The sequence below is a fragment of the Scomber scombrus genome, chromosome 18, assembly GCF_963691925.1.
Source record: "Scomber scombrus chromosome 18, fScoSco1.1, whole genome shotgun sequence".
NCBI lineage: Eukaryota > Metazoa > Chordata > Actinopteri > Scombriformes > Scombridae > Scomber > Scomber scombrus.
In genome coordinates, this window is record NC_084987.1 from 13,680,614 (window position 1) to 13,752,702 (window position 72,089).

At 39.4% G+C, this 72,089-nt stretch overlaps 4 protein-coding genes across 5 annotated transcripts; 2 read left to right on the plus strand and 2 right to left on the minus strand.

The window, feature by feature from the left end:
• The first annotated feature begins 23,419 nt into the window (after nucleotides 1-23,419).
• On the plus strand, nucleotides 23,420-24,532 carry LOC133999500 (somatostatin receptor type 2-like). Its single transcript, XM_062438698.1, has one exon. It carries the CDS (start codon nucleotides 23,420-23,422, stop codon nucleotides 24,530-24,532), a length of 1,113 nt encoding a protein of 370 aa, XP_062294682.1.
• A 2,922-nt stretch (nucleotides 24,533-27,454) lies between these two features.
• Nucleotides 27,455-54,918, minus strand: LOC133999158 (ubiquitin carboxyl-terminal hydrolase 22-like). 2 transcript variants are annotated; one of them, XM_062438335.1, is made up of 14 exons: nucleotides 54,455-54,918; nucleotides 53,527-53,559; nucleotides 40,471-40,603; nucleotides 38,726-38,839; nucleotides 38,520-38,621; nucleotides 37,400-37,566; nucleotides 35,508-35,667; nucleotides 34,863-34,968; nucleotides 33,504-33,662; nucleotides 32,347-32,473; nucleotides 31,497-31,588; nucleotides 30,945-31,007; nucleotides 30,325-30,474; nucleotides 27,455-29,944 (listed from the first exon to the last, which is right to left on the minus strand). In XM_062438335.1, exons 1-14 carry the CDS (start codon nucleotides 54,572-54,574, stop codon nucleotides 29,902-29,904), a joined length of 1,569 nt encoding a protein of 522 aa, XP_062294319.1. In that variant the 5' UTR covers nucleotides 54,575-54,918; the 3' UTR covers nucleotides 27,455-29,901. The 2 variants fall into 2 exon arrangements, with proteins under 2 accessions (XP_062294319.1, XP_062294320.1); XM_062438336.1 differs by lacking the exon at nucleotides 53,527-53,559.
• Nucleotides 54,919-64,482: 9,564 nt separating this feature from the next.
• med9 (mediator complex subunit 9) lies at nucleotides 64,483-65,349 on the plus strand. Its single transcript, XM_062439231.1, has 2 exons — nucleotides 64,483-64,579; nucleotides 64,813-65,349. The coding sequence occupies exons 1-2, from the start codon at nucleotides 64,500-64,502 to the stop codon at nucleotides 65,030-65,032; spliced, it is 300 nt and encodes a 99-aa protein (XP_062295215.1). The 5' UTR covers nucleotides 64,483-64,499; the 3' UTR covers nucleotides 65,033-65,349.
• Nucleotides 65,350-66,382: 1,033 nt separating this feature from the next.
• Nucleotides 66,383-67,689, minus strand: LOC133999849 (dexamethasone-induced Ras-related protein 1-like). Its single transcript, XM_062439175.1, has 2 exons — nucleotides 67,346-67,689; nucleotides 66,383-67,235 (listed from the first exon to the last, which is right to left on the minus strand). Exons 1-2 carry the CDS (start codon nucleotides 67,614-67,616, stop codon nucleotides 66,712-66,714), a joined length of 795 nt encoding a protein of 264 aa, XP_062295159.1. The 5' UTR covers nucleotides 67,617-67,689; the 3' UTR covers nucleotides 66,383-66,711.
• Between the last annotated feature and the right edge of the window lie 4,400 nt (nucleotides 67,690-72,089).

Genomic DNA, 72,089 nt, shown 5'->3' on the forward strand with positions numbered 1-72,089 from the left:
ACAGCTGACTGGAAGCCTTAATGAAAGTGATTCTCATCAAGGCTGCTCTCATAATGAATGTCAAAAAACACACAGTTAACCCTTAACCTTTCAGACAGACAGAAAAGGAAACTGTCACCATTTCTCTAGCAAACAAAGCCTGTCTTTGTTAGTCCGGGACCCATTCAACATCCGTATTAGACACAGGATGACTGCTGCTTAGGTTTTGGGCAATATCTTTTCCTTATGTTCTATGATCTTCAATGTGTGATAACACATCAGTTGTTGGTCCAGTGCTATAGTGTTGCTGTAACTGAGCCAAACACAGATGGTAATCACTGGCAAGCATTAAACCAGAGAGAACGATGTGCTTCTGCTGATATCAAGATAACAAGATAAATTAACTATTGCAATATTGTGACACATGCTAAGATAATGTGCAGTGAGTGTAGTGAGAGTGCAGTATAAGTTTATACTGTATGTCACAGATGTTCACTCTATAATGAACCTGATTTATATAAAGAAGGAAATAGGCTATAATTTAGTTCTTTATCATTTTTATTTAGTCTTACCGAATTAGTCTAGTTACTATAATAAGGGAGTGGTGGAAGTTGCTTGATGTCCTCCTGATAAGTTTCTTTATACTGTACATGTATCAGATTTGTCATCCTGTGTGTTCATATTGTTTTTCTGTAATTTTGCTCTCTTGGTCTGTTCTTTACACGCAACATCTACAGAATGTCTGTCTGTCCTGTAATAAGGACCCCTCCTCTGCTGCTCTTCCTGAGGTTTATTCCATTGTATTTATATGTTAAAAGATTTTTTGGGGAGTTTTTCCTTATTCAAATTGGGGGTTTAAGGATAGAGGATGTTGTATTGTTGTACAGAAAACCCCCTGATGGGTTATTCAAAATAAAATTGACTTGACTTGGATATATCAGGCAAACTATTTTTGTGAAAAAATACAACTCTAAGGATGTCTGAAGTTTTCAGCAATTTAAAACTGAAGTGCAAAACCAAGGTAAAAGTTTGATTGTGCTGATAGAATCACATAAAATCAATTTGGGGTGTGAAATCTTTTTTTAAAATGTGTGAGGCATAAAGCCGCTCAAATCTGTTATATCCCAGTTCAATGTGAAAGTATTATTGCTAATCTCCTAAAGCTTCATAGATTGAAAAGCACCACAAAACCATTCAGACGAGCAAAGAAAACTAATTTTGCTGTCCCCAACTTATCAGACTAACATATTGAGCATGCAGCACTGGTTTCCATTAATACCTCACAGTGAGGTGAGGAATGCTTTCATAGACAACCTTTTTTTCCCCTTTTAAGTAACATTCTTTTTTACCCTCAGTCATGCTGGTTTCTTGGACATCTATGTCAGGAAACTTGTATTCATTTTCTAATAAGTCCATTTCCCCTATCTATTAGGATAATAAATAATAAGGCCAATTTAGTATTGTGTTTATGAGAACAGTTAAAAGTCAGAGGAAATATAAAAATGGTGAGATGAAAAGGGTGAAATGACATATCTTAAGTTAGGTCTTAAGTCCATTATAGTAAGTATGACTTTTGTCCATATGAGCATAATATTGGCAGATATATATTGATTATTGTCAATTATTTAGGTTTGATAGCACATACATGTACCCTTTCGATGTTAGACAATGACAGACCCGTCACATGTCAATCTGCCTGCACCACACACTACAAGCAGTCCTGAGAACACTCATTGCAATAAAGAGCAATATTAAAGCCAGAAACCCTCCCAGAACAAGCCTGACCACTATACAAAAGTCCCATTTGGGATTTAATGATTTCTGTCTTTCAATCTATCTATCTCTATCTCAACAGGTATGTTGTGGATGAGCCCTTTGGCTCTCATTTACAACTAAATTGTGCCTCAGGCATCCAGAGAAATTGATTACGGTCACGCAGAGCACCACATGAAAAATGTCTGCATCAAATATAAAATGTAGCAAACCATTCGAAAGATAGTAATGAGAATTATAATGGACTCTGGTAAGGATATCACATTTGTGGCACTGCAAGTATTTTAACAACACTAAATTTCAAGAGTCATCAATACTTTTACAATAACCACACTTTTTTAAAACAGACTCAAACATTATTACAACTAGACTGACGAGTGCTCACTAAGTTAATGTAGCTGTATGCTTACAAATAAGCATTTTATTTTACTTTTTAATTATAAGAGAGTAATCAATAACATGTCATTCTTTGGTTTGCTGCTTGCACCTCTGTTCAGTGCAAACATCACTCCATAAAAATAACGATCTGCAGATTATTTCATTTTGGATTAATCAGATTTCTGAATAAAAAGCAGTCCAGACGATTTCTAACATATCTTTAATTGGGACAGGTTAGATGGTCCAATATAATTTAAAGTGGTACTTTGTGGATTGTTTAACCACTATTCAGTGGGCTTCAATGTGAAAGAAAGGGTAGCGATGTTCCATAAAATGATACACAATCTGGTACAGTGATGCTTGGGCTGAGGATTGAACAAATAACATAGGTGTATGTCAAGAGAAAGCCAACCTTCATTCATCAATTTTTTTTTTTTTTTACAACAAAAACTCCACAAGATAATTAGTATCACCAGATGATTCATAAAGATATTTTATTTTACTTGCAGGGAAAAGTCTGTCCTTTTGATAATCAGTCTGCTGGGCCCTTGATTAATGATGCCAAACATAGGATTCTTTCCCCTGAGATGGAGCCTATATCCACTGACACCTTAATATCCTTATGTGTGACACAAAAACATATAGACACATGTACACATACATACAAATGAATGGTGAAAATGTTTAGCCCAGTAGGGACAACCATTGTTAATAACATGTCACAAAAGACATGCCACCAAAGAGGTCACTCACAGAAAAGTAGAGCATCAATCTGGAGTCTCCTCAGTTCTCAAAGCATATAACAAGTTATGAGTGAGTGTGAAATCCTCATGGATTTTATCACATTTTAGTTGACAATCTGTATTTTCAAACACTAACAAATGTCTGCAAATGAAATGTTTTTTCTACTCAATACTCAGGGTGGATGTTTCATAGTGAGCTTGACAATTTTACACCATGTCAAGTACAAATTAGGCTAATGTCGATTTAATATGCTTTACAGATACAGTATGCGGATGACAGTGTTTCCCAGGATGAACATCAAAATAATATATTTTTAGCAGCTTTCAGAGTGTCAACAACAGCCTGTAGAGTAAGCTTTAACTTCATTCACACCATGTCATGCCTAACAACACCAAAAACGCCTGCTGATGTTGAAGTAATTGACTGTGGCTTTTTGCACCTCAGTTCGTGTAGTGTGCAGTTAGTAGAGAGGGGTACACATATTTGTTGTGTTACCCATGTCTGATGTTTGTTGAAACAGCAGCTTTACTTTGCAGAATGGCACAGTGCATGTGTTATCCATTTACAGTAAACACTGTATGTATCAAAGTGTAGCTATTTTAAAGCACAATGAGATGAAATGAATGAAGGCGACCACAAGATGATACATTGAAGTCTTTCATCACTTTCCTCTAGGGAACCTTTTAGGCATAATTGTAACAAATGGCTTTGCTGATGGTTAATGAATAATGTACTAATGCTTTATTGATCACTTATAAATCATTAATAAGAAAAAAAAACATTCGGGTTGCCAGGTTGCAAAAAATTCCATGGGCAGTGTTTACCCTTTCTGTTTGGCAATATAAATGTTAGTAATTCTGTAATAGATTCTCATGGGCTTCTCACATTCCTATTTGCTATCTCCAGTTGTAAATTACATAGTGGGATCAAAAAGATGTTATTAATGAAAGGTCCCAATCATTATGCCTTTAGTTGTGTTACTAAATAGAAATGGTTTTTGGTTGAGATCGTCGGCAGCACTTTTCTGAACCACAAGCTGGCAAATGTTCTAATTAAAAAGTTAATATCTGGTGTTAAATGCTTAGTAAAACATGTTTTAACCATTAATTAATAAAGTTTGCTGAAGTGTTTATTACAAGGAAAAGACAACAGCGGGACATATAAGCAGTGTATTTAGCCATATTTCTTAGAACAGCTTGGAAAATATTGAGCATATGGATGCTGGATACACTTATTATGCTGCAAGAGTGGATTAAGATACTTCTGTGAACATTTTGATATTTGTTTTCTGCTGTGAAAACATATCAAAGTGGAATCCAATGTAAATGATTGAATTCAAACCACAAATTAATGCCTGTGACTATATTTGATTGCACTCCCAACCTCAATGATGAGCCATCTGTGGCGGAGATCACCGACAACACGCGCAACACATCACCCACCATGACGCTAAGTGTTTGCAAATTCGTGACACTGCCTCCAGTCACAGCTGGACTTACCACTGACTCAAAAAGAGACATTAAATTAAAAAATGTTTAAGAGTATAAAGAGCACATATTTTGCTAATGATAAATAGTTGCATTAAGTACTAAATTATTTTGTTAGGCATTTGATTTATCATAACATTGACTTCTTTTTCACCAAAACTGTGGCCAAACCCATCCAAACCAAAATAATAATTCCTGGCAATACCAATGGAGAGGAAACTACATTTAATTACATCACACAATATAAACACTGGTGATGTACACAGGCCTTCACTGAAGCCATAAATGCTCACTAAACCTTTCATACTTTCACCACAGCAACTCTCTTGGCAATAAAGCAATTCCAATTCCACTTTGAAATGGTGGGGGATGAAGCTGTGCCTCCTGTGACATCTACAACCCACCAAAATACCAATATATATTTTCTCCTGGGTCTGTTTATCTGCCTCACTGAGAACAATAGCACTCCTGAACACAGCATGCACTCTCAATTTGGCTGGTAAGAAACTAATCCTTGTGATTTTCATTTTGTTTTCGTTTTATGCAGCCATATGGTTTCATGTCAACATCACAGCTTTATGTGTATAATTTAAATAAGATTCAACACTTAGTGCGTTCCAGAGCTGCACTCAATCCATTTATCATCATATGTGCTGCATTACCTTCTGGAGAGTCAGACTCATTGGACAAAAATGAAACGGGTGGGTTGGGATATACATGTGTGCTCACACTAAAACCTAAATGACTCTTGACACCTGCTGTGATTACCTTGGTCATGGTACAGTAGTTATCGGCCGTAATGTCAGGTCCACACTGACACAGTTAAATGTTCCAGATCTGTATCACTGTCAGACTTCTCACATGAATCCCCAATAAAAATCAACAAATTCAACAGGTCAATTTAATGCAGACAAATGTTCTAACATAGCCTGTGAATTTCTTCACATTTTTTCAAGGTGTAAAGAAAACTCATAGTTTTACATTAGAACACTTTTATAGGGATAGAGGCAGGAGGATGGGTTTAGGAAACAGTGAACAGCTATAACTTTTAAAATGACAAAATGCAAACTGAAAAATCTATATCCAAAGTGTTTGCATGCAAAAACAAAGCAGATATGGTATTTGGATTGTTGAGGATGGGGGTATAAAACCAACATTTATCTATTCATCCAAAAACAACCTATTTGTCTAGTTTTTTTGTATTTTCTGTGCTAAGCTTGCATGTAGGCTAATCCATGGACAATTACAGTGAAGCAATCATACAAAAGATTGACCACAGGTCCAAGTTAAAGTGACCTTAAATGTAATCCAAAAGAAAATAATATGATGAGATGCAGGTCATTGTATTGCAGCCTGTTTGGATTTCCTTGGGTTATAAAGACTAGTTTCTAACCGTTATTACAGCATGAAACCAGAGTTAATCAAATATTTTAAAATCCACAGAAAATCTCATTTGTCCTTTACTGCAACGCAGTGCTCAAAAGCATCTCCCTCGATTCAAGCTAAATACTGTATCTGCACAGTGTGTAAACACGTCACAGGCACCCCCAACCCAATGGACGCTGTTTACTCTGGAAACGGTGAGGTCTTCTGTGCCATGGCGGGCCTAATGAATGTAACAGAGTCACGTCAGTTGTTTTCTTCCATCAATTTACTCTCCTTAAGGACCATCCATCCACATCAATTCACCTCAGCAGAGGCAGGTACGAGTGCCAGAGCACAAAACTGTCGCTGGGAGTTATGTGAACATAGGCAATGAGACGTGGAGCAGTACACTCAGTAGGGTTATGTGACAGTGATTTGAAGGGATGCTTATTGGGTAACATTTGGTGTGAAGAAGAGGGGGCACACTGTTCTCTCAAGGACTGTTTAAAGACAATGTGATATATATATATATATATATATATATACATACCATAGATTTCAGTGACCACTGCATCATACATTTCAGTTTTCTGTGCTGATTTATCTCTATTTGCTCACATCCATACACAGTTGTTAGTCACTGTACTGCAACAACACAAGAGTGATGCAGGTGCTGCAATATATACATATATGCATGTGTGTGTATGTATGCAAAATATACACATTAAAGAGGCATGAAAGTAAAGAATGTGTCACTATTCAAAATTCTAAACACTATGAGCTACAATGGCTGACAGCTTATTGTTTGTAATCAGTTTTGTATAATTTAATTCTGAGTTATTTATATTTCATTACTAGGTCATTTAGAAAATATCCTTCTCAATTACACAGCCTAAAACACATGGCGGGTTCTAATAACAACAATGCTCCTGGTTTGTTCTGTATTAAAGATTCATTAAGAGGTTGACAAAGCTTTATTGAAATAGGGTTTGTTGCTACAGCCGAAGGCAGCCAGACTGTCTCTGCTGCGGGAAAGCTACCCTCCCGCTTTCTCCATCTTACAGTTTGCCACGTCTTGCCGTGTTACTGTATCTCCTTACACTGCCATCTGTCCCTGCTCTTTATTGTTTGGTGATGAATGTTACTGAAAAACATTGCGCAGGCCACATAGATACAGTTTTCAAAGAGTAGCTAAAATCATATCCACAGGGCAAAATATTTCTGCCTCTTCTTTAGGAAAACAAACATTAACATTTTAACTTGGTTGCAGCCATGATATACACTATAATGTACATAAAAACCATCGCATTCTTTACTGTGAAGTACTCACAAAGCATTTGGTTCACCTCCAAGTAAGAAAAGCTAACGGTGGACTTTTCTGCAGGGCAGGTGACAGCCGGTGGGCATATACACCAGACTGTTTTAAGATTACAACAATCTGCCTATTAGATATAGGTTTTTCTAGGCTTAGCTATTGCATACACAGAAATCCAAAAACATGCTGAAAACAGTAAAATAAAGTGAAAATAATTGTAAATGAGTGAAACCAAGATGACGAGACGGAGAGATTTTAGAGACAGTCTTATCTGTATAGATTTATTTTAGTGCTGTCTCAATCGGTCAAGGCAGATGGCTGCCCACCTATACAGCCTGGTTCTGCTTGAGGTTTCTTGCCGTTAAAGGGGAGTTTTTCATTGCCGCTGTTGTCAATTGCTTTCCCATGGGGGAATGTTGGGTCACTTTAAAGAGAACAGTCTAGACCTGCTCTATGTGAAAAGTGCCTTGAGATAAGAGCACTGTATAAATAAAACTGAATTCGATTCAATGCTGACAGTTTTGAATGAAGCCATTTTTAATCAAAGCAAAACATTCAACTCTCAATACTTCTGTGTCTCAGAAAAATGAATCCACAGTCACTTAACAAAGAGGGAAGTGTCAGCTCTGTCAGTGTCGAGGTTCAGCAATTTGTATGAAACAACTATTGATTCTCATTGTAAGCTGTGAGTTAAACACAGACACTCATGCAAGGCTGACATAAACACTGCACACCTACCTAGCCCAATGTTTTGCTACTCTCCCTGATGACAAATTATGACTCTTTGTAGGCTTCACTTATGGTCAAAGCAACAAATAGCCTAACTCTCCACATAACTCAGCAAGCAACTGCATAACTGGATGAACATTGTCAATCAATTCTGTATATTTTTTGTGCTACAGTAACATACAAAAAGACATAAAACGGATATAACAATTAAACAGCTTTAACACTTCTAAGAGTCTAACTAATTCTCCAACCTGTCTGTCTGTCTGCCTGTATGTATTATGTTTGTTCTTTGCGTATCTCTTGAAGCGTTCATCTGACTGATCTCACACTTGGTGAATACACAGGTGTGAAAAAATGGCAAAAGGCCATTTGGACATACAATATGTTTAATATTAATAAACTCTGAATACACCAGTGATCAGCAAGCTTCAGAGGCAGGGCTGAGCTTCAGCCAACTGACTCCAGCATGTCAGGGAGTGACCAGAAACAAGGCATGACTTAAGTGAGAGGAAAGTACTCTAAACAGAAAAAGTAGACAGTGACGTACAGCACATTTAGCAGTCCAGCAGCAAGTGACTACAAGAGGCATTCAGCAACATTGTTGAGTGTAGGTCACTTAATTTTTGGAAGCACTCAACACCCAGTAAACAATAAATGTAGTTAAGCGTGTAAAACAGAGCAAATACTTCTACAGGCAGTTCAAAACTAGTTTATCTCATATGCTCTGACACCGTAACAAATGTGAAGTGCCACTACACTTATCATCTAAAAGCCCAATATGATCGTTCCACTTTATTACGTTTTTTTGCTGCCCCTATTTCACTCAAAATGAGAAAAGAACATGTATTTACTATTAGAGCAATTAGCCTATTACTTGTTATATCATCTGTATGCAATAGAAGGTTAGTTTCTTTCATGTTGTTGGTGTATATAGTCATACACATCTCACATCATCTCTACTAATTTTTCTATGTGTAAAAGTAGCTGCCAGATGCCGAGCAATCAGCCCGTTTTTTAAAAAGCAATGTTTTGAACTGGCACACTGTTTCTTCAAACAAAGATTACATCAAATCAAAAACATATTTAAATAAACAGAAGCAAATCCAAGGTTTGATATTTTAGGTCCAGAATTTTAGGTCCTGTTATGATCTGAGGTGGTGTTTGCATGTGTGTGTGTGTTTGCATGTGTGTGTGTGTGTGTGTGTGTGTGTGTGTGTGTGTGTGTGTGTGTGTGTGTGTGTGTGTGTGTGTGTGTGTGTGTGTGTGTGTGTGTGTGTGTGTGTGTATGTGTGTGCATTTGAGAGATTTGAGGCAGTGGCATTTAAGCAGCATAAATATATGCACATCCATGGCACCAGAGATAATCCCCGCAGAGCCACAGGGTGCACATTGTATGTATGAATAAAGCCAGAGCTTAAAACGACACATTCCTGACAGACAGACAGGTGGACAACAGAGACCCTAGCTTGCAGCAAGACTCTTTTCATCTACCTTATTAAACCATATTATTAAGCCTTTTGTTGTGCTGACCAACTCTTTCTCCACTACTCTGCTCCAACTCTGTATATGTGTATATGAAACATGATCTACAACATGTTTCAAAAATCTATAATGTGTTGGAAGTGACTTTGTGTTATACTACAACTGAATACGACACACATTTGTATCATACCTTTTTCTTATTAACAGTCTATAATAAAACTTACAGATGAGCCTTTGAAACAATGATAACAGGTGAATTTCACCCTGAAGCACCCGATTAGATTTTAAAGAGATTGTTGTAATATTATTTGAAATTTATCAAACTACTGAATGCCTGATGAGTTCAAACCACAGAATGAACATAAAAGGATTCACAAGAAGTGGACTGAATCATCAACTCTTTATATTAGCACCAGAGAATGACAATTATTGCAGCATTTGGCTATAAATATGAAAGAGAAGACAGACAGAGGAAGCAGTCAGATTAATCTTTTATCTGAACAAAAGTCTGTACATGTAGATGATACATGGCATCTCACACCTGTTTTTAGTTTTGTGTCGCAACAAAGCCCAGTTGCGCCCGGCTTGGTATTGAAAGTCAGAATGCTTATGTGGTTTATTTATAGCAATTTCTGACTGAGGGACAGCTTTCTGAAAAGTAATGCCATTTTTCATGATTCAATTGCCAGCAAGCAGGTTGCACAACAAATGGAAAAGATGTTGCATTCACTCATCTACGACAGAAAAGTCATGAGTAGAGTAAGATGAGATCTGAGTTGAATTTGATCCTCTGAATCTCTTCAAACACTCCTGACCCTTCTTATATAGGATGTTACACATGTAAATTGAACTGTTCCTTATACATGGTCAGAAAATTCGCTTTAACATCCCTTCAAAGGTTTCAGTGCCAAATGACATCTTCTACCCTTCATGTGGGATGGTGGCACTACAACGTGCCTTTCCCATGTGCTACCAAATTACATAACCCTTTAAAATAAATGTCCTAAGAATCAACAGTTAGACAATAATTTAGGAAATTATTGGAAATACTTCCGAGAAAGTGTTATCAAAATTGTTATTTAGTTACAGAATTGTTAGAAATATGAGTATTAAGGCTTTTTGCAAATTAACTAACTACATATGAACCCAAATATGAGCGGGCAATTCCCAACAAAATCAAAAACACTTTTTTCTTATAATTTGTACGAAACTGCACCACCCTTGCTGTAAAATGTTCTAAAAATGTATTGTTAAATACCTGCAAATGACTATACATTTCCAGTAAATTTGTATATAATTGATGGACCTGTAAAAGAAATAGTTAGTGGTATGCTTTAACCTTTTAAATTCAGTATTGCACATTTTAATGATTTTCTTTCATTACAGTATGACCCAGGTGCATTCAGAGTACATCAGCGACAGAAACAGTCAACTGCCATGTACTTTGTTAAATAGCTAAATACAAAGATATCTTCCTTCAAGCATATTGAAAAAATTAAGATCAAATGTTGTAAAATCTGAGTTAAGGCAACTTTAAATGGTAATTTACTTTTACATGCAATATGAATAGTGGCATGTGTTTCAGTTGGTAGATGAGATATCTGTGTTGTGCAGATGGCTGTGCATTCTGTTTACACCTCTCCTTGAGAGTAGTGCTACAGCCATATCTGCCTCCCCTGCTCCAGTCTGAATGATTCTGAATTAAGTGTAGCACAGTCTCTTTCACACACACACACACACGTGCACACTCACACATAGAAACACACACCAACACAGATGGCCTTTTGAAGAAAATAATTCACAAAACCTAGTGAAGTCTTGAAAAAAACATCTCTGATCGCTCTGAGTCATTGTCTTTACTGCGATCACCTCTTGCTAGTTTGTAATCACACTTATTTTAAGGTTAGATTAATATGTCCAGACTGTGTAGATAATGTCATCATAAGTTCCATATTAAGGTGAACTATATACGTATCAGATTCAGTTGGGAAATGCCTTTTCTTTGATCAAAATGTGCTGTATGTTGCTCTTTTGCTTTAATAATAAGTACATTTGGCTGTGATGCTGGAGAATTATTATTATAGTAGCAATAAGGTCTTCTGATTCAGAGCGTAATAGCAGCTACCTGTCATTTTAAAGGAGGACATTTTAAGTACGATTTTATCTGAAATTTAATCTGCTGTGACCATCATTATCAGTCTGGTGCTTCATCGTTTGTCGCTTCAATAATATTTAGCTCTGTATCAAGTTTGAATCTATCTCACAGGCAGAAACTGAAGTGAGGTAGTCAGTGTTGTATTATTCACTTCATTAGTTTTCGTACCATCCCAAGGCTATTTAAAAATGTTTAAAAAACAACACAATCATACATCTTCATTTTCAGTCCAGCAACACTCATGTCTTTTAATAATACACACCTTTATTAGAGGATAATCTGCAGTACAACAAACTCAGCACAGTGCTGAATTTTGTAAGGATTCCAACAGGACACTGACAAAGATTTATGGCATTCAAGGTGACAAAGAGTAAGTAACTTTCCAACCTTCACTGTATGCTAAAACTGCACAATAATAGGCATCTAATAGTCTGTTTTGGATGTGAAAGGACGGTAGGTGTAGGTATAAAGCTGCGCTGGCAATTTTCTATTCCTCAAGAGGAGCTCAAGCTATACACTGGCAAGTGAAATAAAACAAAGCAACTGTAGGAAAGAAGAATGCTTTGTTTATCTATAGTAAGTGTTGAATCTACAACTCCTGAGAGGTTATGTCACCGTCTGTTATGAGTCACGGACAGCCAAGCAAGGTGATCGTTGCCACTGAATGCTCATTCGGGCACAGCTCACCTGAGAAATCTGAGCCGATGCCTGCCTCCCTCCATGAACTGCATTATCTATCATCTCTGGGCTCTGAAAAGCAGAGTGAAAACCAATTCTGGTTTCATGAGATTAGGAAGTTGCTCATAGTGACCAGGAGGCCCACTATTCAGGTTGTACTTTCAGGTACAGATATGAAGCAAACAAGTGCATTGAAAAAGATTATCTGAGGTATACGTATTATCAGTTATATTATCATAATTGATTGAATAGCCATACCTCAATGTCAATAACTGTTCACATGTTTGAAGCAGGTCTCGTTCACATGTAGTATTTGTGTCACGTGTGTAAAAGGCTCTTGATGGTGTGAGGCCTGAAGGAAATATATTTAATATTTATATTGAATATTCAATATAATTTAATATTTTACAGTGCAATTCAGATCACAAATGAAAATGTTATTGGTAGTCTGATTTGTTACACTGCCTTTGGTAATATGACATGAAACCCACTGTATATTCTTATAAAAATGAAAACCATAAATTAAGTAGGAAAACAATACTAGAAAAACAAACACAAAGGAACATGATAATCTTACGACTTGAAAGTACACTAACCTTGTTCAGATGGTCTGGAAAAGATGTAAAAAAAAAAAAATGAATCACACATTCTTTCAGAAACACAATTTGTCCATCCATTCATCGATCCATTTTCTTAACTGCTTACTCTCTAGAGGGTCGTTTGGGAGGCGAGATGGAGTACACCCTAAACAGGTCACCAGTCAATCACAGACAATTTAGCATCATCCAGATTAAAATCCCTCCATCTGAAAGCTATGCCCCAAGCTTTTCTTAGTCCAGGATCTTTGGGGAACTTCTGATAAAAACCATCTCAAGTTTACTTCTGGCATGTAGCTGAATGGTGTAGCCACTGCATTAAGCTAGCATCATAAATACGGTTTAACAGACCTAGCATGCATAATCCATTGTAATCCATAAATCATTGTTAAATAAATACCATGTTTAAAACTGGTCACGTAGTGCTTAACAATTATTCAGTAATGTCCTGTTGCTATCATCATAATGGTATCAGGTCATTTTCAGGACAGTGTGAAGCGATATTTCATGTTAACTAACTTACGCATTAGTGAAATACAATAAAATCGCCACTTACATGTGAAAAGTTATCCCATGATGCCTGTTTTGAATGCTTTGTGTGTTTGTACAGCCAAATGCTGCACACGCCTGCAGTTTTTTATAAAACAGTCTACCCTCTCTGACTCTTGATTGGTTACAGTCCCATTATAGCAACCACGTAGATGAATGTCAAATCATAAACGTGGTACCTATGTTTATATCTACAGATATACGCTTTAAACTCATATTTTTGATGACGAAATAGAAACTTTCCTCCTTTGATAGATTAATTTGAAAACAGCCTTCTACTGTCACACGATGCATTATTCTGCAACACAGTCAGGTGACAATAGAAAAACACATTATTCACTGCAGGGCGACTTTGGCTCAAATGGAGGGTTACTAGCTGCAGCCGAACAGAAAAAAGGTGTATGATAATTTGTTTCAGTGTTACTTGATAATTAAAGTCTTAATTCATACTGGTACATAACTACCAAGTTCAGAAAACTCTCTCTGAAGTCTGGGATGAAAAGTAGATGAAAATGATTTCAAGTCCCTTAAAATCTATACCAAGAAGAAGAGTAAATGTTGAGTATTCTGAAAGAAAAAAATCTGGTTGTGGACTAATGTTCAGTACTCTATAGTCTCACTCACCCTGAAGACATGCTGCTATAAAGATGTTCAGATGCCAACCTACATACATCTAAAGGTTGTGAGCTGGCTGCCAAGCTCTGATACGGTACTGATCATGAAGCCTAAAAATAATGTTTAGCATTCAAAAGCTTCATTTGCATTTTAATTAGCATGTTCAACAGGAAATAAAATGAAAATGAATTTGACTGTGAAAATTGAAACTAAAAAAGGAAAACACAACGTCCTGACCAAAATAGCAACAAGGACTCCACAAGGAATGATTGCAAGTCCTGTCTCTAGATGTTCTCTAATGTCTCATCTAATTCACAAAGTATATGTCTTCAGTTTGATCTCTAATGCTTTGAGAATGGATGTGATAAAAGAGATTTAACGCCTGCAATTGTTCCCAAAAGAGGATTAAAGCAGAGTTTTGGATTGAACCTGAGAGCCTTAAGAAATCTGGTGGCACAATCTGCAGCAAACACAATCAATCACACTTAACAGCTTTGAGACCAGTAGTTCTTTCTCTCCTCTGCACCGTAAACAATAACAACAACAAAAAAAGTGAGCAACGGCTGCTTTGTATGCCAGATAATGGGTTGTGACAAGCCTCTGAGCACTCGACTACAGCCACACCAGAGCTGACCAGCTGTCAGCTATTATATACAAACAGGTGACAAGATGTAGAGCAGCAGCTGTGTGGTTGTGACTGTTAAGTGTCTCCTTTATGATGGAGTATGTTGCTTTACAACAAAGACATAACTGTATTTACATTTTCTATAGTAATATATTCATAATAATATACCTGTGTTTGATTGACAGGTTATTAATATTGAAAATAAGACAGTTATCAGTTTCAACATATAAGACAGAGGTATTCATTTGCTCTTTCTCCAACACTCCTACTGCCGTCTCATCTCAACATGACCCACAAATTCAATCACAAACTCATTTATAATCCAATTTTAGATGAAACAGTTCAACCATACAGATTAATGTGTAATTAATTTGGATTAGCATGACAATTTATAAAACGTCATTGGTATGTCTATTGTGGGAAATGTAGAATTAGTTAGTATTCATATTCTCTGTCAAGACCTCTGATTAGCAGCTGGAAAGATGAACAGCACAGTCATATCATACCTGTGGTTCATGAAAATAAATTGTGCTAACAGGGCAGGTATCATTATCAAAAAACACTGATAATTTACTGAAATTTACCGAAAAGTCTTCAAATCTTACTAGGGAGCTCGAATTTAGCGAGTGAGACCATAATAATGGAGTCAGGGGCTTCAAAAGCCTCTTTTTCATGGAAGTTTTAAAATAAATTCAATAAAAAATAGTAATGTGAGAGTCTTATACTGATATTAATTATGTGTAATTGTTAATAGTAGTCAAGGAAAAGGTATGTGTGGTAAGACAGTGTTTCAAAGGACAGTGGCAGAGGTAGAGTACAGAACACATCAACTTAGAATAGGGCTCACTAAATATAAGGATGTATATGGCACATTTCTACCTCTCTGCTTTTTAAACAGAGTAATTGGAACAACACAAATAGTGGACAGAACAACACCCTTCAGGCTCACCCAGTCACCACAATTGTGTCTCCTTGGAGCTACAGTTACACAGTTATCACAGCAGCCAGACTCATTTTATGTAAATAAACAGCAATGTGTAAAGAGTACACATAGGGCAGACTGTACAGCTTGTCTGAGGCTTGTGACTGAGACTGTTTTTTGTTTAGATAAGAGTCACAGTGAAAGTGAAGCAACATCATGGATTGTTGTTTTTATACTAAGACCACAGAAAACACATTTCTGATTTCTAAATCTTGGAACAAAAAATGCAGATAAACCTAGTAACATATGCTTCAGATTGATTCATTATTACTGGTGACAGTTTTGAAAAATGTTTGAAGATTTTTAGGGTGTTGAGATGAGTACAGTAACATAATCAAAGGTGTATGACACAGATTTGATGGAAGAAACCTTGTTTGGTTTCATATTGTCCTAAAGTCATAATGTAATTTGCTAACTGTCGCTCTACCGTGCCAAGAAAAGATGACAGATGAGCTGAGATAATAAAACAGTTGATTCATTTTTCAGTCAATCAGCCCCAAAAGTATCATTAAAATAAATTGGATGGACAAAATATATGAAGTGACTCACTGAGCAATCCAAGAAATATTACATGAAATTGACCGAATGAGCCCTAAGAGACTCTCTGGCAAAGTATGAACATTTTCAAAAGACAGGTAGGTAACCCTTGTAGATGGAAAAACATCACAGTTTAACGTGCCAAGCTGACACTGCACCTAAGAAAGTAATAAGCAATAACAACACAGGCTTACAGCAACTTCATCAGACTCATTATTACAAAATCCAACAATCTTATTCCGCTTTAAATCTGAAAATGAGAGAAGGTTGGCTTAAAGCCACTGCAGAACATAACACCTTTGTTCTGTGCCACTGCCAACATATTGCAGCAATACCTTCCAATATGCCTAAATAATGTATTTCTCTCACAGCAGAGTCATTACGAAATGCCCAAGCATCAGTGGTATTCGTTGAATATTCTGCAGCTGCCTCAGGCAATTAATTGTTTGTCAGTTTACCCCAGCCTGAAGAATAATCAATCCTTTCAATTCGGGGTCTGAACCAGAGTAGTGCTTGATCATGCCTCAGTAATTAGAAAGCGAAATAAAGACGGTGACTTCAAGCTCTCTCCTGCATTATATAACCAGTATCAGGGAAAGAAACACAGAAATATTTAAACCAGGGAGCCATCAAGGCAGCAGTGACAGTCAGTGACACTATGTATCAGAATACCCTTTTCACTCTGGGAAAATATTGATAAACTTGGAGAACACTTCTGGACTTTTGTGTGTGTACCATTAATTTAAAAAAAATCTTAAAGAGCCCCAACATTCAAAGGTGAATGAAAACACCATAATGGTTAAAATGTCAAAGGAGAATGATTATATCGCTTTAGATTACCCATGTTGTATTTCACAAGTCACGTTAATGGGTCATTGATTGTTCCTCATGGCAAGGTAACTAACAAATTACTGCTCTCCCTATACTTAATCTGTTTCATTTCCCCCATGACCTTTTTGCCAGCTCCATGCAAGGTTCATGTCGGCACAAAGACTTCACAGAGACTCAGAGAACTTAAAACAGGCTGCCGCTGTTTCTTACAGTTGTCTCTCTTTGACAATCAGTGCTGGTTTTCAGGGCTTCATTTAATTACTTTTTGGCCAACGAGTAATATGAAATAACTCCGTGAGCTCAGAAAAGTATGTGTTGACAACCAAACAGCTACAGACAATACAGTACTCATGTAATTATAGAAATTGCAAATTGTGCTTGTCTGCCAACATATCAGAGAGATGAGTTCAATATAACTTCTTTTTTACGTGGACTGCCACATCTCCTCCGAAACACATAAAATAACACCAGGTAACTCTAGATGCTCACTGCATTATGACAATAATGTGATATCAACTAAGCACCCATTTGTCAACAATCAAGCAACACAGAAAGTTAAAGGAGTGACATATTCTATTTCTTCACTTGATTCAAATTAATAAGGACTATTCAGGGAAAACATTTTTCTGCTTGTCAAAAACACAAAAAGAGCAGTGCATGACTCATCCCACTCTGCAGTGACAAAGGAGGAATAAAAAAGGCTCTTTGGAAGGTGCTGAAAACAAATGTATTCCTCCAACTTTTATAACTTGAGATGATGAGCTCTGTCAAGGACCTTTTCACATTTGACTCTTTCTCAGGAGTTTGCAGTGACAGCTGAGCAGATGATGAGACTTCTACATTGAATAATTTGACATTCAGTCATCAGATTACGTAGAAAGATCACTGCAATTGGCAAGCAGGCCTGAAAATTCAACTTACATGTGTGAGTCATGTCATCATTATCACACAACAAAACTACACAAGCTAAAGGTAACCAACGTAAACACAGTCCATACATACATACATACATACATACATACATACATACATACATACATACATACATACATACATACATACATACATACATACATACATACATATATACATACATACATACATACATACATACATACATACATACATACATACATACATACATACATACATACATACATACATACATACATACATACATACATACTGTAAATCCAGAAACCATGATATGAGTTTACAGGGGATGATCAGAAAATATCACATCGCAGGTCAATGAGCAGGTAGAAAAGTGTGAGGGCAGCAGGATTTGTTGCACTTTTGATAACACCCTCCCCAAGTACAATAGCCTAAGCAGCTGTAAGGGGAAGTTGAGCAGCACTGTGATGGTTTTCCATCACACTGACCAATGCCCCAGACATTTCCCTGTCTCTTGCCTGACGGCTATAATTTGGTTTTCTTACAACCACTGGCATATTGCCACAAGTACCACTTAGAGGACAGCTGCTACTAAGGCTTTAAAGCTACTTTTGACAAAGAGAAAATTCTGCACTATCTAGCAGCGTTAAAAATCTGCAAAAACATTTACAATCTTTTGACACACGATTACTGCTGAAAAACACACATTCACACTGACATCAGGGAGGCCAAACGCAACATGACATGACAGTCACAAATATACATCAAAACCTGTCTTTCTGTCAACAGATTAATCCCATCCATACAACTTTACATTTGCATAATGAAAATAACATAACATTAAGGTTGACAGAAGATGGTACACTCACTGGCACTCACTGGGATGGATCCCCATTAGAAGCTGAGGGGCTGGGGTATAGAAAAATATGGACAACTAGTGACATCACTCACAAGTTTGTCAGGGTATTTTTTGGATGTAGGTTATTTACTCACCATCATAACCAGATGTTTGTCGTTTGTAGAAAATCAGGAAACCACAGTTCTTTGAAGGAGCTGATGTGGAGAGAGTGATAGACCCCAAAGTCGAGGCAATCCTTCCAAACATTGTGTTGACACTTTTATCTGGTTGGTTAATCACTCATCTAAAACATGACTTTCTCTGAGGGACAGTGGGTACTTTCCATAGACTGTAAAAAAAAAAAAAAAAAGAAAAGAAAAAAAAAGGACGTGAAGTGCTTTGTGCCCTTGAGGTAAGTGATATTATCAGCATCTTGATTTAAGGAGCCAATTGCTCTTTTTTTTTTGCTGGCGAAAAACAGACTTAAAGCCATTAAAACAAAATGTACTGGAATGTAACCGGGAAACCTTAACAGCCGACTGTGGTATAAGTGCTGTAATTTCCCAGGTGAGAAACAAAGTCATCAGAGTCCACCGACTTTACTTTATTCCAGGATAAATGAACTGCACTACTGTACCTCACTATACTCTGTTTTGTTTCTTATTGTTTTGTTTATTATTTACTGTTTTGTTTATTAATTGTACGATGTCCTCGAGTGCCCAGGGAGGGGCCTTCAAATAAAATGTATTGTTATTATTATTATTGTTATTATTATTATTACTTATTACAGCGCGCTTTAGCATAAGAGTTTCAATCAATAGTTTTCAGCTGAGCAGGGACATACTTCTTTTTTACACAAACGGGCTAAATAAGTCTGACAAATCCTCCGGTGTTGAGCGAGATCTTCATACACCAGTCGTCACATAGGTCTGCACCATAGACATATATTAGACTGCAGGGTCCATGTATGACTGGACATCCTGTTAATGCTTCACTTATAGCTAAACAGATGAACAGATTTAATACATGGACTACTGAGTCAAGTCAGGGTTCAACATTTTTTTACACTGACAAATTCAATTAATTTTCATGAACTGACGACACAAAGTGTGGGTTACCATGGTTACTTCATCAATGCTTTCGCTGGTAATAGGTATCAAGGTAGCCACGCCCTAAAGCATACCCTGCTTCATTGTTTATTTTACTTTAAATGGGACCATCATTTACTAAATGAACACCATGTTGTATTGAGGAAGACTTGAAACTAGTGATTGAGACCAAAAACCCATTAGGAAAGGGTTTACTGTACTAATGAAACCAGTGAGAGAGTTATTTTGTTCCACATTGGCTTCTCTTTTCAGACCACCACCCATTTGGTAATTTCAAAGGCCCTTTTGCATCTTTGTGTTCAGTGCTGCCTCTGATGGCTGGAAAGAAATTAAAAGTGGTGTTGGAGCGTGGACTTGCAATACATCATCTGACCACCAGTAATACATACCTATAGGTGGGGTCATATAAGCTTCGGACTCCAAATGTTTAAAAGGCGCACAATTTAGTAGCCAATTTGTTCAGTTCTAACATTTAAATCAGTGTGATAAATGAGAAATGTTATTCTCCCTGCTAGTTTTACTCACCAGTGGCTTTTTAATCACAACTGTAATAAATGGGCATGTTTAGTGGGGCGTTCCATGCTTGGCAAATTGGTTGTAATTGTGAACAAGGCCGTAGCCAGGATTTTTCAAATACCGAGGTCAAAAATGAGACTACAATTTATGTGAATTCGGTTGAATCCATGATGTATTCATACTGCTTTCTTGCTGTGCATTTCTCAATCATGGTCATTCTTGTGGTCCAGTTCTTTCTTATCATTTCCAATTGTGCAACTTAAATCAACTCCTATTTCAGTATTCTACAACTTCCATGGTTGTATATTTAAAAATTATAACTGCAATATATTATTTTCTTTGTTTGTTCTTAAAATGTGGAATGGAGCACGGCCTGCTGGGAAAGGGAGAAAAGGGCTCATCCAATGAATGAACAGTTTGCAAAATCGGGTCAAATCCAATTCACAAATGTAGACAACATATTTCTGGCGATTTCAAGGCTTCACTCCACCGCTGGCTATAGCCGGATACTTTCGTTTTGACATGGCAGGGGAATCTTCAAGTACGTGTCACATGACGGTCCGTTGATGCAAGGATAATTGTCTCGTCGGCTATTTTCACTTCACAATTAAACAAAACTTCAAGAAAAAAATACCGAGGACATGACCTCGGTGTCCTCAATGGTAGCTACGGCCATGATTGTGAAGTGTGAAGTATTTTGATGTCCAACACGATTAAAGACATTTTCTTGAGAGCCCTTTCTGGGTAGTACAACACAGGACAAAACAGGAAAGTTGTGATGCGCCCAAATGACCGAATAGGTTTTCATTTTGTCAATCGGTGTCAGTTTAAATCTACATATTCCAATCCACTTAATTTTCCACGTATCAAAATGTTCAGTTTTGCAAAATTATAATTCACTGCATGCATTATGCTCTATTTAAATCAGTACCATACGTATGCAGGACTGGAAATCAGTATCACAGGAGGCAGACTCTCTTTCTCTCAGAGGTGCGTCCTTTAACATCTACGCGCTCTCCAGCTGGACACACTCACAGTGCGCATCACAGCAGGAGCGAATCGGCGCTTCTTCTTTTTTTTCACAGGCAAGCAAGTGGCGTTTTTATTTTCTGTGCGTGCCAGATCTCAGTGTCATTTGCTCCCCGTTCGTAATGCAGGCTACATTATGGGATTATTAAAAGTAAAATTCACACTGCAGAGAGATTTTCCACTTCGATGCTGCTGAGAAAAAAACTTGAGGAATATGCATTCATGGAGAAGATGAATGTACCGTAACAACTGAAATACTTCAATTCTTACAGAAGAAGCATTTTGTCAACACTGACATTAAATCCAACCACAGGTAAGACTTTGACTTTGTTGTTGTCCAGTTACATTTTGCAAACTGTCACATGAGATGCACATATATCAGTAGATGGATATCACCAGTGATAATTTCAGGTAGATTTAGTGAAACAAAATATTCAACCTGCTCAATGAATTAATCACTCATTTAATGTCTTTGCAGTTCCTAATGTTTCATCGTTCTAGCAGGCAGTTTTGTCTTCGGTAAAAATCATTATTTTCTGGCAACAAATTGATTTTACTTCATACCACAAAACCAAAAACATTATCCTCGCCTAGGTCTGTTCAGAATTTGTCAGCATTATTTCAATTATTTCTCATTTTCCATAAGCTGGCTTTGCATGCTTAACTCTCAGCATGTAATAATTTATTCAGTTGAACCTCCATTTTCTATCTTTTACCTGCTAAAAGCAAAGGTGAGAGGCACAATTAGTGGCCTTGAGCAGTGGAGGAGAAAAACACTGCAAGAAAAAACTTTAAGAAGCCACTTTACTGAAATAGTATCCTTCTAGTTGTTCTGATGTCATTTCACTTTTCACTTTTTAACTTTATCTTGACTCTAGGTACTGGCTCTTTTTTATGGAGAGGATACTTGTTGCACAGTATGTCCAGTAACTAAAATACAACCATTTTCTAAAGGAACTCATAAAGTAATATTCATCATCTCATAGCAGATGTGAAAACACATGACAGCAAAAACTGTGATTTCTGAAAGATTTGATAATCCAAGTGCTATAGAGGACATAATGCTTGGTTTCGGTGGTCTGTTGTGCTCTGTTTTCTGTAGGAATAATAAATGATCATATACTTGTTTATCTTATGCAAGACAAACAAAACATGTTTCACCCAGCGTTTTTCCATCAGTTACCTTATGCAATATTTTGTCCGTTCACCTGACTCAGACAGAAACATTAACCGACACCCCTTACCAACAATTGTCCGGCTGTTTGCCAGACATATAAGACTCCAGGTAGCGCCCATCTTATCCTGCTGCCATGGAGAAAATGATAAACTGGCATAAGAAAACCTCTTATGTTATTGGCCCCAAACTAAGTTGTCAGACTAGCTTTGCCTCCTGTGCATTGGCAGTGACAAGCACTTCAATCTGACTGTAGCAAGGCGATTGGCAGTACAGTGATTCCCCTCATTCAATTACTTAGGCTGGGATTAATTTACATCCCATGCCCACCCCCTAATAAATTGAAAAAATGTGTCATCAAAGACTTCAGTGTATCCTGTCATAGCTGATCATTTAGTGCCATGTGAAGGGCAAGCCCTTCCACAGGAAGATCTTATGACTGCAGGGTGTGAAGTGATTTCCCTTGGTGGCAGTGCCTGACCAAACAAACACACAATGAAGGTTTTGTTTTAGGGGGTAAGCACTGCCTGTAAGCTTCTGGGGTGCTCTTCTTTACACATGCGATCAATCAGTGTGTTCCCAGGAAAGAGGATTTAAAGGCAAAATTCATAAAATCCCCTGGGCCATAAGGGTTATTAGAAAATAACTCGTGACCAACATTATTGGACCATGTTTTGTCGCTCATGTGAACAGTTTTTGCAAAATGTCATGTGGTAGCCATTCATTACATTCAGATCAATTGGGTCAACACACTGACATCTGTCTGCAAGTTGTCTTGGTAGAGGAAGGCAGAGAGATCACATTCAATATTTGATGAAGAATATCACTTCCTTCCTCTAGAAGGCATAAAATCAATATTAGTATCAATATCAAATGTAATCATTATTTGATGCTCTGTAAACTATAGACCATTAGTCTCAAGATTGTGAAAATGGTTTACGTCATTTTTAAGTATTTTACACTGTTATTGACATGTTGATGTGTCTTCATGTGTAGGTGGAATGCCATAATCTATGTGAGACCGAGAGACTGAGGCATAATGGACTCCTGGATCTTTCCATCATCCCCTCCCAACCTGTCAGAGCACCTCATGTATGACAGCTTCATGCAGGGCAATGAGTCAGACCTCCCTGGGAACTACACAGACCACAGCTTCAACAGAACCAGTACGGTGGTTATCACCTGCATGTACTTTCTGGTCTGTACAGTGGGACTCTGTGGAAATGCCCTTGTCATCTACGTCATCCTGCGCTATGCCAAGATGAAGACAGTCACCAACATCTATATCCTCAACCTGGCAGTAGCTGACGTGCTCTTTATGCTGGGACTGCCTTTCATTGCCATCCAGCTGGCGCTGGTCCATTGGCCATTTGGACCAGTGCTCTGCAGGGTAGTGATGACCGTTGACTCCCTGAACCAGTTCACTTCCATCTTCTGCCTAATGGTCATGAGCATCGACCGCTACCTGGCTGTAGTGCATCCAATTAAGTCCACAAAGTGGCGCAAGCCTCGCATGGCCAAGACAATCAACCTGACAGTCTGGGGAGTGTCTCTGATGGTGAACCTGCCCATCGTCATCTACAGCGGTGTGATCACAAAGCATGATGGATGTTTCTGCACCATCGTCTGGCCTGAGCCTCAAGAGGCCTACCAAACAGCCTTCATGTTCTACACTTTCATTCTCGGCTTCTTTCTTCCCCTCATGGTCATCTGCCTTTGCTACTTGTTCATCATCATCAAGGTGAAGTCCTCAGGCATCCGGGTGAGCTCTTCCAAAAGGAAGCGTTCAGAGAGAAAGGTGACAAGGATGGTGTCCATTGTGGTGGCAGTGTTCGTCTTCTGTTGGCTGCCTTTCTACGTCTTCAATGTCACCTCAGTGACAGGCACCATTAGCACCACTCCCATCCTCAGGAGCACCTTCGCTTTTGTGGTGGTTCTAGGATATGCCAACAGCTGTGCCAACCCTATCCTCTACGCTTTCCTGTCAGAGAACTTCAAAAAGAGTTTCCAGAATGTTCTCTGTCTTAAGAAGGTGGGTGGGCTAGATGAGGTAGAGCGCAGTGACAGCCGACAGGATAAGTCTCGCATGATGAATGACCCCACGGAGACCCAAAGTACTCTGCTGAATGGTGACCTGCAGACCAGTATCTGAGGGAAAATTCATAGCCATCTCTGTGAAACTGAACACTATCTGCTCTTTTCAATTATTAATCAAAAGGGAACACAGACAGAAATGACAAAGATGTTAAACTGCACTGTTCCTCTATCCACCTTCATTCATTGTTGGGTTTCCCTGACCGTAAACAAATCCATTATAACATAATCAGAATGTCAAATGTTTGCTCTGTGTTGTAAATGAAATGATAATGAAATCTGGACCTCAGTGTATTGACTCTGACGTGGTGGAACAGACACTGACGCCCACTTACTGGTCCACTGGGTGATATGAATGTCACTTGGAGACCCAGGATTATATACATACTTTATAGCAGAAGGCTTGTGCCAAGTTTCTATAGTTCTGTGTGAAAGTGTACTCATATGCTGTAAAACAGCAACATGCTGTTGATAAAACTGGCAACCTTATAATTTCTGGGGAATGTTTTGACAGTATAACTGTACAGAAAATCGAGGAGTGGGATGATTTTATATTTAGAGTCATTCAGTTTGGCTGGCTTGTAAATAAGTAATGCTTTCTTTTCAGTTACTTAAATGAATGTCAGTGTCATTTATTATGTTGTACAGCAGTGTAATTTAATGTGATGGCATTGTGCAAGTCTTACATTTAATATGAATGTATTGAAATGCAAATGTGAATAACAATATCAAGTCTGTGGCCAACCAAAATGTAGGTCTGTGTTGCTTCTATTCTGCTTCATTATAGTAACATACATAATTTATATTTTGTTAACGGTAAGCCAGCCTCTAACCAAAGTGCTGCTATCATGTATAGAATTAATTATACTACAATTTTGTACAGAATTACTTAAATGTCACCATATGCCTGTTTCTATTGGACTGAATTCCTGTTTTCCATTATTTAGGTGTATTTTGTAACTTTTAATAATTGTTTGCAGCTGTTACAGTTACTACTAGTGTCAAAAAGGCCAGACTGCATGATTCTAAATTATTCAACATGAAATCCGAGTAGTGTCTCAGCATCATGTATTTTATGTCATCTGAGAGTGTAACACTTGCTCAGATGATATTTTACAAATTATTATTTTACTCACCTCTCCAGGGGCTGTAGTGTGTGTCACAGGTCATCTGTTGACTCACCACCATTTCCCCGCATTTGGGTAGAGTTATAAGAAGAGGATGGGTCACTGTTCTGTTTTGAAAGCAGTGGGAGACCGTTTTTAACTTAAGATGGGTTTAAAATATAATAGAATGCACATGTCTGGGTCTTTTGGTGACTCCGACATTTCTCTACTTTCTTTGACTTTGAGAATAAGGCTCTGTCCCCTAGTTTGTCCCCTGCAGCCTCTCACTGCGAGCTTCTTTCCAGAATTTGTATGCTGACACTGACCCATCCTTCTTTTATAATCCTTGACACTTGGGAGGCCACATTTCAAGTGTTGTTTTTGTCTCCGGGTGTCTGAGAGATGTGAATTTTGAGAAGGGCTAGAACACTTATCCTCGAGAGGCTCTGGTGTTCCTTTATCATCATCACTGCCGTGCTGCTCTAGGAGTCCACAGTTCATCCTGCCATCCTGTGACTCCCTCTTACACTGTAGTCAGATTACTATCTGTATGAGTTATGAAACCAACATGTGCAGGCTCCCTCACACAAACCAGAACCAGGTAAAGATTATGATTAATGTGCAAAGGATAAGCTAGTCAGTCTCTGGCAAAATTGTGAGGTAAATTATGTCCCACAGTCAGATAAATTAAATTAAATTAAATTAAATTAAAAACACTGAAACAGGTTGATGGAGCCACTCAAAGCATGTTGTTTTAGTTAGATACAGCTTCTTCATGTGTGAGTCAGGCATGAAACACAGGAGTGCATATACACACACATACACATTGTTAGCCCCCAGCCATGACTAATCAAATTCCATATCCACTCTGTGTCTTCTCAGTATTGTTGAATTCGTTATCTGGACTCTTACCATCTTATTACCACTGAAAGACACAACACACCTATCTAGTGTCCTATTTTTCCATAGCAACAGTGACCAAGAGTGTTTGTCCCATGAAAGCCTTCATTAGCGTAATAACAATAGAGATATGACTCGACATGAATTATGAATGTAGGCATTGCTCAGATGACTGAACCTATTTTAGGACCACCATTCACCATCCAGCTACAAAACCAAATCCCTGCATTACATAAAACAAGAAAAAATGTTGTGGTATTTGTACAAAATGTGAGCCAGAGCAAAGCAAACACCTTGATTAGTGTTTCATAGTATCAGATATTACAGATAACGTGACTTTGTGTAGTTAGTTGATGCAAAGCATGCATATGTTGTACAAAACCGTCAATCGAGTGCACAATTGTTGCAAATAATTATTATATACCTTTCTTAGAGCAATGCTTAGAATTTGTTGTCAGCTTTTTTACAACTGCATTTCTGATTTTCTATTTGACATTTGTTCCATTGTGTTTTAGCCCAGTGCAGTGAGCTTTATTTTAATTGTTCAAATGCAATGTTTTATGTGGTTAGCAAAATTTAATCACCATTAAGATTTTTACTGTCTCCATAGAAAGTTTACATTATGTGTACTCATCCAATTTCTGTTCTGTTCAATTATACAGCTACACCAAGTTTGATGGTGATAACAAGAATTGTGTACAGTTGTGTTGAAACTAAATAAAGAAGTAACATACAGTGAGCTTCATTTTGGTGCAATACTGCAGCGGCCCCATTGGTGAGACATTTAAAGAGGATAAATATTTAAATAAATGGAAAATTTACTTAATTCAAAATCTTTTTAATTCGTGGCAAAATATGTTCACATTATTTTAATGTCTGTATCTTCCACATCACAATTGTTTTTAAAATAATTACAAGTTAACACAAATCACAAATGAATGTAAAACAAGCTTGTCACATGTAATCTTGCAGGTATGTTTAATGTCTGCTTAACAGTGTACAAATGTGCATTTATGACAAAAAATGTTTCTTTGAGGCCTTTTAATTGGGGATTATAAACTCATTTTCTTCACATTGATTTCAGTCTGTAAGGCATTTGCATACCCGCATAGTGCACAATAATGAGTGCAGGTTTTGATTTTTTTTGTCAGACCTCATTGTGCTTCTTGGTTCGGCCACAGAGTGGCAGCATAATCAAATGTAAAAGTATAGCTGCTCTGTGCTCAGAGATACAACAGTGAGTTTTAGTAGAAAATCTAAAGATGAGTGTGTTTGCAAGTGTGTTTCACTGTTTACAGTCCAACTCTTGGTAAATAGAAGCTCATGTCTCCTTTAACTGTCCTTTTCTTGTTTTGCCATGAGAACACCTTAAGCACAGGGACTGTACAACAGACCGCTTTAAACAGAACTAGAGGAATTGGTGCAGAGAAAGTGTGGAAAGAATATTAAGTAAAAGACAGCACATACACATTCCAGTTTTGTTCTGAGTTTAATTACTGAAACGTATAATGAAGCTCTCCTCTTCCTCTTCGTTTCAGCTGCGTCCCTGAATGTCCTTGGGTGGCCTTAACTGCTCCATGATACATCAAAACCATAGTGCGACCATTTCACAAGTTTGACTGTTCAGAAACCCACCGTTGCCCTCTAGCTGAGGTTCTGCAGCAGACCAAAGGATATGCATGTTTATTTTCGATTACAGAGCAGCTAAACAGGGGTTGTGGTTTGTATGTGGCATTACTTTGTGATAGGTAAGGGCCCTCATCTTATACATGAGTGGATTTTTTAAAATTGTTTTTTAAATACATACACAATCAAGTGATATTCAAACAAAACAGACCACAACACCCTGATGTGTATGTGCATTATCTAAAGTCTGACTTCGACAGCATACTGATTGAATAGAGCACTGGGTTTACTGCACTGCAGGGGCTAGACACACCACGAACCACAGCGGTCTACACCAGCCACACAGTTGCCATGGAGAAGATAACACTGATGGATTCAGAGCCAGGCTATGGCCACACAGTGCCCATATACGTGCAATGTGTTTTACCCTCTATATATCCTATAAGATCGCTTTCCCATCCCCAAACTACAGAACAAATATCATGATGGGCAGCAGGCCTTGATGCATTACCGAGGGCACATATAAAATTATTAGAGCCCAGTAGCATGCAGTGTTGTTAAATTGGGCTTTTTTTTTTCTTTTCTTTTTTTGCACAGAGCATTCAAGGTGTTCAATGAGCAGAGACCACAGCATTCTCGCATAATACAGGACCTCAACTGGAGTTCATGTATTGGAGTCTTCTATTTAGAATGCCATACGAAACCCAAAGCTCACATTCAACATACAATTCATAAACAGCAAAGGTGAGCCGATTTAATTATCACCATCATTATACCAACAATTCCACAAGAATGAAAGTATAATACGTCCAAAAACATTTCCAGTACCAGGACAGCGAGGGACATGACTGTACTGAATTTTTTTTTTTTTTTTAAAAAGACACTGAAAAGAACGGTAAACAAAATCTCAAAATTCAATGAGTTGCTAAAAAAAATAGATATTCCCTGCCCTCAACCAGACTTAAAAATAAAACAATCAACACAGTAAATAATGGAACATGAGCACACTCAGGTCCAAATCTGTTTAGTTTCCATGGCAGCGCTTACCCAGCAACTGGCAAAGGCAGCATCTCTACACTCTCCCATGTTTTCTTTGCTCTTAAAAAATAGATGTATACTACTGTAGATTCATACAGTATTTCATAACTAAAATCACAAGTGATAAAAATCATAACCATACCTTTAAAAATGTTCTTGCAAAGTTCATAATACGTTGATTTTATTTTTATTTATTTTTTTTAATTTTTTGCGTTCAGTCCCGTATGCATATGACAACAAACTGTCTTCCATCAAGTTAAATGCTTGGTCAGTTGAAACGAGAGCACCATGGGAGAGAAATGGAGGGGGTGGGAGGGTGGGTCAGTGGGTGAGGGGTGTCAGAATACTGTAATAAGAATCCAGATGTGCCCAATCGACATGACAAGTCAGTCACGCTCAGACTCTGCCCCTGTAGCAGGAAGGGGAAGGGAGAGAGAGTGAGGTGGTGGGGCCTCTTCCCTCTGCCCAAGCCTGGAACTGACAACGTCCAACTCTTCCTCCTTCTCTCCTCTTCATTCAGTTTTGTCAAGTAGATGCCAAGAAGTAGCTCAGTGCTTGTTTTTTTTTTTTTTGTTTTTTTTTTTGAAAGGTTGCATGATTTCACGCGTCTTTTTTTTTTGTCCTCCAGAGCTGAAGGAGCAGACTGGTAGTCAAAGAGTTTCAGGTAGGTTTGTGTGTTTGTGTTTCATACTGTCCCCAGTCACTTGACTCTCTCTCATTAGAAGCAGTGGTTCTTCATGGTGAGTGGTCACAAAGACTACTCATACTCAAGGAACTGTTTATGATAGAATAAGAGATACCTGAGGGGGAGAAAAAAAAAATTAGGTTAGGGCTGCAACTAATGATTATTTTCATTATCGATTAGTTATTTGGTCCATGCAATGTCAGAAAATGGTAAAAAATGTCAGTAAGTGTTTTCAAAGCCCAACGACAGTCTTCAAATGTCTGCACAACAGGTCACAACCCAAAATATTCAGTTTACTGTCATAGAATACAAAAGAAACCAGAAAATATTAACATTTGAGAAGCTTAAATCACAGAATTTGGACATTTTGTTCCTTAAAAATAATGTAAAATGATACATTTAATAGATTTCAACTAACTGACTAATCATTGCACCTCTACATTGGATTCAGCTTATATATTGTATAATATTTTGAGGTATTATTCCTTTCCTTACCCTTCACTATCAAGTACATCCTTAATGCTGGCCTTGGTGATTATGGCATCATCACATTTAAACCACTGGTCTTTGTGCTGGCGGATGAAGCTGGTGTAGTGGCCACTCTCTAATGTGCCTTGGTGGTTGACCACCGCAAACAAGGAATACCTGAAAAATAAAAAGACAAAAAAAATGTGATGAGCAGACTTTTATTTGCTTGCCTTTGTTCTGCTGTCTTACTTCACCTGCTCCATTATCCTTCGCACACACAGGTTCTTAAATCTCTCTAAAACCTCATTAAGTTGGCTCATTCAGGTCATTTTTCACATTTTAAAAAGCACTTTGTAGAGTGACTCTTGTCTTTACCACAAACAGCCTGTCAACCGTATTAAGACATTAAATTCTCAGTAAATGTCCTGGAAAATGAAAGCCATTGTAACTGCCATGGATGAAGAAAAGCAAGCAGCTTTTAATAGGCTTCAAATTGATTTCATTTGGGGAAGTCACAGCCGGCTGCTTCAAGTCATTAGCTTGTGCTGCTTTGCTAAAGTAGAGATTTCTGCTATGATGTTAGTGCTGCTGGCAGTGGAGTGTTAATAAATCAGTTTGCTTTAAAACATGTTTTCCAAGATACTCACTTATTGTCGTTGTTTAAAACATCAACCGCCTGTTGATACTGCCCATTCATTCTGCTCTCTTTACTGTAGGAGACAGAGCAGAAAAATAAGACATTTGCATTCTTAAATGCTGTGTAAACATGCTGCAGTGACAGAAATATCCAGTAGGTGGCAGGGTTATCCCATCTATGTAAGCAGATATCTTTGCTGCCTGTAACTCTAATGATCTCTCTGTTTCTCTCTGAACAGAACTGAATGGATGCTACAACCAGGGGTGGGGCAAGACCACTGCTGCATGCTCCACTGACACTAATATATATTTATAGGGAGCATTTAATTAAACTGTTTTAGCATAAATGCAGACATGTGGAACATCTGTGAGCACACAGTACACACATGTATAGTATATCATTGTACATGTGTAAACATTAAAATATATTAAGCTAGTTAGAGAGGCTTCAGTGTTTTGTTTTGTTCTTTTGTGTTCACACTGGCAGTACAGCATTTAAAATGTATAGGTAGAGAACCTGAGGGGCGGCCAGGTTAAAAAATGAACTGCTATGGGAGTCTCACCTGGATGCCATGAAGGGTGTCATGTCCAGCTCTAGAGGAAAGGAAACATATGTAGTGATCTTCCTCCGCAGTTTTGCAGAGTGCTCAAACCGCTGGAGATGGCCAAAGAGGGAGGATGAGAGAATAGAGGGGGGAAGGGGCAGAAAAATGGCAAGCGAGAGAGAGAGAGAGACAGAGGGAGAGAGAGTGTGGGGGGGAGGGGAGAGAAAACATATTTAGAAATAACAACATCACCATTACAACATACAAAATACAACACAGTGTACAGTGGAAATGCATGTTTTCTAACCTGGCTGTCACACATTCATAACAAGATAATAACACGTTTGGATTGATCCAATACAATCTTCTTCTAGCCTGTTCCTATCAATATCATAAATACATTATACGCTCCTAATACTGTATGTAAATAAAACATGGACAATGGAGGACTGTACGAGTCATTAAAATCACAGGTGTCCTGGGACACTGTGTGAGAGGGCTACACAGCAGGAGGTAATGCAACAACAACTGAATCGAATTATGAACACACCTACGCACAAGCACTGTAGCAGACAGCTACGTCACTGAAAAATCTGAACTTTGTTTCCATCAGATGTAAGGCTGCATACACTTAGGGCAAAATGAATCAAATATTGCATAGACATGTATTTATATATTGCAATACGGTATGAATGAAAGTAACAACATTGCCCTTCTTAAAAACACTATTGTATCTTCTAGTTCGTAGTAATGACTGATCAAAATTTGTGAGTAAAGTTAAATGTTCCCTTAAATTAGCAAATTGTCAGATGGTGACAGATACTGTAACAAGTGATAATTGGCAGCACGTTGTCACTGGCTGACTCACTTTGAGATGGAAACATGCTACGATGGGGAGCTTCTTCATTGTCAGCTGTTTAGTGGACTCCTGGTAACTATGGCAACCGCCACACTTGATTTTGGCACTGCTTCCTAGATGCTCGGGCCGTGTAAACCTGCAGAGTGTGGAATAAAATAAAAGGGAAGGGAGATAATGTGTAAGAGCAGTGAACACGTGGGACAAAAAAAAGAAAAGAAAAGAAAAAAGACAGAGGAAAACTGTTGTGGTTTCTTTGGTTATGTCACACGTGTTCTTTAATTGTTTATTTTGCACTCCGCCACACATGTCTAGCCATAAGCCTCCAGGTGCAAGATTCATCTGGAGATATCTGAAGGCCTGTGCCTGCAGAGTTTTGGTGCAGTCACTCTGTATGTCAGCACACACAACCCAGAGCCCTGCTGGTATTGCCAACGCCTCTGTCACCACGGCAACAGCAACCAGTTCTGTACCTTTAAGAGACTTGCTGCAGCAACTAGGGGTGTGTGAGGAGCTGCAGTAGGAAAAAAAGTCAGAGGGAAAGGAGGCGAGAGAAAGAGGGGGAGGATGAGACAAATGCGAGAGGTAGAGAGTGAGAGGGCACGGGGGAAAAGGAATTAGGTGGAGAGGGGAGGGAATGAAATAAGGAGAGGAGGAAAAGAAATTGCAAGAATGAAGAGGCAGTGGAGGGGACATGAAAGGTCACACCTGCTCTGCCAACCTGGTGATCTTAGAAGATTAGATCCACTGATAACATGTTTGTTGTGCCTGAGCACACACCATATGTGCCCCTTCGTACAAGTGGAGGAACGAATGAAATCTATTTGTCTATGAATGGAGATGTTTGATACCCATGAATTTGGAGGAGAGATACAGGGGAAAAAAGCATCTTGAAAGAAAATTGTTGGGGAGTGGCCATACCGCCTCTCCTTTCCAAATCTATGGAATATGATTCATTTCAATCCGCGTCCAAGCCCAAGTCAGTGCTATTGTGCTTCAGTAAAGAGGAACATAGCTAGAAATAGTATGTCAAATGCATCTGACAAGGAACTCCTTTGATTAAATTTTGCTACTTTCTTTTACTACAAAATTAGTTTAAATATGTACAAAAATAGTGACAGGCAATAAAAAGACAACCTGTCCGGTGTCATCTGAGACTGAAGCTGTACCTGCGTAGGCAGTCTGTAAGCGTGGTGGACCCTGACAGGTGGCTCTCTCCATTGACTGTGCTGCCATCCCCTCCAGGACTCAGGGGCCAGAAAGGCGTGGATGAGCCAGGCAGGTCCAGACTGATATCCCAGAATGGATCTATCGTCGTGGAAACCCCGCTGGAGAAAAAAAAAGAGATGAGAGAGGGCGTCCTTCAGTCTGATTTTTACATTCAATAAATAATGCGTAGTTGTGTGTAGGTTTGTGTGTCACACATTACAAGCCATGGTGAAAAGATGATGACATAGTGGGCAATACATACGCTTAAATTCACACAGCTTCTGTAGATTCTGATCATGTTTTTGTTCAGGCCTGCTGGGAGTGTGTGCATGTGCATAATATCCACACTGTTCTTCCAGCTCCATTTGCAATTCAATGAAGTGTTACATCAGAGAAAATTGTCTTTACATAAGGAATTTGTATTATTACAACCCAGTGACTGTGATGGACTGCAGCTCAGGCAAAATGGAGGCTCTGATATACAATATATGCAGTATACACAAATATACTGTATATGCATAGGGGGTGTGCTCTACATTATCACTGTTGATTAGATGAGTCAAGGTTATGTAATACCCAAAGGTACCAGCAGGTGGCTATTGAGGCAAGTGTTCATGTATTTGTGGGAAGAAAATCAACCCTGCAGTAACATCCCACCAACAAGGTACGACTTTTGCTCAAAAACTCCTGAGGAAATCATTTTCTGTTGCTGAAGGCCTTACCTGTGGTTGATCGGTAGTCAACATGAAAATTATTAAATGATTATGGAGAGGCTTAATTTATGATCAGAATGATAAACAATCATCAGTATCACATCAGCACTGTCTCTTTTAACTGTGGGGGCAGATAATGTTGCATGTAGCTGGGCCCGGCTTGCCTGCTAGACAGGGCGAGGTGCTTTGCAGTTCAGTGCAGCGTGTTAGTGTTAATGTGACAGGACAGCTCTAGGGGGCAGGCAGGCAACGCTTGAGTTGTGCTGCTGTCTAGACAACCCCCCTTACAGCAGCTCTGCAGGGACCAGGCCTTTAAATAAGAGCAGTGGAGAGGACACAACCAGTGGTTCGCCCACTCTGGGAGGACGGGTGGTGTCCACATCGATCAGCACGGCGGTGAAAGGTGACTACGGCTTCAGAGAACAACAGGGATAGATGGATGATGGATGAATGAGTAAATGTAGGCAGTGGAGGAGGAGGGGCATAGGAACTGACGCAATGCTCTATCAGAATGAATCAACAGCAAACATCTCCAGTGGAACTGTATTTCAGTGACCTCTCCCCTTGCTGCTTTACACTTAAGAGTCACACTGGACACACACTTACTGGCAAACTTGACAGGTAACATCTGATTGCAGGCCCCCAGTGAAGATTTGGTCAATGATGCAGTTACAGTGGTTTGGATTGTTGGCCTTCTTCCCATTGTCATCTCCTACAGAGCAAAGAGAGCAGAAAGTATAAATACACACACACAGATAACACCAACAACCTCTTTAGCACCTCTGAAGGACTGTCGGCCTCTATTTTCTCACTTCACCGTTCCCCTGCTGCTAACTCTTTATGGCATTTCAAAACTCTCTGGACTCTCCACAGCCAATCAGAGCAAGCCTTACTGCAGGGTCTGTGAATTATTCAGCCTGTCATTGCACTGCAGCAGGGCATATTGACATTTTTCACATTGAAAGCTTGCCCTCCCTTTGGTACACAACATTGTCAGTTTCCTTCAGTAGGTTTCCTTCAGAAAGGCAATGTGCACTGAAGGTAGAGCTAAGGTACAAGTCCACATGCAGGATCAGAGACAGTCGACTGATGCTGCTCTTCGCTGCCCTTGGTCTGACAAAAAATCTTCAAGAACATCTAGAGTAAACCCTTCAAACTCACTGCTTTAAGCACAGCATGCTATGGTTTTTGTGACTGAAATTTGGTATTAATAACAGTATGATTTGTCACATGGAGTCAAATGAAACTTACTGATGGTGTCCCCTTTACAGTGCCTGTGTAGTACATCCAAGGCTGCGATGAGGAACTCGTGGGCATCTTGCTGCTCGTAGCCTGCGAGGTGACGCGCGTGAGTCCACACCAGGTGCAGCAGCCGGAAGGGAATGTGGGGCGAACGGTGGCCCGAGTAGAACTGAGAGCAGGGGAGAAAGATGATTGAGGTGGTTAGCCTATTTTTTCAGGTGTTATTAGGTGTATCATATTTGATCACCTCTTTTCCAACTGCATAGTTACATTTCTCATTACCATTTATAATTCATGGTGCAACCATACCACAAATGTTATGCCAGTCATGCTGATTATCACTCTCAACAGCTCATTTTCTTTTTTCCTTTTATTTTTTTACAGGTCTTGCCAGATATGAATTCCACTACATGTCACCTACCAGCACATCCATAGAGACTGGAGGTGTGAGGCACAAGGCAAAGAAGACAAAGTGGCTGCAAAATGGGAGCGTTTGTTTAAAAAAAAAAAAAAAAAATCTGTTTCTAAAGCTAGCAGAGTCTTTGAGTTGCCATGGGAATTACAGTGAGTGACAATCCAGGTCAGGGTCAAAAGCTGTGAGTAAGGAAGTTACTGAACTGAGCAGAGCAGAGTTGGCAGGGTGCAAACACTACGATGAAGTTCCAACCAGAGCTCATTAATGACTGAGAGGGCTCTCATTTCTCGACACGTAGATGTCGCACACACCTCACTTTATTTTTCCGCTGCTCTCTCTGAAGTCTGATTGAGCTGTGAGAGGGGAAAACATGCCACGCTGACATCCCTTTTGAATCTTGCAATCTTACAGTCTGCTCCTTTTCAGCAGTTTGAAGGTGGTTGACAAACAAAAAGACGCGACAAGAAGAGGAAACGAGAGGGAAGGGGGGAGAGGAAAGAGAGAGCCTGATCAAAGCAGCTCGTGTCTCTCACCTCCACATCTAAAAAGCTTTGAGCACATGTGTGTGTGTGTGTGTACACTTGTGTGCGTTTGAGTCACGCTCTTGATGACGATAAGGAGGTGTGTTGGAACTAAGCAATGAAATTAGAGAGCTGGTAACGGGGTATGGTGGTGGGAATGATAACTGTGAGTGTTAGGGAGTGTTTAAATAGATTAATTTCTATGGTATAACTGACCCTGAATTTCCTATTGCAGACACTGTTGAATACTCAATCAATGTCTGCCTCCCTGGGTGATGGAGGTGAGCGATTACCTCCTTTATGTGTTATGTAGCTGATCGGTTCAGCCAACTCAGACAGGGCAGAGCTGTGTGTGTGTGTGTGTGTGTGTGTGTGTGTGTGTGTGTGTGTGTGTGTGTGTGTGTGTGTGTGTGTGTGTGTGTGTGTGTGTGTTGTGAAAGGGGGAGGGGGGAGGTGGGTGATGACTCAAATCATTATAGCACCACTTGCCATTTGTGGGCCCATATATACCGGGAAGTGAGAGGGTGTAAGAAAAAAGCGAGGCAGTGTGGGAGCGGAGCAGGAAGCCATTACATAACATTCAGGGCCAATGAGTTTGTCAGATGTAAAATGCCAAACTTTTGTATCAAAGAGTTGGGATTAAAAGGCTATAAATGGCGAAGCAAAATAATTCAATAAAAGGTGCAATTACTGAATTCTGCTCGCTCATTTGTATGTGGTTCTGTACATTCCTTTCAGGCAGGATTTTTTTCCCTCCTCTCTCCCTCTCTCTTTGGACTTGACAAAAGAGTGCAACAGTGACTCAGCCTTCTGCAGTGGGTTTCAAAGCAAGAGAACATTCTGTATTATATGGTTGTTAAAAACTCCCAATTTATGGCTCAGTGTTAACCAAAATAAAACACTTTCCTTTTTTTTTTTCTTGGCAAACTTATATTCCTACGCACATAAAAAACTGCACATCGTACCTCCTGAAAGAGCTGCGACATCTCACACACCAGACAGGAGTTTGATTGCATCTCGCACTTGTGTCTGTCGGAGAGAAAGAAGTCTCGCAGCAGCGGTGTGTGTGTTAGGGCCTGAACAATACAGTTCATGAAACATGTGTTGCCCAGGTTTATTAACCCTCGTAAACCTGCGTAGAAGAAGAAAGAAAGAGATGTGTGAGAACAACATGGAAATTAATATTAAACACGACAGTGCATTTGATTCAAACTGATGGCAATGTGGGGAATTTGAATAGCCACTAAAGCCCTGATTATTCTCCATTTCTCTGGGCTGAGTTTTATCTGTGGCCCACTTCCTTATTACCTACCAACAAAATTGCAGTCTCAATATGTCTGCCTTGTTACTAAACATAAAACCCTCTGGCACTTTCGGATTTTTGTTGTCTGTGTGTGTGGCTGTAAAGTCAACAATATGGTGTTGGGTCAGGTGCGCCAGCAAAACAGTGTGTATCCTGGAGCAGACCCCGAAGCTGTGAATGGATTCATTTAGAGCGAGAAAGCTACAGTCCTCCAGTGATGGCCAGTAGAACAGGTGAGACACAATGAGGTCTTGGGTGTAATCCAATTGAGCAAGGTTTGGTTCTGGAAGAGAGCGCTCAGCGAGGGCTTAAACACTGTAGACTGGTCCTGGTGTGCACGCAGACAAAAAGCCTAAAGCCCAACCCAGCTCTTTAAAGATAGAAGGGGGTGAAGGATGGCAATGACAGTGTGTGCAGGGAGGAAAAGATAAAACCAGCAAAAATAGATGTACAAAATCAGAGACACATTGACTATAGCAGGAAGAAACCAAACAACAGATCACTGAGAGAACAGAACAGAACAGAGAGAAAACAAGTTCTGGGGAGACACAGAGACAAACTCGGGCCTGTTGTGTTGGGCATCTATCAGAGAGAGAACACTGTGTTCTGCCTGTATGTGTGCACTGCCTGTGGGGCTGCCCCGTGCTGGTGACCTTGGGTATCACACTTAAATGCATGAGTGACCCAAAGTACACTTGCGCCATAGGCACATGCACACACACAGTTAGAGAGAATCCCCACAGCACACACACAGATTGTTAACTGTGAAGTCTATTGCCCACCTATGGTACAGTTCGTAGTGATTTTCCTCCGCTTTGGATTGTGTCGTAATAATTCTAGCTCCCTCTTGGTAGGCTCCCATGTTGTGTATTTCTCCCCTATGCCTGTGGATACAAAGAAACAGAAATGTGACGGCATTGAAAAAGCAAACAGCCTTGTATAAAAAACAACAACAGTAAGTTCAGTGACAGAGAGGACAGCACTATACCTTGCAATTTCCAGGCTTTCCTCTGTTCCTCTTTGGCAATCTGCTCCATGTCTTTGTCGTATATGTAGTCTTGACACACAAAACAGTATATTCCACCGTATAATAAGTCTATCGCTGTGAGCAGGAAGGAGGGAAAGAGAGGGAGAAAGAGAGATTGCACCATAATTACTAATAGATTTTTTTCTTCCTAGCACAGTAATACAAATTGGGTTTTATGTTACTGTTCAACCTCGCCGATGCAGCCAGCCTCAAGATAAGTGCTTTCTTTCTTCGACTTGCATTTTGTACTCACTGCAATATGTTTCTATGTTATCTCATTGCTTGAACTGAACAATTATAAGGAAATGTGAGGGAAGCAGTGATGGAATAGATGTATTTGTCTCCAACCCCCACCTGTGCTTTCAACTAACACACTATCCTCTCCCATTCTCAAACTCCACGGCAACAATACCTCGGCTCTGTTGCCGTGACAACCTATTTTTAGCCTAACCGGACATTTTTCTGGTTTTGGTGCTACCCACACTGACTAGGTGAGCTAACACTTCATGTAAGAAAAAAAAAAAAAAACCCTGATTGATGCATGTGATGTTGTGGTCATGGTGCCATAGTGTGTGTGTTTTTTTTGTGTGCGTGTGTCTATCTTGTCGATCTATCGTCTGTCTGCCTATCCATATCTTTCTTTTTACTGCTTAACCAGGAACACATTTGTTAACAGCTCAAAAAAAAATAAACAGGATGCTTCTTTCAGCAATACAAGTGGGAGCAAGATGAAGAAGATACAGACCATGAGTATTGCACAACACATGAGCAGGAATTCATAAATCTTTTTCACTTGAGTGAAAGACAAGACCAAAGATGAGAGTTTAGAAGACAGGGAGAAGATTTTGCAACAAAAAAAAAAGGTGGTGGTGGGTGTTATAAGATGTGAAAGGAATCCTGAGGATAGAAGTTGTTCAGAAAAAGGAGGAGAAAAAGATGTTAAAGCAATCCCAAGAAAGGAGCTTGCTATCTAGCATTCTAGCAGACTGGGGAGTTTGGATTAATTTGATTAAAGATGGAGAAGAACAGAGTGCTCATGTCAGAGAGGCTCCTGTGGAAAGCTCAAACCTAATTAACACTGTAGCCCTGCACTTGGGGTATGTGTGTGTAACCAAACTGTTGGAATGCATTAAATCAATTAAAGCCATTCAAGTCAGCTACCAAACCTCCCAACTGTGTCCCCTGTTTCCATATTTAGCCGTCCTCGTCAGGATAACAAGTCATCAAAATCTTGCTCATTAGCGCCATTGCCTTATTTAGCATAATTAGCATGTGAGGTTGAAGCTGAGCTTTCTGTTAGCTGTGGATTAGCAATGTGTAGCGATCCCTTGTTGCTGTATGGAGGGGAGTGTAGTAGCTTAAACCCCAGACTTGACTGGCGCTCCCACCAGAATGGTAATGTGCTGCGGTTAGAGTGAGGCTCGGCTCCCTTTAAGCTCAGAGAAGGAAGTAGCCCAAAGTAATGCTGTAATCCTTTGCTGGTAATAGCTGATGCTGCAGTGGGCCACAGGGGTGCATGTGAATGTGAAGACTGATATGACGGGACTGAGCCTTGAGTGTAAGGAGGGATGATATATTGATGTTATCATTTTAGCTCTGTTGTGATTTCTATTGTCCACATTAACATTACAAAGCAATTACGTTATCAATGGTAAATGGTTTCTGATACAGTTGAGAGTGAGTGAGCGAGCAAGTGTGTGGCTTACCTAGATTGTGTCTCTTGTTTTTTGCGTGCTCGTGGATGTGTTTCTTCGTAAAACAGCCGAAAAAGACGCAGTAGAGACAAGAGTGGAGTCGGTTCAGGTGGGCGCCACACATGTGACAGATACACGACTTGGCCTGGAGAGAAAGACACAAGGGAGGAAGGGGGATGGGTTTGGGACACAGGGAAGAGGAATTGAGAGCAAGGAAGGAGGATGGTCAGAAAATCCACTGCAGCAGGACAGAGCCCTGAGCTGAGGTGTAGAGAGGCGAAGGCAGACAGAGTGGAACTCTCTGTCACCTAAAGTAGATTTCTATCTGCCAGTCAGTCACACAAACACTTCGGACGACGCGGTGCTTGAATAGGCCTGATATGAAGAGACTAAAGATTAATGGGCCTGTTGACAAATCTAATACTGTTGAATAACAACATATTTCCACGCTGAATCTTTCACTCTCTAACACATGCAGGGCATGATGGGATTTAATGCTTGGCAGGCACACTGGAGAAGGCAAGCAGAATCTGTCTGAAGCACACACTTACAGCGGCTGGAGTGTGTGTGATTGGTTTGACTACAGCACTCATTGGTGACCAGAGAAATTTTGCATTAGATTGCCTGACATATTCAACAAACCTGCAAAAAAAATGAGCGTTACAGGGGCCACACATGAGCACAGATTCCCATCTTACACAAAATTCAGATCACATTCAAATCACATTGTGTTTGATGGTTTCACTGTATTGTAAAATTTTAATCTGACTGGGGTTGCTCATGGCCAACTAGTAAGATAGTGGAGAGAAAACGTGAACTGAACAAAGTGTGGTAGACGAGTGGAGACATGGTGGACAGGGTTGCAAATTGTGTGGAGGAATGTGGTACAGATGCTGTGTGTGACCGTACATTAGTATACACACAGCTCCATCGCTTTCTAACAGGTTTCACGATAAAAGCATCCAACAACATTTGAGGTAATGAACACAGCAACAGAGGCCATACAGTCATACAGGCTATATGTCTACTGTGATGACAGAATAATTAAGCCTAAATCACACTGGAGTGGTCTGAGTTGGTACTGCTGGCTCACTGTGACAGACACTGTGATAGCAGAGCTTCAACAGCTGCTCCACTGATGAAAACTAGAAATAACACCTGATGGTTGTATTCCTCCACCAGCCAGGTTGCTTTATATACATGTCTGTCTGGACTGTGTTTGTACTTAAGACCTTGAAGAAACTTAATTTTTTTTAAAAAGGTATAAAAACTATTTTCCTTGTATGTGTTCATGTTTGGCCAATAAAGATTCTGATCGGACACAAAGTTGTAACCATGACAGCAGACAATGCTTCGGATATGGATGTTGCTTCAAAGAAGCTACAAACTGTAAAATGTGGATTGATTGAATTTGAATTTGGTTGATGAATTATTGCGTTAAGGCCAAAATGTGTTTTGTGAGGTCACAGTGACCTTGACCTTTGACCACCAAAATGTATTCAGTTCATTCTTGAGTCCAAGAAAACGTTTGTGTCAAATTTGAAGAAATTCCCTCAAGGCATTCCTGGAATGGGACACAGGAATGGGACGGGTGGACAGACAGACAGACAACCCGAAAACATAAAGCCTCCAGCTATGGCTGGTGTGGAGCCACAAAAAAAGCACTGGAAGATGTGATAAGTACGCTTTTAAGGAATACTCCTGAATCCATTTCATATGCAGAACTTCTAAAAACCCCACAGCAAGAGGGTTCTGGGTTTCCACCCCCCAATGAACCGGGGCTCTATACTATGTTAGCCCTATGATTGACTGATGACCTATCTATCGTCTACCCCTCCTCTTGCCCAATGTAGAGAACAAGCTAGAGGACAAGCGGTAATTAAAATGGGTGGAACCTCTAAAATGTACAGTATGTAGATTTTCAACTAAAACACCTTGGATCTGGTTACTTTTATTAAACAAATGCAAAACTTTTCATCCGAGCTGCAGTGCTTTGAAAGGTTCTATCGGTGATGTGAAAGTAAAACAGAAACCCGTCACCATGCATGCTTTGAGAAGGAGAAAATTGAATAATACCAGCAGGAGGTGGAGAGAGAGGAAAGACAGTGCGATCTAATCAAAGCTTTTCAGGGTGCAGACCTGCGGCAATGACTCGCCCACTGATAAAGAGGAGACAGAGAAAAGGGAGGCTATTGGCTGCAGATATTTACCAGGTTTCAGGTTCTGGTACACTGCGTAAAAGAAGCTCGTACGACAGACTCATGTACTCCCACACACCTAAGCTACTGGACATGAACTCAACAACCCTGTACTGTATTGGCTGCCTATTGCCATCTTTTGACTAGAGATACAATAGTATAACCTGACACCATCTGAACAACATTAAAAGGTATTGTAGTGCAGAAATAAGAGGTTCTGCAAGTCAGTGTCACGTCCTTCTCCCTGGACAACATCTAACACAAAGCAGTCTGATGAATGCAATGACAATACAACTAAAACTGTTGCCACTATATGTCTGGTATAATAAAGCAATAACTATTATACTAAATAACCCAGAGAATGACTAAAAACTTCCAAGATCTCATCTCATCAACAGCTGATTTAATGAGGAGGCTTATACAGTTTATGGTTAAGAGTAGGCAGTAATCATTATCAGTGTGGAATAATTGCAGGATGAAATTTCATGGATTGAAACTGAACAGCTACTATTAGTCTATTGCGATTAACTATGCGTAAATGAACAACTGTGTTTAGAAATTAGAATTAAGACTACATTTTCCATGAGTACTACCGCCTCATGTCGTAAAGATTTTGAGCTGAGCAGTGTTTTGGAAGCGAGTGAAAGAAAGACGCAACTTAACTTTTTATGCTATTTTTCTTTTTTTAGACAGCTGTCTACAGGGTACATATTGATGAGGTAATGTAACTGTGGCTATGTAAGATTAATACTTGTAATATGACGATGGTGAAATAAAGTTAACTTTGCTTTACCATTCATACACCTTCATTACATGTAATTCTGCATTCACACCAAATGTGGCACCTACCCACAGTGCAGAAGTGTATTTGTGCTTTAGAAGGCACCGCTCATTCTGATTCATTCACTCTCTAACTCCCTCAACTACTGCTGTGCTCTCTCTCGTGCTCTAAGCTCCTTCGCACTCTTTTTCTCTCATCTTTATTCTCTTCATCTTCAAACAAAGAAATCTTCTTCTCTCATCTTAGTAACGTCTAGGTACTCCCTTCATGCTACAATGCTACATGCTAATTGTTTCAATCTGATTTTGCAGGAAATACAAGCGGGTGGCAAGTATTTAGAATAACTATATAGAAATAACCAATGCTCTCGCAGATGGTTTTGTTTGCTTATGTAGGTCATATAGAGTTTCATAACCAGTTAAAAACTCTGTAACCAAGAATTTTGTTCAAACCTAAAACATTAGCTTTCTGCCATCTGGCGTTATGGGAAACGACAAAACAGAAATACAGACAATATATTTACAGCAGATACTGTTTCTACTGCCTGAAGCTTAAAGTCTGTGTAAAGTAAAAATAAATATGTGTTCTGAGATTGACATACCACAGAAAAGTGTGTTGTTATAACCTTGCCAAATTTGAATGATTTTAAAAAAATCGCCAAATATATGAAATTGAGCTTCAAAGTTGTGTAAAAATGAGCCTCTTTCTCTGCTCCCAAATGCTGTGGGCGTGCCCGCCGAGTTCGCTGAAACTCCGCCCCCTACCAAGTGTCACCTGTCAATCAAAGTCACCACATCTACCCGAAACATGGACGCTATGTCTGAGAGATTTCTGCCGCTAGCTCGGTGGCTAACTGTAGACTGTAGACTGTAGTAGTAGTAGTAGTAGTGTTAGATAATAACAATAACTAGCCACTAGGCAGGTTAACCACTGAGGAGAGCTGACTCTCGGTCTTATATAGTAGGGGAGGGACCAAGGTCACGCGGGTACGCCACTACTTCACGGGGTAGCCCTTTTTTGCAGGCTCAGAAAATCAGGAAAAATGAGAGGGTGAGCAACAGCTTAAGACCACAATTCAGTACTGCATAGTTATCAGCCTTTTCACATGTTTTCTGTAACCATTTTCCAACATGTATAATATGTTTAGAAGTAAATCAATGAATTGACTTTACACGGACTTTAAGCTATTTATATATATATATTTTTTTTATATTTAAAAAAGGTACTTAATAAGACTGGCCTGAAGTAGCAATAAAAACAAATATCCATATGATTATAACTTTGTATTATTTTCCCTGTCGAATGACACAGAAGTTTTGAACAAAAAATAAATAACAAAAATAAAATCAGATGGTAGAGATCTGAATATCTGCAGAACTGGGATGGCTCATCTGTGTGAGTGGGCGGAAACTGTTGGAAATCCTGCCCGAGCGGGTGGGTGCAAGATTGAAATAACAGTCCCAAGCAGATCTTCCAGAGCACCAGTGGACAGAATGTACATAAGTAATTTAATATTCACTTGTTCATTTGCTGGCGTCTGGGTTCGCCGGGGATGGGCGTTGCATGCAACACTAGACACACGCGCTACTATGCACTGTCACAGAGATAGGCAGCAAAACTCACAGACAGGTCTGTATTTTGGCTCAGCATTAGTAGGCGTGGGTTAGATTGTGATGACATTGCAGTACAGGGGATATGCAGGGTAGCAGACAGTAAGCTCTGTTTTTATTCAAATTGGTACATTAGCCAGGCAGCTCTGAAAGGGTGTGTGAGAGAAGAGGGCAGCGACAAAGCAGGGAGGAGGCTTTTCCACGTGGGATGAATAGTTAGTGATGGACGGAGGAAAGAAACAAGAACAAACCAAGATCAAGACTGATATCAAGTAGAGTCGTTAAACTCGTAGGGTAGACCTTGTCTGATTGGCAGAGAATTAAACGGCACAGTGGAGATAAAAAAAGGGATTGAGAGTGAAGTAGGAGTTGTGTTTTCAGAGTCTGCATGAAAACCTTCACGGCACTACCTAAAAGGTAAAGAGACCCACATTATGTGGAAACACAGCAGAGTTTGACTAAAATCCTAAATTCAAGTCTATCCTACCTAAGCAGTGATGCTGTTAATCCCTACTCCTCCTCCTCCTTTGCACCAGGATTCCAAGTCAAAAACAAGAAACCATGCCAATGCCACGCCTTGCCCTCCTCCTCACCCTCACTACCCTCAACACCCCTTTTGCGGGCAGAAAATCTATCTCTGCGCCAGCACCCCCCAGCCCCCCGCCCCCCTTCAGCTTCACTCCCTCTCACCATGGTTCACAGACTGTCTATTCCTCAGTGTCAGCAGTCCTGCGTCTCTCTGCACCCAGGGCTTTTAATGTTCTATTAGATCAGCTATTGATCAACCACTGGCTCAGATGACTGGGACAAGTGTCGGACAGGTAGCAAGCTCACGTTCGGGCTGCATCTCCCATCTGGGATGCACTCTTTGAGGCACGTTAGGATGGGCTCTGTGTCCAGGGGAATGACCCACTAATGTACACAGCTGCTGATTGATGGAAGAGCAGATCTAGGAAGGCATTAGCTGGATGAATAGATCTCCAATACATCTTTAACGTGAAGATAACATTACTTGCTTTGTGGGTCAATGAGTCTGTGAATGGCCTTCAGATAACTATGACCCAAGTCCAACAGCTATTAATCCTCCAGTGTTATTAAAATCAAGCAGCATAACACACATCCTAATAAAGTAACCATCCTTGCGTCACACTCTCTATGTCCTTCTGCGTTTATGCCTTTCTCAGCATTTAGGTTAATGCATTCATATATTCAAACGGAGCAAGTAATGTGATGAGTTATAACTGAGGAGGAGAGAGAATGATGATGACAATTATGATGTGGACAAAAGGTCTGGCTCAACTGAGCACGCTCCTGCAAAGAACAGACCGGGGAGGGGAGAGTCAATACTGTGTGGAGCACTGATATATGAGAGCAGTGGCTCACCATAACACACACACACACACACACACACACACACACACACACACACACACACACACACACACACACACACACACACACACACACACACACACACACACACACACACACACACACACACACACACACACACACACACACACACACGTAAATGCATACTGCACATAATAAAAAAAGAATCTTTCCACAAGCAAATATACATTTGCTGTGTGTACTCAAACAGTCCTCTCTGATTCTATATTTATTATCGACAACAATCCCAGGGAAGATGGGGACAGAGACTGATGGTGATGCTCCAGAGCCATGCTGCCGACTGACCCCGTGGGGCTGCAGCCTGTCAGTGCTTTGGCAGGATGATGTTATTACCCCCGTTCGGCCTCCCCTCCTCCCCCACTGTCTCCACCTGACAATGCCTGCCCAGCAATATGCAGTCTCACTAAACAGCCTGAGAGACGCAACACAATATGAATCTAACTCTGTTCTCCTTTCACATCCGTCCTCCGTCGGTTCACTGTAACCTTTGTTGACAATAACGTGCTGTGCGGTCTTTGCGTGCGACTCTATTCCACACTTCATTCAGATGAATTTCACTTGTGGGAGAGATGAGGGATTGTTGGTGTGTGTAGTTTGGCCTCAAACTGTCACACTGCTGTAAGGACATTACAGCTAAACCCTGAGCATCAGCCTATGGAGTCTAGCTTGTAGCCATTTATGGAAAAGAAATAAAACTGAGTAAAATGTGGATGGAGGGGAACTATGTTGAGATACTCACAGTGGAATAGCTTCAACGTTATGATCAAAAATGCTGTCTGATGCTTCTCATGGGTTTGTGAAAGTTATGTAGGTTGGTATGATAAAGCAGGGTTTGCAGCACATATGAAAGGGTATATAGGCGTGCATGTGTGTCTGATTAAGACCACTTGATTAGGGAGAGAAAGATGGCGCTTGTGCTGTATTTTCAGAGAGTAGGTAAAAAAAAAAGAAGCAGCAGAGGCATTTCGACTTGTACTATGGTTTTGTATCACAGACAACTCACAAGTACTGTTTAAAATGATGGTTTCTGCTACATTGGTGTTGTACTAGTAATGTGGAGTGACAGTATCATTTAGTGCTAGACTGGCTATCTGTGTCTATACACACATTCAGAGTAAATAGCCATACTGCCTTAATGGAATCAGACATAGTCGAAGAAAGCCCCATCACACAAGGGCACCAAATCCAACATTCTTTCTGTACAAATGTGTACAGAAAGAGGGCCAATGATGCAGACAGCAGTGTGTTTATATTTATTTGCACAGATGGTTGACGGTCCAGCTCCAGCTCAACAAAAGCTTACATGATCATTTGTCAAACCTTGCAGCTACCAGATGACCACAGCCACACCGCTTCACCAGCACAACGCACGCTCACTCACAGACAATCAAGAGGGGCCGCTCATGTAACTGACACCCACGACGCAGAGTCTCTGAACGGTCCCCTTGGATGCAAATCTCATCCTATCAAAAGTTGGTTTCTTTTTTTTTTTTATCCTCATGCCACCAATCGTGGTCCACAGAGCCTTGAACGGGAACAAATTACCTCAAAGAAAATCTATAAGCACTACCTACAGAGCACAGGCACAGTGGGGCTATTAGTGCACTACAGAATCTTTAAAAGTCAGTATATATACAGCAGGTAATGAATTATCTTGCAACGGTCTATTACCACAATCTTCGCCTTTTTCTAAAGGACAGAGAACCATTCAGACAAAATGCCTAGATCCAAAAAAAAGCGGTCAGTTGGGTCCCAAGGTTTTAACAATGGGGAATAATTGAGTGTCCACACTAGAAGAGATTGATTGCCTCTTGGTTTTGGGCTTGGTCAGCCCCTGGAGAGTGATTGACAGCTCATTAGCCAGATGGTGGTACTAAGGGAGGGCTGGACAGCAGCCTCATTGGCTGGCTCAGGCAATGACCAGCATGCTTTGTGGCAGTGATGTCTTTCCAGTGCCTGATGGCCAGACAAATGAGAACTAGGAGAAGATATGGTCCGTGGGAGGGAGACATGGGAGAGGGTAAAATCAGTCAAAGTGAACTTGTCTGGTGGGGAGAGGCTGAGAGCAGAGCTGGGGTCAGCTTATGCAGAGATGAGCATCAAAACGCAAAGTCATGCTCTCCTTCTGTCACACAAACGACCATATTTAAATCCAAGGTTTATGTGATGAACCCTTACCAGACACAGAGTACCTCGACACCTCACAAAATTTGCATGTCAAATAAGCTTACATGGTCAATGAATGCACACATTACACTACATAAAAAAACAACACAAAAACATGTTTTTTTGTAAATCATGTCACTGCATTTTTCATATTTCTCCTCTCCATTACTGTTTTGGAGGCAAATTAACAAGGTTAATTCAGTATCCCATCCAAGTGCAAAGGCATCAAGTAAATTACAGCCTCTTCATACTATTGAATAAGGTTCGGAGTGTCTGTAGGAGGCTAGGCTCTGTTATTCTTCAAAAAATGGGGATGTAGTAGCGTGCCAGAGGGACACCACACAGTGACACACAAGGCCCAAGCTTTCTCTGGGAGGAGGTTACAAACCTTGTGCCATTTGTTTAGACTGAGTCACTGAGCCACAGCCACAGTGACTGACAGACTGAAAGCCACATTAGACAAGACCTGGGAGTGACGAAGAGTGCACAGACATGGAAGAAATAGGCCTGGATGAGGGCCAGAAACCATCGTCTGACATCACCAAACCCACTGAGTGTTGCCTATGAGGCAGTGGGATGAGGAGAAAGGAGAGGATGGGAAGATGGGGAGAATGAGAGGATTAGAGGCTTGGCTATGAATTTCTCAGGATGCTAAAGAAAAAAAAAATCATGCAGTGATATTTTAGTACACCGTTAAACAATGCAGTAAATTCTTTGTGTAGTTTTAAAACTGCAACAGCTACAGTATTATAATTCTCAAAACAATACAAGCTTTTTTTTTTAAACATAGATTTAATGGGATAATCTTGAGGCAACAAGAACCGTGGGCTGAACTAGGTTTGCAAATAGAAAAAGAAAAAAAAAAGCTAAAACGTGGAAAAGGAGGAAGAAAAAGCGTGGGAGAGAGAGAGAGTGCAGAAGAGGAACAAGAGAAAGGCTATGAAGAGGCTGGAGGAATAGATCCTGATGCTACAAACGTATGCTGATGAGTCAGGGAGCAGGCCTGTGATGTGATGGAGACTGATCTGACAAAGAGATCTGCTCACAGCACAGGAATCAGCCGCTCTCTGGGATGGGATGGGCTGTGCCTCAGTGCATTGTGTGTGTGTGTTTGTGCGTGAAAGAACAAGGGGAAGAGGGGGAAGGGGGTAATAGAAGGAAGGAAATGTGTCATCATGAAAATATACCCATTTTCCTACCTGTGAAATTCCCAGCAACATCTAGCAAATGATATCTCTCATCTTTCCTTACCACAAGCAGAGAGGGTTTTTTTACTTGCAGGATGAGGAAGGGGGTGGGGTGTTATGGTTCCTCTGTTCATATATGATTTATCAAAACTAGAGGGGGGAAAAAGTTGAGTTCAGACGGCTCTCTAATCACAACCTTTACCCCTTTAATCAAAAGTGACAGCAGATTCTTCAAAGCAGTTATCGCTGTAAAATTCTGCTAACCCCACCCACCCTGCTTTTCATCCTGTCAACACTCATCCTAAGATAATAGGTCTGGTTTAACTGGATGGCAGATTCCTTCATGGTGGCAATGTTTTAGTAGACAAGCCGGTAAATTCAGTCCAAAATGCTTGGATGGAGGCGTGCACACAAAATAAATAACCATGACCTTCATGAATATTCACACTATCCCTACACCATCGCAGTCATTCACAAACTATAAATTATGAATATGGGTGGAGTTGGGTGGACAGGAAGAATGAATTTAGCATTTAAAAGCAAGGGCAGGTTTTTCTATCGATGACCTGTGCTTTCATCCTTCTGTGCAACTCTGTTTCTATAGCACCTGGCAATCTGGTGGAGCATAAATCTCAATTAAAGAAAGAAAACATCCGAAACGGTTTAGACAAAGGCATCGTAAGGCTCATGTGCTATTTTGCATGTGTTCCCTTACTTAACACACACACAAATACAGTTTGTACAGTACAGATAAAGAGACAGGAGTTAAAGAACAGACTCAGGAAGATAGAAGGGGAAGTAGATCAGCACAATAGTTCCTCCTCTGCATTTCTGAAATGGAGCCAGTTTCTGTTACACGAGACAAACAGAGTCGACATGAGGTGTAGCTCCTTTGCCTACATGTTATGGCCAATCACAACCTCTCTATTTACTGACAGCCCTTGATATGGTTCACACCTCAACCAGAACTGAATATAATAAAACATAGAAGCACAGAAGAAATGGGTAGCATCTTGTTATACTACATAGTTACACTATTGCATATTACTACTCGCTTATTCGTACCATCTCCCTCATTTAATACACTTCTTGAGTTGAATTTCAGTCGTTTCCAAAGAGTGTTCGTATCATATTCAATTATAAAAGTATATTTATTTATATTTAGTGTTTGTGCACATTGTTATGGACAAACACATTAGACTGCAGGCCTAAAGGTGTCAACATAAATCACATTTGTCACCGAGTTGAATCCATAATTTACAGCTGAAACTTGTGTGCCAGTTTTACAGTACACTTTCACACAGTCTGTCAGTGTAAACCTACAAGCTCATCCCGAGCTAATGGGGCATTGCATCTCAGGCCAACATAACAAAAATAATTATTATACTATTGTCGTCTGATAAAGACGACAATAGTATAATAATAGACACAATAGGATGCAGTGACATCTCCAGAAACCCCTCACTCTGGTATTAATTCTGCCATTTGTTACCCATGTGGGCTTTAGATTTTGAATGCAGAGCAGGTGACAGATTTTCCACCAATATTCCTGCACATCGCCTGGGAATTGATTTTAGCTTGAGGTAGAGAGGATGACAGCTTGCAGGGAGGCTGCTGAGGACAGACTACTGAAAAGGACAAGAAAAAAAAGAGGAAAAAAACAAATGGGGAAAAAAAGGGGGAGATGAAAAACAGCAATTCGGGATAAAAGGCATTGTCTAATGAGACCAAATCTGAAAACAATGTCAAGATGCATCTTTTCTCTCCCTCAGTCACTGAGTGGCATCTTTTACTACAGTCCGTGTTGTGTATTTGCCACTATTGTAGCGCCATAAAGGCAAATATGCAGTAAGCAGAGCAGTGATAAGCTCTTGTTTTATCAACCATGCAACCATTAACAGCGTTAATGTCTTCTATTCCAGTAACCATTCCATCATAGCGGGGACAGATGAGCAAAAATGAAGACTTCCTCACCTCAAGAGAATACGCTGCCTGTGTACCACTAAAGCAGCACACCTGCTCTGCATGTCAGATTAGTTAGGTGGTAAAAAGTCTCAGTGAAATGGGGGTGAAGCACAACAGTCTGACTCAAATACAGCCATCCTGGACTACAACTAGGCAGTGGTAAGTAGGTAATCTTCAGTCAGAAGAAGCCATATTTGGTTCCTTTCTCTCTGTCCCCTGTACCATCAATGGTGTACCATCTGGGGAAAGCAGGGCAGAGCAGAACAACTACATACACACAATTACAGACGTCAGACAACAGAATCATACACACAGCTAAAAGAATAGCACTCGCAAGCAAAAATGTCATTAAATGCTATTTGTCAAACAACCCATTTGTGAAAAACGGGTGGTATACCGAAACACAACATGACCACTATCAAGGCATAGTGTATAGAACAAATCTGTCCATAGCTGCATTTCTTATATAAATGAGCAAATACAGAGACTTTAGGGCCACTATGTATCATATAAGTTGCAGTAGAAATATTACACAGAAAAAATACAATGATAGAAACAATACAAGGCCAGTTATCAGTTATGTTAGATTACTTCAAGATTTCAAGGCCACAGCTGTACTGCAGTGAAGTGGCATATGAGCAGGACTAGGTGGTTCACTGATAGATGACTGGACTGATGGGGGACAGAGTGTAAAAATACAATGCAATCCAGTCTGAAAATACAAATGACAGCTTCAAAGAGTGAAAAACCTACTCAAGACAGCACAACCTGAGTGGTGATCACACAGATGTGCATGTGAATGTGATCTAAACTGAGGACTACATAAACTAGCAGGCTTAAAATCTGAACGTCCACATGGTAGAAGAACAACAGGGAAGAGAAAATCCACCATGTTCGTATATTTTCACTGTTTCAGTCATGACGTTTTTGTACAGTGTACAGTGGCTAGAGCTGATGATGTAATGGTTGCGGAGAAAATCGTCATGACAAACATGAAAGAGGTGCGAGGATGGCAGGAGGAGAAAGTGAAGGTCTCAAAACTGGCATGCGAAATGTTCTCCAAAAATTTTACATGCTAGATTTGCAAGAGCTGAATAATGTTGAATTACTAAGAAGTGAGTTATACAAAGAGACTTTTTTTTATTTCTGAGATAGACTGACAGAGTGGATGACTGCATTCATGTAAGGTAAGACTGGAAACAGGCAGTTGAAATTAACATTCAACAATAACTATTTTCGCTAGGTCACCTGCGACAATGTCTGATAACCTTTTCCAACTGTAACACACATTTTCAGATGCTCTCCTACACTTTTTAAAATTCTGACATACTTCAGACTGTAAAAAGATGGCATTAATAAAAGGTAAGCACTGTGTTAAAAGCAAAGCATGACACCACCACACAGTATAAACAAAAGGGTCATCGACCATTCTGTTGTAGCTATTGGCTTTGAAATGCCTGCAATGTAACTGAGCTATGCTTCTGCCTGTTTTGCTCATGGTCCACCCTCCCACTAGGTAATCTTACTAGCTGTAACAGTGCATCGCAGCAGACACAAGGATTGGGCTGATTCCTTCCACTACATACAGTAAAGTAGGTTTACATTTAATATTCAGTCCATTAGATGAAAGGGCTCTGAGGCGCACAGGTAGAGAGGAGCAAGAGGAGAGAAAGCAAGCCAGCTCTTATTAATCTGAACTACCAACAGCATGTCAATGCAAGATGAGAAGGGGATAAGCATCAACTCACCAGCTCTGTCCATCCCGCATCACTCTGAAGCACCTATTTTATCACAACAAAATAAAAATGTATGACACATATAAGAGACGCATAGATTTCTAGAGACAACAGTCAGTCAAGCAACCTATATAATGCTGCTAATCCACTGTGAAAATTAAGCTTTGTTTTTTGTTGAAAGAATGAACATCATAGCACCGAGAGAAAAAAACAAGTTTAAATTCACAAAAAGGAGCAGAAATGGAGGGAAAGTAAGTGAAAACTGCAACACAGTCCAGTGATGACATCACATTGTACAGAGCTATTCGGAGCTGTGTAGGCCGAGCAGGTGTGGTATGAGCCCAAAAAGAAATTGGCACTAAAGTCATGAGCAGACGTCCCAGCATCAAAACTCGTGAGTGAATGAGGACCGCAGAGCAAACACTTAACCTGGGATGCCCGGGAGAAACCTGCTAATCTGTTGGACCCGGTGTGTGCGTGTGGAAAGACACAATAGGTCCATTTGGTGTGGTAATGTTAGCCCATGGCCACAACTCTCCTCAAATCTAAGTTTAGTCGTCCGGCTAACTGTTCTGCATCAAACATACAAAAACCGCTCGGCATACCTAGCTGGCTGGCTCACGATAAAACACGAATAATCATTGCTTGAGTTTATAAAAAAGATAAATTGAGGTTTGCAAAGAAGCAACCATTCTCCGCAGTTTCGCCAAGCAGTGTTGCTATAGCTAACTTACCGGTGATAACCCTAGCTGGCTAACATGAGTACTAGCAACACTATTTCTGCAAGAGAGTGGTTTCATTAAGCCCCTTTTTTGTTAAGTGATTGTGCTTTATGTGGGACATCATTTGCACTCCAGTTCTGTGTCAAGTCTGTGCAACATTATACCATTACTTCACTTTTTTGTCTCCTAAGCTAGCGGTGCAGTTCCTGTGTTTTTACCTTGCGTCTCCTGGTCTCAGCTGTACCACTCCAAACAAAGCATTGGTATATGACTCGAAGATTTTGTTTCCAATTATCCACCTTATAACCGTTCACATGGGAGCACCCGGCCGGACTCATGACAGACAAAACATTCAGTTTAGGTTTTTAGGTGACAATGAAAAGTCTCCTGGATGATTCACTTTAGCTAGCTAGCTAGCACGAACTATCTTGTCCAGAAATGGTTTCCGTTTGGAAATGGGACAATCGATGTAGTATCCAAAAAAATGCTCCTCGGGCATCTGACAAACACAGTCTTTGATTAACTAAGCAACAAATCTGTTCATGTAGACATCTAAGAGAATTATCACTTCACTAAAATTGCTGTTCCCGCTGCTGTTTTGACAGTTGGCTTTTCCTTTAAGGTTAGCTCCACTTCCACTCTCACGATTAGTTAGCTTTCTTTCTCTAGTTAGCCTGCTAACACACCAACTCCTGCTTCACAATGCCCGCCCAGCGTGCTCCGTGATTTGCCAACACAAAAAGTTTACGTCACCACGTTCATATCGTTGGTCACGATATCACGTTGGGTGCGCTTGTTTTGTAACCCGGGGTGTGCCGCATGAAGATAATCTGGATTTTAACCACGCGTTGCATCGATGACGTTGTCCTGACAGAAACACCTCCCATTCAGGGGAGTCCGGAGTATAAAACCAATCCAAAACTTTGCAACAGTGTTATCTGAATGGTGCAAAGCGGTGCTTTTTCTGTAATAGGCGTCATTGCCGTCAGGAAGTCCGTTGGCACTGCTCTAACCTTAACCCCATCATTTAAATTATTTTTAATTGAAATAAAATATTATTTTGAATCCGTATATTGTATAAGAAAAATGAGAAAAGTTGATCAATTATTTAAATGTATTCAGATTTTTTTTTAATTGAAGAATTAAGCTACTTGTCACTTATGCCTTTACTTTTTTTTTTAACTTATTATGTTGTCTTTATACCTTTATTATTGATTTATTTACTTATGAATTGGAATGATTAATTGCTTGTATATTATTTGTTTATTCTACTATATACTCTGTTCAATAAAGAATTAATTAAAAACAAAAAGATGTAACCATATTACTTTAAATTGCACCTTAAATCCTAGAATTGAACTCTTTATTTAAATCAATCAAGCTTGTAAATAACAAGATAAGCAATACATTAATAAACCACTACAAAACACTATTCCCTGAAACCCCTGACTAAAATATATATGAACCCCCAAATATGTATTTATTTATCTAATTGTTATATATATATATATATGTATATATATATATATATATATATATATATATATATATATATATATATATATACATTTTAAAAACCTTTATTTTAGTTATGTTTTTTATTATCTTTACATGTAATTTTTATGAAATGTTCTTTATTTTCTCTTTCATATGTGTAACTGACTTCTGAACTGTATAGACTGTATGCGTGATCTGATGTTTGCCTGTGTTGTGTATTCCATTGTTGTTTCAATTAAAAACAATACTGCTTAACCTTAAGTCAGTAATTAGGGCCCGAGCGGCGACTGCAAGTCGCCTGGCGAAAGCCCTATTGAAATTGTAATGTTTATTATTATTATTAGGGCCCGAGCGGCGACTGCAAGTCGCCTGGCGAAAGCCCTATTGAAATTGTAATGTTTATTATTATTATTAGGGCCCGAGCGGCGACTGCAAGTCGCCTGGCGAAAGCCCTATTGAAATTGTAATGTTTATTATTATTAAAATTATTATTATTATTATTATTATTATTATTATTATTATTATTATTATTATTATTATTATTCCGACATTTCGTGCCCCAATTTCGCCCCTTTCCCAAATGCGAAAATGCTTATACTTTTGCACGGACGTCCGGCCTCATCCGAAATTCAATATTTTTGGGTGGTCGCACATGGTCGACGCAGAATGGCGGAATAGCGCCCCCTACAAAGTCCAAAAATGCCCATAGGGAATTTTGCTAACTTTGTCCTATGCTCACAAAATTCGGTATACATATGTATTATACCCACATATGCAAAAAAGCCTCTTGACCTCATGACCTCAACCCAACAGGAAGTCGGCCATTTTGGTTTAGATTTTTCCCGCCTAAAATTAACTCCTCCCACAGCGTTCGCCCAATCAAGTTCAAATTAGGTACGCAACATCTCCAGACATGGCTGAGCTTAAGTTGTGCTCTGCGCATCCGTAGGTCAAAGGGCGTGTCTGCCAGGGCTCAACTAACTTTGGCGTGCTCGCCATGTACATACGAGTGGCTCTCACGCCCACATACTTCATCCAATCAGCTTCAAACTTGCTGGACATGATGATGGCTCCGCCCTGAACGTCCCGATATATTAACTTCCCACGTAACTCATAGCGCCCCCCGGTGGTAACAGGAAGTTAACTAAGATTCATTAAAATTACATACTTTGCCCCATCAACTTCATTCAGAACCAGTTGGTGAAGCTACATTATGAAGACTGTGAAGCTTAGAGTAATGGCGTCCTTGTGGCGACGCGGCGACCATCAATTCCTCGCCATGAAAATACGTTTGGCTTTTTGATGGCTTTATTGAACTCATCTCGATCTCACTCGTGTCGCCCCCTAGTGGAAACAGGAAGTGCCATATTTTACATCATCATTGTGCAATTTCCACAAAACTTCACATGTGTAATCACTGTCCCACCCTGAACGCAACCGCTTGTGTTTTGTTACACTCTACTGCCCCCTGGTGGATGAACCATCAACCTCTCATAACTCCTTCATGCTTTGTCCAATTCACTCCAAACTTCACATGACTGATGAGTGGCCGCCCTGAACACACCAGACCACACCAGACCATATGTGTAACTACCTGTGACTGCCCCCTACTGGATGAACGAAACATTGCATTTTTGGCCTCCTTCCAGGTTTTTTCTCACTTTCTGCTTCACGCCACAGCCCCGCCATCGCCGCTTGCAGCTTTAATTGGTGAATGTTATTCTTGAGAGATGCCCTTTCATTGTCTCATAGAAGTGTTAACAAATCAGTTATGACATGCCATTTTATGATATCAATTTAGTGAGTATGTGAAAGACTATAAACAGATTTTTTAAATATGAACATCAGCAAAAATCGCATGTACTTATTTAACTGTATAACTATTCAAAGTTCAACCGTTTTAGTATCATCAATTTAAGCCTACCACCTAGTGGTAATATTGTGTACGTGTGCAACCATTAGTAATATGCTGCACGATTACACTGAAATCAAGCATGCAAATCTCAGTTACTGAAAATGTATATGATTATGTGATAACATAGGTGGATACCAAGCAGGGCAGTGGATCTGATCACATGAATCTGTTGAGGCCTTATCTTTGACTGACCTCAGAGCAAGATTGGCATTCAGAATCCACAGAGAAGAAGGATGGATATAACAAATCTAAATAACAGTGAATAAATTATAGCACAATAAGAAATAAATTATAGCATATGAAGAACATTTTCCACTGGATGCCAACGGTCTCATATCGACAGTTTAAAATGATACCAAGCTGAGTTGCCACTTACTGTAGTAGAATTTACATACATTCAGTTCAGTGACTATAGTTTTGTACTAATTTACATGGTTTTTCATGATTTATTCATGTTCCTATTAAATGCAGCAGATACAGTAACTATAAAAATTTCACTCTAATGTCAACCGTGTGCACACAACCATAATGTTACACTGTCTTTAAGAAATTATTGACTATATATTCAGGTAGGGATGTTAAATGCTAGTTTTATATTGGTCAGATTAGCCTTTCAGGTGGGTTTGAACTAGTGGTAATAGCCTGAAATATATGTTACATGTACACGTGACAGTGTACTGAGGGAAATCCTCATACTCATCCATGGGTGGTAGTGGGAAAGCTGTGGGGGTCATTGTACTTGAGAAGAGGATAACCCACATACCTGACAGCAAGGAGCTGGCTTGATTTTTGTTTCAGGTGTAGCCCCACTCCATTATAACACAACCTTCATAACCACTGTAACCCCTGTTACATGTGAACAAAAAGTTGTCTTCCAGCTAACTGGACCTGTAAGCATGATTTACAGGGGGTTTAAAAAAACTCCCAAACTATTTCACCATGTTCGTGGGATAAATTCAAAATGTTACTTTCCTTAATCTCCCACATGGGGGCAGTGCAGGTCTTTGTATCAACGGTTGAGTGTAGCTCCCAGGTTGAAACCTTTTCATTACTTTTAGCCCTGTATAAAGGTATTTGAACATTGATTATTATTACCATTAACCTTATTATTAATACACAATTATTTTAATTTATGTTTTATAATATTTGTATGCTTTTTTGAGAGGTCTTTATACACTTGTACACTTCCACTACTTGTTTTTACAATCTTTTCCATTGTTTTGTTTTGTAATGTTTTTCCATGCAAATAAATGAAATCTGAGCATTCTGCTTCTAGCAAGGTATACACTGAATGTGCTTGGGTTGTTTGCACTGTTATAAGTGCTTGGTATTAACACAAAAGCAAAAATAAAATCATTATTAAGACAGGAGTATATGATATTATTCTTTATCATAGATTAAAAACCAAAGTCCATAAAACCAAGAGACCAATAATAGGAGAATTTTAAGCTTTAGTATTTGTCACTTATCTAAGCATTGCAGAGAGACTGGCACAACATGTCAACGTGTCTCTGAGTTTAAGCTTCAGTCAGCTCCCATCTTAGAAAAATGAGTCTCAGATTATGCTGTTGGGTTAAATGGAGTTAAAAGCTGTTCTTGTCTGATACAATTGGAGAGGCCCTCAGCATATTGGTGGATATCTCACAAAAAAGATCCTCTCAGCAAGGGAACAGTACGTTCAAATTTTGTCTATTTCCATGGAGCTGCTTCACAGTTGGGTATTAATCAACATTAATGTAAAGGAAATATCAAAATGACAGAATTTATTTTCCATTTTTGCATGAAATGTCAGAATGTACACATAAAAAGAAAACTATGTATACAAATGTAAATTACAAATGATTAATTATTTCCACGTTTGCATAACCACCAGAGTTTTACTATTGTGAATCAAAGCTTAAGCTTTCAACAATAACATCAGTGTCCCTGATCTGGAATGGAATTTTTATTTTTATTTTATAAACACAGAAGGATGCACACTCACACAACAAATTAAGTGCTTATTCTGCAAACCGTCGTAACCTTTTGCCTGCAGTGCCAAATTGATTGATTTAAACAGGCAGTAACTTCACTGTTTGTTTAAAGCTTGACTACTTTGCATGACTTCTTTGCAGCAATAACACCAGCTGTAACGTAATTATGGCACGAAAGAGGCCTGTTAAAAAGCAGGAGATTATCAAGTCTCCATGGAAGAGAGCTTTGGCTTTCTAGGAAATCTGAGTACCCAAACAGACACTGACAAATATGAGCTTGTTCCATCGTAATAGTCTAGTAATAGCAGCCACTTCTGAGTAAAATGACAAACACTCAATCATTTAGTTTTGCCTGACTTTATTCCTTTCTGTGTAAATCAGCTGTCCAAAAGGATGGGAAAAGATAGATGGAAAGAGGCAGATGTTAGTCACTGACCGTGCAAGGTGCAGGTCAAGTACACTGCAGAGGAGTTCACCATATAGTTCAGTGGACCCTGTGGTGACTCTTAAACTCATGATCCATTTTTCCCACACAGAGGATTTCATGACCGAATGACCCTTAATATGCTTGACTGAGAAGCATTGTTGATTCAATTAAATGCAACTTTGGAATGAATCATGATCAGCAGCTGACGAGCTACTTTCTTGTTAGTATTCATACATTTGAAAGCTGTTTTTTTTTTCCAAGAAGCGCCTCAGGAATCAAGACTCACATGATGAGAAAACATTTCTAGTCTCAGGCAACCTTACGATAACTGACCTTAATGTGTGCTTTGTATTTAGCAGGCCTAACAAGAAAGGTTTGCTCTATAGGAAAATCTGATTTAATGATGACCAGCCTCAATGACTGACTCTGTGTTAGATTATCTGTCAGATAGAGAAGCATGCTAAGATTAGACCACAGATCAGCAGGCAGGACATCTGCATCCTGCCAGCTCTCTGCCAGAGATGCTAGCCTGGGAGGTGTCACATCTTTTACAAGCTGTCAGCGGCCCTTTCACGTCATCACAGAGGCGGGGTGGGGTAGGGCAAGCCACTTGGGGAGTGCTATGGAAAGGTTTAACTTAAAGTGGCCTGAAGTCACCCAGGCCTAAAGTTCATGCAGATGTCCCTTGTCAGTGATAAAACACAAGTTTCGCCTGAACTGCACATGTGATCCTTTCCAGAGAACCGCTAGTGTTTCTCCTCTGGACTTCATACACAGGAATTTCTGTTACATAAGAGCCGGGAGGGCTTTCTCACCGATTTTACTTCTAACACAATTCATTAATTTTTTCAGTTTGTGAATAGCTCACCACGACACTGTGCAGATGGAGATATACAGTACCAGTAGATTCAAAATGTGCTAACTGGTACTTCAATATAAAAGAAAAATTGGGGAGGATAAAAACTGTCTATCTCACAGAGCATAATGGGAAACATACAAAACCGAATTCAACCCTATAAAAGAAAGCATTTATTTCTCCCATCTTCTACCTGTTGTTGTTGAGATGAACTGAGTATAGAACTACAGGAGAGCAGGGAGTGTGGGGATGTGCATTGACTGAAAGTTATTTTCATTAATTGCATTAGAGGCTCATTATATTTCCCAGCTCAGGAACTGTGATGATGCTCTGACCAAAACTTCTGCATCTTTAATTATTATAATATTCTACTGACTGTTAGGAGCTGTAGAGGCCTTATGATGAATTAGACTATAAAATAATATTCACTCTTCACATATTAAAGACAATGTATGTCTGTATGTTTAGCAATATATTGTATTTGCTGACACTTTTAATAGCTTTGCCTTTTGTGGGACTTCTGCAGGCCCTCAGAAATGAACCTTTTCTAAAGTGTGGTTATTGATAATTTATGTCAAAAAAGGAAAAATCATAAACATTCGACTTTGAAGGTAAAAGTAGATATGTTTCATTTTTTTTTCATTAAATATTTTTATTCTTTATTTAAAGACAACAAATGTGACATGTTTGATGTAAAATACAACTCCTTACATGCTTTAAACAGCAAGTTACATTACACAGGTGAGGACACTTTCAAAATAATAACTTCATTAATGTTTTTCATACTGCCATAATTGCATATTTTAAATTGGCACAGATTTTGATCTGTTGGCGAATCCATTGCAATAGATAGATATGGAACAAATGTGTCCGTTAAATACACTCAAATGCATAAAATCAACAAAGAGAACAAATTAAATCCAACCATTACTTGTAATCCTATAAGATGGCAATGTGGATGGGTATCAAAAAATCAACAGCATCATATTTGCATGCGATAATAAGATTTTTACCTTATTTGTGAAATTGGTTGCTGGCTTTTCAATAAGGGTCGAAGGGACAATGACCAGTAAATTAGACATAATGATATATTTGTGTGTGGTGATATTGTTAGGTCATGAAATGACTCACTTTTAAGAACTTAATGAAATGTTAGGTGTCAGAGCCTTCCCCAATAATCCAAATGACAAGCACTTGGCCTACATATTGCCCTACAAACTCAAATCTGGGTCACATCAGCTAACTCTGTACGTTTCAGCAGTGATGCTCAAAGTCATTCTAGAAATTAGGAGTACTCATGTTCAATAAGCCTTACACCTAACTGTGAAGTTAATCACTAAAGCTACACTTAATTAGGTCTTCACATGAGAATGAGAATTGTCCCTACAGTATTTACCAGGTGTGAAAGGTTTGTGTGGGAGGAAGCAGAGAGGACCAACCACTGAATCTATCTTATGATAAGAACATCTAGCTATGAAAATATACTGAACTGATAATATAATACAACCCAGTTTAGAAGATTACGAGATTTAAAATCAATTCCCCTTATGAGAAAAAAGACCACAACATTTTGACAGCTTCATCAAGAGACAAGCATAAAACAAACCTGATGTGTGCTTTGTGCTTATACAAGAATATACACCTCTGATTCTTTGCAGATAAATCAACTACTGTACATCATGAACACAATACATAATCGGCAATTCTGTTCATCATGGGTATCTACATCAGCCCTCCATTTGTAGGGAGATGATAATCTACTGAATAAATACTACACTGGTTATTACCAATATTAACTCACTCAAATTTATCAGTGGTCAAATATCAAGTCAGCCTACTGCAAAATAGGTCAAGTTGCCGAACTAATGAGGTGGGTGACTGAAGCCTGATAACGCAGAAATATGGGTCAATGAAGGGGGGCGAGGGGGGTTTGTATTTGCTGAGCCACAGTATTGCTCTATGTAAGTCATACCTGTTGCTATTTACATTATGTTGTTACCCATTGCAAAGAAGGATGCTACCGCATGAGTGCATCTGCATTTGAGAAGAAGTAGTCTCTTACTCAGAATATGTGGTAGATGGTATAAAGGAAGCAGTATTGCTTACAGCTGTACTTGCTTTCTCCTTTTAAACTATTAATCTAATTTCAAATGAAGCAGTCATGTGTGCAAGGAGGAGGACTATCCAACTAGAAAAGCATGACCTGAATACAACTCTTTACTGCTATGAGATAGGCATATATTATGACTCATTGCAGTCCATTAGACCATACTTGTGTCTATCACGCACATTATTGTTTGCACAGGTTGCCACACATTCACTTTACATGCGTGTGACATGTTGGGGCATAATTAGGTTACATAGGTTGAATTTAGAAATAGATGTTAAAGGTTGCTAGGTAGTGGGATTTGAAGTATTTACTCCTAGCCATCACAGGTCAGGTTTGTTGGCTCTGTGTATTAACAGATTGTCTTTGGCCTATATTTTGTGGCAAATATAGGCTATCATGGGTTCCATTTAAAAGGGTTTCCCTTAGGACCAGTCTTAGATTAATCACAGGATGACTATAACCTCTTTAACTGGAAAATAAGTTATAATTAGGCCTTTATGACATAATGGTCAGAGTTTAAATATTTCCTCTTGTGCTCTATGATGGGTAAGATATGATTTGTGAATGTGATAAGTTGGTCAAAGGATAAAATCCTCAGCAAGATTCTGAGATCTTCCTGGGATCACCACATTTTGGCACAGTTTTACATTAAAATAAAATAAATTAAAATCAAAAGAAATTAAAGAATCCAGCACTTCAGTTTCTTTAGTATTTTTTCTGATCTCTCAGCCAGTAATAACAAATACAAGGTTACAGTGTTTTATCGTATTTTATCTGCTTTATTTTCCAAAATATTTACTTAGGCATAGAAGAAAGTGTGATAATGGAATTCAATTCAACACACTTTGAAACAGCAATGTTGACATTCTGTCATGTTGTAGTTCCCCAAATGTTTCTTATGAGAACTTAAAGCTAATGAAGCCTATTTTAAGCAATGCCATTCAAAGTTTAAATATTTTTGTACAAAATGGAGAAGTAATCCTACTTGAGTATTTAGGAGGTGATTAATCATTTTTCAGTGTAGTCAAAAATTCATTGAACTATTTTGATTATTTGTAATTTATTTTAAATACCACAAGTTTACAGCACCTGTGTATACAAGATACGTCTAAGAAAAAAAAGTTAAAGACTACATTGTAAAGCTTACACTGCTTATATGTTAGAGCTTTTTTGTTTGCTCGTTTTGATATGTAAGAATAGTATTGTTTAATATGGACATTTCACCTCTGAAAAGTTTGGCTTTTAGCTGAAGACTTTGTGAATATAAAATGTGGTCAAAATAGTCAGAACGTTAATCAAATAGATCTGAAAACAGAGATTATGCCACATTAAATTAATCTTAACAATACATTTTCCCAAAGTAATAAGAAGTGAGGGTATAATGATCAACAATCAATACTTTATTTGGCCTGTGTATTAATTGTGGCGTGACGTCATCTAATCATACGTGACGTCAACTGTCTGCGCCTCGAAGCAGGGAGCGTGATGGCGGTGGCTCAACCAAAGCTGGAGAAAGAGGGCGATGATTGCTCTCTGCTGCCTTTAGTCCATGATATTATCAAATGGTGAGAGTACTGACAGGTTCAAGTATGTTACATGTGTATCCGCGGAACTGTTACTCGCCTTTCCTGTCGTGAATAGTTGGACATGCTAATATGTTTGTTAGCTTCAGCTAACATTAGCTATGCAGCTAAGTTAGACTAACTTAACTGGAAAAGAAACACGCTAAATCCATTAAATAGCAACATGTACGAATACCATATTATAAACTGATCTTTGTCTTTACCCTTTGTTATAGCATGGACAAGGACAACCAGGATGTCCACCAAGAACTGGCTAAGCTGAAGGTGAAGATCCAGGAGGCTCGGGAGCAGATCTCCAACATGCCTGGGATAGATAGCAGTCCGTCGGAGCAGCAGCATCAGCTGGCCACGCTTCGGGAGCAGGTCCACACCAAGAACCAGTTGCTGCAAAAATACAAGAGCCTGTGTATGTTTGACGTGCCAAAAGCATCGTGAAACTGCAGAATGAATTACTGCACTGGCTGCAGGGAGTTTAGAGACACCCGAGGTGCAGTAGGGACTTTTTTTTACACCCTCAGCTGTCGAGCAGATAAATGCAGGACTCAAGAAAATGGACATTAAAAACAGGAGTGATTTGTTTTCCTCCACTGCATTGGAAGGTCTTTTTGAACGCCAGACTTGTTCTTATTTTCGATTCTGTTGTATATCTTGTTATGTATTATTTGTATCAACTGCAGTGTGTTTTTCCAATGTTTCACTTAGATTTCTCAGCTTTATATTTTGTAATAAAATGAAGAAAAAGATTGACAGTTGATTGACATAATGTGTTTTTTTTTTTTAACTTACAGTAATACACATGATTTAAGCAATTGGCATTTGTCATTAGTGAAACATCTGCAATCCAGTAAGACACAACCTCCATTTGTATTCATTATTTGTGTTACTATAGCCTGAAAAAGGACCTGTGTTGATTCAGTGGAAGAAATGCAAACACACCCAGCACTGTCAATAGAAGACTCATACAATATTTTCAACTCAGTCTGAAGGGAATTGTGTTAAAACTATAGAAATAGAGTGTGTGTGGGGTGTTTGAGGGACTCTGAGGGGCCTTAATGTTGCAATTCTAACATGCAATATTCTAGTTCATCTGCTTGTGGACTGCTGGACAACCAATATAGTGAAATCGACTCTATTTCAGCATACTGGACAAAGGGAGGGCTTTATTAGAAGAGTGACAGATGCACAATGTGATGTGCAGTATTTAAAACATAATTAAGACACTCAAAAAAATTGTTCTTATTACTAGTTGGATGTTTGATCTTCACTGTACTGATATATGTGCAAAGTTTGACACTAGAAAGCTTGTTTCACATTTCACATGTTTTCATGCTGGAGTTTGGGAAGTTTCTCCTCGGTCGCCCTCAGTTTAAGGGATGTACCTACAATCATCATTCATGACATCGCAAGTTTGGTGTCAGTTATGGTCCAGTATGATATGAAAAAATGTGCAATATGGCTACATGTAGCCTCCAGTGTACTGAAAATGGACTTGACAGTGAAGTAAGAGACATCTTGTGTACAGAAGTGACACTTTTGAAATTAATGTATATATTCCTAGAATTTTGATTTTTTTTTTCTTCACTGAGGGAGAAGGTGAAGATGTAGTTTGAAGGATTTTTAACAAGGTAATTTTACACAATTTATTCCAATCAGGATATGTATGTCTTAAAAGCACGATTGGAGGGGATCTTTAAGAGGAAAGAGAAGAGGGAGACAGACTATGAAAGTAATAAGTATTTTTATTCTGTCTTTTATGCAAAAGTTGACATAATATATACAGTAAACATAATAAATACACATTCAGGTTCATATTTGTTCATAATGCAACATTCAAGTTCCACCAATTTTGGAAAAAAATCAAAATCAAAATGTAAACATTTTTTCTAAAGTGCCATTTTGGCAAGTTTTAGTAGCAGATTTTACAACATTTTCAGAGCATCTACAGGGAGAGGCTTATGAGCTATGAGCCATCAGCCCTGTGTTTTCAGCACTGTTTGGATCTCAACCTATATGTCGCTTGAGGCACTGAAGTCTACAGTGTATGCAGAATGACTGGCCATCGCTTCAGCTCTGGAAAGTCTGAGAGAAAGTCTTTGCAAACTGGCCAAAAATGGTCAGCATATGATGCAGCCTTTCTCTTTCGTTTGGCTGCCTCCCACAGCTTTCTCCTTTATGTACATCAAGTCACTGTGCACGCTCGGTCTCCGCGCAAACGGCGCAACAATCCCATAAGCGTTCCCGTCCTTGCACTTCTTGTTTCTGAAGGACTTTCTGTGCAGAACCTCACAGTACTGCAGCGAAACTTTGCAGTGACGGTCGGGGCTCATTTCGTTGGGCAGCTTAGCCATGGTAAAGAGAGTCTGAAACATCTGGTCTACGTTGGTGTTCTTCTTTGCTGAGATTTCAAAGTACGCACAGTGCTCCTCTCCACCAACCAGCTGCTCGATCTCGTCCTCCTGCACCTCACGGTAAAAGTCATTGTCACACTTGTTGCCACAGATGACCAGCGGGACGTTCACGTTCTCCTTGGTTTTGTTTCGCAGGCAGGACTTCGTCTCAAATATCTGGCGTTTCAGGCGCTGCACCTCCTCGAAGGAGTCTCTGTTGTCTAAGCTGAATACCAAGATGAACACATCACCTGGAAAACAAAAAGATAGACAAGGTCAATGCCAAGTATTTATAATATTTCAGCAGTTGCCAGTAAACTCTGCCTGCTGTAGAAATAAGTGGTTTCAAAACTCAACTCACCGGTAAGAATTGAGAGTCTCCTCATTGCGGGGAAGGGATGGTTTCCAGATGTGTCCAAAATGTCCAGCTGGTAAACATCTCCCTTGATGCTGTAGAATTTCCTATGAAAGTCCTCAATGGTGGGTGTGTACTGGTCATCAAACCTCTCGTTCAGAAACCGAGAAATGATGGCTGTCTTCCCAACTTTAGTGGAGCCCAGAATCACCATCCTGTAGCAGTTCTTGGCCGGTATGTCGAATTCATTCTCTGGCGGTGACATTTTCTTAATCATGCTTGCAGCAGATGCACCTGATATTGTGTGGTGCTGTGTGTAGCAAGAGATGGGACTTAAATCCTTCCTGTGATGTGAGGGGTCTAACCTCTTTCTGTCTCTAAAGCCAGAATGGAGCCGGCTGGGGAATTTATGGGGGAAGTTTGCCGCGCCTCCCCATGCGTCATGACTCACCTTCCAGCTTGGGGAGTTGGAGCAGACTGCCCCGAAATTATAATGTTACTATGGCTGGTTTTGTGCGTCAGCTCTGTCCACCCCTCACCAACAGTAAACGGGGAAAATATGGACTTGTTTTCAATAAAACAAAATAAAACTTAATTTTTACCATCATGTTTCCATGCGTAATTACCACGAATTAACCACCTATGAAATGGCGATAATGTCATTTGAAATTTTAAAACCTTAAACAGGCGATATAATTTATCAGTCTGCGCACGACTGATGTAGTGTGTGCATTTCATTAAACCAAACAGTTTAAACAGGACAGAACCGTGCACTTACTTATTCTTGGGGGGGATTGTCACTAAAGAAGTATACAGTCAAATTACCTTCTATTCGTTTTTTCAATCATCAGTAAACAGTCGCTCCCAGAGGAAAAGGCTTCTGGGATATGAGGTTAGGAGAACGGTGGAGGACGCAGCGGTTCACACACGCACAAAGAGGTCACAATGTGTTTATTGTTCTTACAGTCCTCATATCAAGTATTCTGGATACATGTTTTACTACATGCTTGACTTTATGTGTCAACCTATTCGGACTATAGGCTATTTAATTGATATATTTTGTGCATATTCATTATTATTGCGGTTATTCATTGTCACTCCAATCTTATGGCACAGTCCACAGGAAAACTGACTAAAAGTTAATTTTAGAGTTCAATAACATTTTTAATGCATTTAATGGCTTTATTTATTTAAGAAAATATCTTCATCTCTGCCAGGTTAGTCGACATATTACTGTCAGATCATCATAAATGCAAGTAATAATGTCCGAACGTCACAATCAATAAAAAAAGAAGCACTACTAGAGAACAGCTGGTTGTAACTGCTGCCTGATGCTGTCCAATCCAATTTGTATTGACTTTCTCAAATGTGTTAATCGAAGTAACCTACACACTGTCTAAAGATAGAACCTGCTGTTTGTGACTCAAACAAGACTCATCCACTTTGCCACCTTAACCACTTGTCACCTTTAAATTATCTTCTCACCTGGAAATATATGGAGAGGAAGAAGAGGACTCCAGAAGGAGAAAGTCATGTGTATGATCCATATGTTTATGTGCTGCCAAGTGTGTACATATACATAGAAAGTGTATCCACAACTTTTTACAGGTGAACAATCAACACGTTTTTACAGGTGAATACAGGCAAATGAAGATAGATAGTACAGAGGCAACAAACACTGAAAAGCTGTTATATCAAAAAACAGTATCCTTTTGTTTTAGAGAGTTGAGATAATTCAGCAGTTGGCTCTCATTTATCAGTGTATCAGAATCCATGATTTTAACTTGTATCATCATTGGATTAAGGTAAAGTATTATATCTATATATTGCATAATATCAACAACAGCTCTGAGAAAAACTTAATTCTATGTCTTAGTATTTATTTACTGTGATTTCTGGTGAAACTTAAAACTTACCAACACTGATGACCTTTTTTAGCCCTCTGTAGGGCATCAGGGATGAAATCAGATAGGTGTACTTAAGCCTGGCTGTTCAAGGCTTGAGCGATGGGTTTGTGTAACCAGGGTGGAGTGGACCACCACTACACCCTTGACTATTGGTCAGTAATCAAGCCAGTGTGTTCTCAGCGATGTGTATAAAAAGACACGTGCAGAATGGTTTGTCCTACAATGCACTGCTATAACACTGCCTGCACAAAAACATTAATGTTCTCGGCCATAAGGGAACGTCTCCTCATGTACCTCTGTGTGTTTTAGATCATTGTGATCAAGATTAATCAATTAATCAAATGTACCTTTTATTATTGTTATGAGGTAATTAAGGATTTTTCCTCATGCATTAAGTAGTGACAGTATTTAACTTTATAACTATAGGCCTGGAGAGGTTTTTGTTTGTTTTTTGTTTTGTTTTTTAAAATTTGACACATTATTTCATTTCTTGGTAACAGCTCACATAATAGGTCATGGTAAGATATTATCCAGCAAAGACTTTTTTTTATTTGTTTGGCCAGAGGAAGAAAAACATCAACATTTTCTCTGTCAATTATCTTGAACCTCAGGCGCAAATATACAGGGTCAGTCCAAGAAAACACACACACACGCACAATATAATGCGTCTCATAGGCACAATATTGATACACAATGTTTGTGTGCTTCTCCGTTCATGTCTTCAACTGTGTTTGTGTCCCAGCCTGTTTGCAGCCTGTTCTGTTACATAGCTGGACCTCGACACATGCACTGTCCTGGCAACGTGGCCCTCAAGCAGAGTAAACATACCAGCTGCAGTCCACTCAGGCTATGGCCAATCATACACATTAGACTAATTTCCTTCTCAGCCATGTTTGCCTTCATCAATTAGTGAAGAGGACACAAAAGCCTGGAAAAAATTGAATACTGCTGCCGTCTGCGAGGACATAGCGCTTCACAGCTGATGTGAAAACAAAACTGTTTTTTTTATTTAACCAGAGATTGACCCAGTGCCAAAAAACTTGCATCTTAGATTTTGTTTTAGGTTTCTGTATAGGCACACCAAAACACCCAAGTTTGATTGTCTAGGAACCAATCCAGTTTAAAAGAGATGAGACTGGAAAAAGGTTGTCTCTTTATTTTTCAATGAAAATATTGTAAAGGTTGATGACACAACTGCAGCAGACTGTGGAAATGCAGTCTGAGAGAAATGACCTGTCTTTTTGCTGAGAGAAGCTTGTGTTTGCGGTTTTACCTCATTTGTTGTTTTCTGGATGAAACATTGCATGGCTGAAGTATGAAAAACAGTAGAAAAAACACACTGGCTGATTCTGACTGTTTTCACACATACTAGTGACGTAGTTGCTTTAAAAGTATATATGCTAGAAATCTGATCGGAGACAGAACAGTTACATTTTACGCATCGTGTCGTCACCCTCCTTGTTAAGGCAGCACACACGAACATGTGCATAATATGTTTGACACATCAGCAGTTATTGAGAAGTCTAATTAACAGTTGGCAAGAGCATATTTGCATGAGTGCATGTATAAGTTATTATGTGTTATGCCCTTTCTCAAAGACCATGACACACTGTAGAGTTTACTTGTTTTCCACAATAACTATTAATAACTATGACTGTGAGACAGCCAAGAATGTCATTTTCCCTAAAATACCCCCAAAATGTATTTGCTTACCTTAGTAACCATTTTCTTTTTTTGTGCAAAGCACTTTCTTCTGCAGGGATTTACAAAATTTCATACACAACACATATGAAAACGCTTTAAAAACTTAAATTTTGTTGTTTTTATAATTATAGGTAACATTTTAGATACGTTTTGAACACATTTGTGCAATTCCAACTAAATTTGGTGACATAAATTAACTCCATGTGGTTCACAGGTATTACCAATTGAAATAACCACAACTCAGTGATTATGATTCTGAAACACTGCATGGAATTTTGCATAGTTAGTCTTTGTACAAAGCACACAAAAACCCTAGAAAGGATATTGGAATTCTTTGAAATCCCAGAGTGACAGTCCTGCCTATCACTGTGTGATATCCAGATATGAATAAAAAACCATAAATAGACTTCTACTGATTTAGCACAGGTGTGAGTCCCAGATTACGTCAGTTACGTCAAACGTGCTGTAAAAGCTGACATAAGTGATAGTAGGAACTCAAATTTAGTTTGCTGCAATGTGTTTGTACTATTTTTAAATTTAGAAGTTTATGCAGCCTTGGAGGAGGTTTGCACTCCCTGAGGGCTTTTTGGTTAAAGTACATTTACTGTGCACTGTGTGTTATTCCTTGGTAAGAACACTAGATAAGGTAGTATGACACAGTCTCTGCTCTTTCAGGATGACTGCTACAAAACTCCAATAAATGATATGTGTTTGAGAAACATAATTGTGTAGATGCCCCAGCTTGCAACTAAATAGATACAAAAATGCAAAAAGGTCAACTTTACCAGGTTGGATGGGGCCAAAGGGCCAGATACCTCATCTGTAACAACCAAGAATTTGTACAAACAATCAGGCTTCTTTCTACATAATCAGTTCAATGTTCAGTTTAATTCAGTGAGATCAAATCTGCCACTGTGGAGAGGTAAATATTGATGAATTTTGTCTTCTGGGTGCAGGAGAGGCCATCTGATCTTGTGTGTTGAGGGTAAGGAAGGGTCATGCTGTGTTTAGATGGCGTGAGACTCGGGGCTGTTGCGTGTCAGGCAGGGCCATCTTGCAAGGAAAGTGTTGAATGAAGCATGAGCCTGTGGTTTCCAATACAAAGGCTTCAGGCTTCAGAGCCAATCTGATTTCTGGCT

Excerpts from the sequence above, each read along its gene's own strand:
- LOC133999500 (XM_062438698.1), top strand. The coding sequence starts at position 23,420 with ATGGACTCCTGGATCTTTCCATCATCCCCTCCCAACCTGTCAGAGCAC.
- LOC133999158 (XM_062438335.1), bottom strand. The coding sequence starts at position 54,574 with ATGAGTCCGGCCGGGTGCTCCCATGTGAACGGTTATAAGGTGGATAAT. Across the intron at positions 38,840-40,470 it reads AAACAAGAGACACAATCTAG|CGATAGACTTATTATACGGT; the intron begins GTAAGCCACACA and ends TCCTGCTCACAG. Across the intron at positions 38,622-38,725 it reads GAAAGCCTGGAAATTGCAAG|GCATAGGGGAGAAATACACA; the intron begins GTATAGTGCTGT and ends TTGTATCCACAG.
- med9 (XM_062439231.1), top strand. The coding sequence starts at position 64,500 with ATGGCGGTGGCTCAACCAAAGCTGGAGAAAGAGGGCGATGATTGCTCT. Across the intron at positions 64,580-64,812 it reads GTCCATGATATTATCAAATG|CATGGACAAGGACAACCAGG; the intron begins GTGAGAGTACTG and ends CCTTTGTTATAG.
- LOC133999849 (XM_062439175.1), bottom strand. The coding sequence starts at position 67,616 with ATGATTAAGAAAATGTCACCGCCAGAGAATGAATTCGACATACCGGCC. Across the intron at positions 67,236-67,345 it reads GAGACTCTCAATTCTTACCG|GTGATGTGTTCATCTTGGTA; the intron begins GTGAGTTGAGTT and ends TTTGTTTTCCAG.